This window comes from Amborella trichopoda, chromosome 13, assembly GCF_054954075.1.
Source record: "Amborella trichopoda isolate Santa Cruz 75 chromosome 13, AtrichopodaSantaCruz75HAP2 v2.0, whole genome shotgun sequence".
In the NCBI taxonomy this organism is placed as follows: domain Eukaryota; kingdom Viridiplantae; phylum Streptophyta; class Magnoliopsida; order Amborellales; family Amborellaceae; genus Amborella; species Amborella trichopoda.
Genome location: NC_142348.1, coordinates 20069326 through 20141414, shown reverse-complemented (window position 1 = coordinate 20141414; position 72089 = coordinate 20069326). Strand labels below are relative to the sequence as shown.

The 72089-nt window shown below is 37.6% G+C and overlaps 1 protein-coding gene and 2 long non-coding RNA genes across 28 annotated transcripts in view; 1 reads left to right on the top strand and 2 right to left on the bottom strand.

Annotated features, from left to right (window-relative positions):
• LOC110007249 (uncharacterized) overlaps window positions 1–10737 on the top strand; it is a 15100-nt gene extending 4363 nt beyond the window's left edge. The window contains exons 2-6 of one of the 2 annotated variants that reach the window (XR_016047193.1): window positions 2585–2763; window positions 3683–4714; window positions 7177–7415; window positions 9330–9453; window positions 10427–10737. This is a non-coding gene — a long non-coding RNA (uncharacterized LOC110007249). Of the gene's footprint in view, window positions 1–2584; window positions 2764–3682; window positions 4715–7176; window positions 9454–10426 lie in introns of both variants that reach the window. The other variant, XR_002280922.2, reaches the window with a different exon arrangement.
• A 4641-nt stretch (window positions 10738–15378) lies between these two features.
• LOC18433839 (peptidyl-prolyl cis-trans isomerase CYP21-4) lies at window positions 15379–59535 on the bottom strand. 25 transcript variants are annotated; one of them, XM_088855288.1, is made up of 10 exons: window positions 59249–59535; window positions 58626–58853; window positions 58250–58329; window positions 55905–56086; window positions 55120–55159; window positions 47204–47254; window positions 46296–46381; window positions 35769–35906; window positions 35438–35588; window positions 15379–15799 (listed from the first exon to the last, which is right to left on the bottom strand). In XM_088855288.1, the coding sequence occupies exons 4-10, from the start codon at window positions 56054–56056 to the stop codon at window positions 15713–15715; spliced, it is 705 nt and encodes a 234-aa protein (XP_088711414.1). In that variant the 5' UTR covers window positions 56057–56086; window positions 58250–58329; window positions 58626–58853; window positions 59249–59535; the 3' UTR covers window positions 15379–15712. The 25 variants fall into 25 exon arrangements, with proteins under 25 accessions (XP_088711414.1, XP_088711420.1, XP_088711415.1 ...); XM_088855294.1 differs by having other exon boundaries at window positions 56064–56086; XM_088855289.1 differs by having other exon boundaries at window positions 58250–58310.
• Window positions 37959–45083, bottom strand: LOC148779068 (uncharacterized). The gene is made up of 2 exons (XR_016047192.1): window positions 44957–45083; window positions 37959–38380 (listed from the first exon to the last, which is right to left on the bottom strand). It is a non-coding gene; the product is annotated as an uncharacterized LOC148779068 (long non-coding RNA).
• Window positions 59536–72089: the final 12554 nt, after the last annotated feature.

The window sequence follows — 72089 nt, the reverse complement described above, 5'->3', positions numbered from 1 at the left end:
TACGATATCATACAAATTTATGATGATGAAAATAGTTCCACAGAAAGCTCTAGTGATACTTCATTAGTATGAAATATTGAAGATAAAGATCTTATATGGACCAGTTCACTAGAAGAATCTGATAATGAAATGCAAGAATGTTCTTGTAATATGCTATCTAACGAAGATAATCTAATATTAGATTTAATAGAAAAAATTATAGATCCAGATGAAAAAAGAGAAACTATAACTCAATTTATTAATATCACCAAAGCAAAAAATAAGCCTACTCCTTTAATAAAACCCCCTGATGAATATAATTTTGCTGAAATAATAAAAAGAATTAATAGAAATGAGGCACTCCAAAAGAAACCAACCATTGCAGAATTAAAAAAGGAAGTAAATGAGTCAAACTAGAAGTACAACAATTAAAAAATAGAATTAAGATATTAGAATTAAAAATTGAGGTTTCAGGAGAGATAACAGATACTAATGAAATAGAATTTAATAAATTAATAGATACTCATAATAAATCCATAATAGAAGAACCTGAATCATTAGAAACCAAAATAGAAGAAATAGACAGTAATGAATCTGTAAACTTGATAAATAAAATAATTACACAAAAATGGTTTGTGTTAGTAAAAATCATAGTAAAGGAAGAATATAATTTTCAATCCTTAGCTTTAATAGATTCAGGAGCAGATTTAAATTGTATTAATGAAGGTTTGGTACCTACAAAATATTTTGATAAAACAACACAAATATTAAATACTGCTGATGGAAGTAGATTATTTATTCATTATAAATTTTCAGATGTTGTTGGTTGTAATTAAAATTTGAATTCTTAGACAAACCAAGAATAAAAGAAATCAATAGAGTAAAAGGTAGTATAAAACATAAAGAACATTTTGTTTGTTCCTTAAAGGAAGAAATAAGAAATAAAATTATAGAAGAAGAATTACAATCAACTGAGATTAAAGAGAAAATTAAAAATATCACAAGACAAATAAAAAATGAAATATGTAGTGAAATACCCAATGCTTTTTGGGAAAGGAAAAAACATATGATTAGTCTACCATATGAACCTAATTTCATAGAAACTAAAATTCCTACAAAAGCTCGACCCATACAAATGAATACCAAATTATTAGAATTTTGCAAAAAAGAAATAGATGAATTACTGAAAAAAGGTTTAATAAGAAAAAGTGCTTATCCTTGGAGTTGTGTTGCATTCTATGTCAATAAAAATGCAGAAAAAGAAAGATGAGTGCCAAGACTAGTAATAAATTATAAACCATTAAATAAAGCACTTCAATGGATAAGGTATCCTATACCAAATAAAAAAGATTTATTAGATAGGTTAATAAATGCTTACATCCTTTCTAAATTTGATCTAAATTCAGGATACTGGCAAATCCAGATAAAAGAAGAAGATAGATATAAGACAGCATTCAATGTACCATTTGGACAATATGAATAGAATGTTATATCATTCGGACTAAAAAATGCCCCATCAGAATTCCAAAGAATAATACTTTGCAAAAAGGAAATGCACCAATGGAAACATCTCTTGATATAGTACCAGCAAATGTTTCTCAATCACCAATAAGAAACCTCATAACTTATTCTCCTAATTCCCCAAATAGTTTAATTTCAACTTATCCAACATATTCCAGCCAGCGACCACCATCTCCTCAGACCCCAGTATTTTTATAATTTCCAATTCCTAAGAAAACTACTGCTACTAGAAGATCCCAGTATGAAGATACTGCTTTTATTGTTGACTCTATCATAGAAGATATTCATGCAATTAATGATCCAAATATTGTTGCAATATATATATATATATATATATATATATATATATATATATATATATATATATATATATATATATATATATATATATATATATATGAAAATGATCCTGTGAGCCAGTCGGCTCACAAGTAAAGATGAGCCCAACAACCCAAATTGAATTTGGGCTATCTAATGATTACAGATGTCCAGTAGTGTTTGAATTTTAATTCTTTTATCAACAAATCCAAATCACTTGAAATTTAAAACGTCAGTTCTTCTCATCAAGCCGCACCTAAAAAAATAATCCGCAAAAAACCCATTAAACCCTTCCACTCACGAGGATAATAATTTGGGAGAGTCTCCCAATTACAATCACACATATAAATAGAAAGAAAAGAGATTCACTAAGTAGAGTACAGAGAGAAAGCTTATATCAAAGAGAGAAGAGTAGGGAAAAAGAAAGTTTTGAAGAGGGGGAAAAAGGCAGAGCGGAGCGAGGAGCTGAGAGCAAGAAGAGGACTCTGCACTAGGGAGTGCCTTGGTCTTCCTTATATAGAGGGGGCATGCCAAATTCATTTAATTGGATTGGAATGTCCAACTCCTGGAGGATAAGCTGTAAAAGAAAAGATGCCTTTGGTCTGGATAGGTGGCGATCATGATTTGATGTTGTCGAAGAAAAGTAGATCGAGAATCTACTTTTACTATTTACTTTTGTCTTGATATGATGTGATATGACTTTATACTATTTACTTTTCTATCTTTTATGTCGGTGCTGTATCTTTATGTCTTCTCATGGCGACAGGTGGGCTTCCGAGGAAATCTTCACTATTGGATAGATTTGATTGCTAGCGTGTCGACGATAAGAAGGAATTTTTTTGACATTTGATAAGACGGCTACTCGGGTCGGGCCATGTTTAGTAAAGAGATGGTTTTTGTGACATCCCATGGGCCGACTGTTCTTCTAAATCTGGTTTTGCTGAGGTTGATTCTTCTTGAACTGTCTCAATTTCTTCTGAAAATATCTTTAGTAGCTCTTTTTCAAGTTCGGCTTTTGTTGCCTATGGGTTCTTTCTTTTCATCATAGATATATATTCAGAAAGATTATTTGGGTTGTCTGATGGAGTTGATATATTATCTAGTGGTATTTGTTTAAGGATAATATTACTAGGCTCAAGTTGGTGATAGACAAAGACGTCTCACCATTTTATAGATATTTGTTTTCCCAAACATGTTATATAATGGTAATTGTTGGTTATATTGGGAGAAATTGCATATTGCCATTTGAGTATCCATGGTATCTGGTATAATGCAACAAAATACATATGATAATTTATATTGGGATTGCTCCCATTAAATTCTATGAAAGTGTCTTGAGAGGTTTGCAAGGTTGTGGGCATTATTTGGGTTCTGGATCCCCATATCATGAACCAGTCCTTGAACCAGTTAGGAAATGGGTATGTTATTGGGAGTTTGAACTCTAAGAACCAAGTATAACAATAGTATTGGTTTTGAATAGTGAGAATCTTATGCCAAGCTTTTATATATTCTGAATATCTAAAATGTTTATTTGGGAATTCTGGGGATATTAATCTTTTTGCCCTTAATGGATCAGAGCCCTAGTCATGAAAATATAATATCTTTCTTATCATTAATTTTGAATATGATATTGTTCTGGAATTCTTTTGGTAGTAGTGTGCAATAGTGACTGATCCTGTTTCAAGTAGTATCATCTCCAACCATTCTCTGGTTTTGATACCAAGAGAAGGATTAAGATTATTGCAAAGCAAATGTCTGGCTAGAATATTTGGGTCTTCAGGCATTTGATTATTTTCTATAATGATGTCATCAATAAAAGCGGTTGCTTCATATTGAGATTTGGTTGTTGCTTTTCTTGGGACAGAGGATTGTAAAAATAATGGTATTCGTGGAGAGAAATTGGAGGAGGTTGGCTTGAGCATATGGGATACACTGGACTATTTGGGTCAGATGGAGAATATGGTACCAGAGTTCTTGTTGGTGATGGTGAAGTATTGGGTGAATTGGCTGGGATTATATCCATTGGCATATTGCCTCTGTTGGTATCCATATTTTTATTTGTATTAAATAATTGAAGCCCTAAAGATAATTCGGCTGGGTCAGAGTGGTCTGTTTTGCCCCCTTGCAAAAATTCTCGTGTCAAAAAATCAGGTAGAGCATTAGAAATACCTGTAAGATGTTCAATGGTAAAATCAAAGGCAGATAAGATAGCTTGCCATTGAGCAAAGATCTGTTTGGATACTAAATTTTTCATATCTTTAACAAGAACGTCTTTTGCAGCTTTACAGTCAGTACGAATAAGAAATGAAGAATTAAGAATATCCCCTTGAAATTTGGTTACACAATGTACTATGGCTAAAATTTCCTTTTTTACAGTAGAGTAATTTTGTTGTGTAGGGTTCCAAGCCTTTGAAGTGTATCTGACTAATTGCTCTTTATCATTAACTCTTTGTTTTAATATTCCACCTAGTCCTAATTCTGATGCATCACATTCAATGATTTTAAAAGCTTCTGGGTCTGAAAGACATAGACAAGTTAATTCTTTAGATTTTATTTTGAGTTTCTTAACAGCAGTAGTATGGATATCTGTCTATGGAGGAGGATTCTTTTTTAATCTATCATATAAAGGTTTTGCGTCTATTGCCATATTTTTGTAAAAGTCTACAATGTAATTAAGACATCCTAAAAATCTTTGTAATTTCTTTTGTCTAAGATTATGTCTGGGAATTTATCAGCAAATTGTATTGACTTTCGATTGATATTATAGTTCCTTGGGATATATGATGTCTTAAAAATCTAATTTTTGTTTGAAATAAACTTATCTTTTTTGCAGATATGGCTAGTCTTGAGTGTTTTACTGCAGTTATAAAAGCATTGATATGTTTTATATGTTGAGGTATATTTTCGGAGAAGATTAATACATCATCAATATAGACTATCATAAACTTCATATAAGGATTAAATACATCATTCATTATCCTTTGAAATTCTGATGGAGCATTGTTTAATCCAAATGGCATAACATTTCATTCATATTGTCCAAAAGGGACATTAAAAGCAGTTTTATACTTATCTTCTTCTTTTATCTGTATTTGCCAATCTAGATTTTAAATCAAATTTAGAAAAGAAGCATGCATTTATTAGCCTATCTAACAAATCTTTTTTGTTAGGTATCGGATATCTTATCCATTGGAGTGCTTTATTTAAGGGTTTATAGTTTATGACTAATCTGGGTACCCCTCTTTCTTTTTCAGCATTTTTATTCACATAAAAAGCAGCACAACTCCAAGGAGAAATACTGGGTCTAATTAATCCTTTAGATATCAATCCATCAATTTCTTGTTTGCAAAATTCCAATAATTTAGTATTCATCTGTATAGGTCTCGCTTTTGTTGGTATTTGAGATTCATGAAAGCCAGATTCGTATGGTAGACTTACAATATGTTTTTTCCTTGTCCAAAAGGCATTTGGTAAACATATATTTGTTTCTATTTGTTGAGTAATATTTTTTATTTGTTCTTTTGTTTCATCTGTTTGTAGTTGTTGATCTATTGTTTTATATTTAATTTCTTCTTTAAGAGAGCAAATAAAATTTTCTTTTTGTTTTATATTATCTTTTACTCTATTTATTTCCTTTAATTTAGGTTTATCTACAAATTCAAATATTATTGGTTCTCCTGCTATAGTAGTTTCTAGCCCTCTATGAGTTACAGTTATGGGATATAGTAAAGTAAGAAAATGAACTCCTAAAATTACAGCTTGACTAAGCCCTTTAACCATTATGCATGGAATAAGGAAACAATGTTCATTATTGCATACTGTTGCATTGGATAATTTATATTTGATTAATAATCTACTACCATCAGCAGTGTTTAGAATTTGTTATGTTTTATCAAAATATTTTGTTGCTACTAAACCTTCATTTATACAATTAAGGTCTGCGCCTGAATCAACTAAGGATAGAGTTTGAAAGGTGTAATCATAATTAATTATTATTTTGACTAATATAAATCATTTTTGGATAATAATTTTATTGATAAGATTTACTGATGTATTATCTATTTCTTTATTTCCTGAGGATTCAGGTTCATCTGATTGATTAATTAGTTGTTCAAATTCTATTTCATCAGTATCTGTAATAGTTCCTGTTACTTCATTTTGTAATTCTAATATTTTAATTTTATCTTTTAATTGATGAATTTCTGTTTTGACTTTCTAGATTTCTTTTTGTAATTCTCCTATTGTAGGGTCTTTTTTAGTTATATCTTTTATATTGATTCTTTTAATAATATCAGCAAAGTTATATTCATCAGGGGTTTTTAATAGAGGAAGAGGTTTATTTTTAGCTTTCGTAATATTTATGAATTGTATTATAGTCTCTCTTTTTTCTTCGAGATCTGAAATTTTCTCTATTAAATCTAGAATAAGTGTATCTTTCTTAGATAACATATTGCAAGAGCAATCTTGCATTTCTTGATCTGATTCTTCTGTACTATTCCATATAAGGTTTTCATCTTCTATATTTCCTATTAATGAATTATTACTAGAATTATTAGAAGAGCTTGTTTCAGAACTATCATCATATATTTTATTTCTGATATTTTCATTTAGAATTAATGAGTCTATTTTCTTTTTTAGTTTACAATTACTTTTATAATGGCCTATTTTACCACATCGATAACATATAGGTAGTTTTTTCTTTCCTTTTTTATAGTTTTGTTTTGGTATAAACCTTTTTATGAATTTTTCTCTCCGTTGTTTCTTATAAGGATTGTATAATTTTTTATCATTTCTTTATATTTATATTTTTTCTTTTTATGACTTTTCTCATTTGTGTTTTGAATATGATATCCAAATTATTCACAAAAATCATCTAATTCTTTTCGTTCAGTCATTTTTTGTTTATCCAACTGTTTTTTCGATTTCATATCTGTACATAAGGCTAATCCTTCTGCACATATTTCTGCAGAGAGTTCTCCTATAGTATATACTGAATATGGGATGATTCCTCCTTTTTTATTTTTTAATCTATTTTTAACTTTTTCAGCAAATAAGTATGGTAATCCTACTATAAACTTTTCCTTCCAATGATCCAATTGACTATCTTCTCTGGTTAATAACCTTGAGAAAATACATCCTCATATCATTTATAATGTAATAGGGTTGGACATTTTAAATTTGATAATAAATCTTCAGTTCGTGCTTCTAATAGACCTGTACTCCCCACAAAATGTAAAGTGATGGTATGAATAAGAGTATTAACAGCATCACTTTCAGAGTATAAAATATCTTGTTGCTGTTCATTTTTGATAGTCCATTGACGGGTAGTATTTAATATTTGATTCTTTGTATTTTCAGGGAGATGAAAATCCCACCAACCTCGTAACCAACCAGTAAATCCACAAACTATGGCTTTGGCTACTTCTTGGTCATGGTTGCCTACCATTTTACATGCAGAGGCATACATGGTCATATGTTTCATGGTGTCAAGTATCTGAAGTTCTGACATACCATCAATACACCAATTGACTATGGTTCTTCCAGAATAAGAGGTTGTATGTGATATGAGATCTTCTTCAAACTGAATATCTACCGGGGTAGGTTTAGGATAATAAGGTCTAGCGGTAGCAGGTTTCCAATTTTTTCCATAAGCTATCCTTTGAATTGCTGGACTATTTATTTGGTTTTCTCTAAAAGCAGTTTCCATGTTTTCTATTGAATCAAGTATAACAGGTTCTTCTATTCCTTAGGTTAGGGCATCTGATCCTTTTATTATAATTTTACTTTTACCTTTTCCTTCTATATTAGTATCCTTAATATCTAATTTAGCTAATTGAGATATTAATTGATCCATTTAAGTTTTATTATTTTCTCCTATATGAAATTTTCCTTTATTTAAACTAGGAGGTGGTTTAAATAATACAGATTTTTTAGATTCTTGTATGGGTACTGGTTTTAACATATTTTCTATTCTCAAAGTTTCTTTTCCAATGGATGAGTATAGTTATTTTGTTCTATGATATGTCGAATTAATTATGTACGTTGAACTATTTCTCCGGTTGTCATTTTATAAGGAGTGGCTTTTGTTTCAAGTGTAGGAATATTTTCCTTTTCTTTTCCCTTTATAATAAGGCTTTTTTCTGGGGGATGTACACTTGTTAACTTTATTCCTTCTGGTGTATCATAAGTCTTATATTGACTTTCTAATGTATTTATTTCAAAGTTTGGAATGGATATATTTCTTTCTTTTAGTATTTCTTTAACCAGATAAAAAATGTCGTATTTTGTTTTTCCTGTTTTAGGAATTTATTATATTTTTTATGGAATAATTCTACAAATCTATGTTCAAATCTTGTTCTATACCATTCTCTTATTCCCTTATTTTCTTTTGATAAATAGTCTGCTTCTATATGGGCTTTATTTACTTTTCTTTCTTCTATTAATACCATTATATGTAAGTCCCTTTCAGAGTCAGAATATTCTGAATCTTCTTTAGCTTCTTTTGCCTCAGGTTTGTAATATTGTAGTATTAATATATTATTTCTAGTTCTTAATAATCCTTGTATTGGTGGTCTAGATGAACTGGAAGCAGAAGAATGTCTTGATGATTCAACTGTTTTTTTTTTTTTTTCTAGATCATCATCATTTTTAAATTTTAGTATTCTATTTGATCCTGCAAACTTTATTTCTATATTACCATCTATATGTTCCATAATTTTAGCAGGAATATTATTTACTGGGGCTTGGTAATGAATGTTTTCATTTTGGATTGACCAAGCTTCTGGTAGTCTTATTTCTGACCACTTTATGGTTTTTGGTATTATCATATTTGATTTTTCAATATTGGTTTGGAATCGAATAGTTTTTCCTTTTGTATCCATTTGAATAACCTTTGGGCTTAAAGTGTTCATAACTTTGTAATATATTCTATATATTACTGCTATATTTTGTGATCCTTGAATCATGTCAAATCCTTGAGTATTGATATTTAATGTTAAAACATTTAATATATTTTGATCATTTAACGAAACTGAGTAATTTGGAAAACAGTTAATATACATAGGTCCGTTACATAAACTAGATTCTACCATACCTATTAATGAATCATTAAATTTATTATGCATAGTGTCTCTAAGACAAACTAATATTGAATTATTGAGTCCTAGTCTTGTTAAAGGTTTAATTGCTACTTGAATGAGTCCTATATGTAAATAATTATAATTTTTAGTTTTATGTGCCTGTATTACTTTATTAGATAATAATTGAAAGTTTTATTGACTACTTGTTACAGATATAGATTGTTCTACAGTCTTAATAGCATATCCTAGTTTTAAATCAAATGATCTTACTTGATAAATATTAGAGATAGGAACTTTAGGTATAGTCCAAGTATGTAATTGGTTTTCTATGTTATCTATAAGAATTTCTTCTTTGTTTTTTATCTTAAGAACATTACTTTTTTGAGATAATGCTTTGTTAGACAGATTTCTAATAAAATTTTCCATTATTAGGTTGCGGATGAGTGCTTTCTTAGCTACCGCTTATATCTTTTCGACCTCAGCGGCTCTCCTGGCCTTAACGGTCTCTCGACTAGGTGCCTTTTAGCCTCAACTCTCGGACCAACTTTCTCTAATGGTAAATTTAATTAGGTTTCTGCCAAATAGAGTATTTCTCAAAGTAATAATTTCTTTGGAATAAAACTTAGAAGATTTTCTGTTCAAGGTTGGCTGTGATACCAAATGAAGTTAAGATCAACCCTTATGCTAATAATCTAAAATATCCTAAGTATAAGAATAGAATAATGAAGATAAATAATGAAAAAGGGGATATGTCTATTAACAGCCAAGTGGTATAAGATGATTCATACACTTTTATACTCAAAACAACTCTAAATTGCATAATAACATTCAAACCAACTGTATATTGAATATCTGAGAATAATAGTTACATGAAACCAACTGTGAATACGAACTTACTATGACTTACTGTGACATATTACACATTAAAACTGACTTTATGAAAAATTACAAACTCTAACAAACTATAGAAAACTTACATAAGAGATAAACAGAAAAACAGAGAAAGAAGAAAGAAAGCTTACTGTCTGCAGATGCAGTAGCTGCAGAATGCCTTCCACTCACGAGGATAATAATTTGGGAGACTCTCCTAATTACAATCACACGTATAAACAGAAAGAAAAGAGATTCACTAAGTAGAGTACAGAGAGAAAGCTTATATGAGAGTGAGAAGAGCAGGGAAAAAGAAAGTTTTTAAAAGGGGAAGAAAGGCAGAGCAGGGAGCGAGGAGCTGAGAGCAAAAAGAGGACTCTGCTCTAGGGAGTGCCTTGGTCTTCCTTATATAGAGAGCGGATGCCAAATTCATTTAATTGGATTGGAATGTCCAACTCGTGGAGGATGAGCTGTAAAAGAAAAGATACCTTTGGTCTAGACAAGTGGCGATCATGATTTGATGTTGTCGGAGAAAAGTAGATCTGGAATCTACTTTTACTATTTACTTTTATCTTGATATGATGTGATATGACTTTATACTATTTACTTTTCTATCTTTTATGTCGGTGCTGTATCTTTATGTCTTGTCATGGTGACAGGTGGGCTTCCAAGGGAATCTTTCACTATTGGATGGATTTGATTGCTGACGTGTTGACGATAAGAAGGAATCTTTGTGACATTTGATATGATGGCTACTCGGGTCGGGCTATGTTTAGTAATGAGATGGTTTTTGTGACATCCCATGGGCCGACTGTTCTTCTAAATCTGGTTCTGTTGAGGTTGATTCTTCTTGAGCTGTCTCAGCTTCTTCTGAAAATATCTTTGGTAGCTTTTTTTCAAGTTCTGCTTTTGTTGCCTGTGGGTTCTTTCTTTTCATCATAGATATATATTCAGAGAGATTATTTGGGTTGTCTGATGAAGTTGATATATTATCTAGTGGTATTTGTTTAAGGATAATATTATTAGGCTCAAGTTGGTGATAGACAAAGACGTCCCACCATTTTACAGATATCTGTTTTTCCAAATATGGTATATAATGGTAATTATTGGTTATATTGGGGGAAATTGCATATTGCCATTTGAGTATCCATGGTATCTGGTATAATGCAAAAAAATACATATGATAATTTATATTGGGATTGCTCCCGTTAAATTTTATGAAAGTGTCTTGAGAGGTTTGCAAGGTTGCGGGCATTATTTGAGTTCTGGATCCCCATATCATGAACCAGTCCTTGAACCAGTTAGGAATGAGTATGTTACTGGGAGTTTCACCATCACCAACAAGAACTCTGGTACCATATTCTCCATCTGACCCAAATAGTCCAGTTTATTCCATATACTCAAGCCAACCTCCTCTAATATCTCCACGAACACCATTATTTTTACAATCCTCTGTCCCAAGAAAAGCAACAACCAAATTTCAATATGAAGCAACCGCTTTTATTGATGACATCATTATAGAAAATAATCAAATGGCTGAAAACCCAAATATTCTAGCCAGACATTTGCTTTGCAATAATCTTAATCATTCTCTTGGTATCAAAACCAGAGAATGGTTTGAGATGATACTACTTGAAATAGTATCAGTCACTATTGTACACTACTACCAAAAGAATTCAAGAATAATATCATATTCCAAATTACAGATAAGAAAGATATTACATTTTCATGATTGGAGCTCTGATCCATCAAGAGCAAAAAGATTAATATCCCCAGAATTCCCAAATAAACATTTTAGATATTCAGAATATATAAAAGCTTGGCATAAAATAAGATTCTCACTATTCAAAACCAATACTATTCTCATACTTGGTTCTTACAGTCCAAACTCCCATTAACATACCCATTTCCTAACTGGTTCAAGGACTTGTTCATGATATGGGGATCCAGAACCCAAATAATGCCCGCAACCATGCAAACCTCTCAAGACACTTTCATAGAATTTAATGGGAGCAATCCCAATATAAATTATCATATGTATTTTGTTGCATTATACCAGATACCATGGATACTCAAATGGCAATACGTAATTTCCCCCACTATAACCAATAATTACCATTATATACCATGTTTGGGAAAACAGATATCTGTAAAATGGTGGGACGTCTTTGTCTGTCACAAACTTGAGCCTAGTAATATTATCCTTAAACAAATACCACTAGATAATATATCAACTCCATCAGACAACCCAAATAATCTCTCTGAATATATATCTATGATGAAAAGAAAGAACCCACAGGCAACAAAAACAAAACTTGAAAAAGAGCTACTAAAGATATTTTCAAAAGAAGCTGAGACAGCTCAAGAAGAATCAACCTCAGCAGAACCAGATTTAGAGGAACAGTCAGCCCATGAGATGCCACAAAAACCATCTCTTTACTAAACATGGCCCAACCCTAGTAGCCGTCATATCAAATGTCAAAAAGATTCCTTCTTATCGTCAGCACACCAGCAATCAAATCCATCCAACAGTGAAGATTCCCTCGGAAGCCCACCTATCACCATGACAAGACATAAAGATACAGCACCGACATAAAAGATAGAAAAGTGAATAGTACAAAGTCATATCACATCATATCAAGACAAAAGTAAATAGTAAAAGTAGATTCCCGATCTACTTTTCTCCGACAACATCAAATCATGATCGCCACCTGTCCAGACTAAAGGCATCTTTTCTTTTACAGCTCATCCTCCACAAGTTGGACATTCCATTCCAATTAAATGAATTTGGCATTCGCCCTCTATATAAGGAAGACTGAGGCACTCCCTAGAGCAGAGTCCTCTTCTTGCTCTCAGCTCCTCGCTCCCTGCTATGCCTTTCTCCCCCTCTTAAAAACTTTCTTTTTCCCTGCTCTTCTCTATCTCATATAAGCTCTCTCTGCACTCTACTTAGTGAATCTCTTGTCTTTCTGTTTATATGTGTGACTGTAATTGGGAGAGTCTCCCAATCTATTGTCCTCGTGAGTGGAAGGCATTCTACAGCTACTGCATCTGCTGACAGTAAGCTTTCTTTCTTCTCTCTGTTTTTCTGTTTATCTTTTATGTAAGTTTTCTATAGTTTGTTAGAGTCTGTAATTTTTCATAAAGTCAGTTTGAATGTGTAATAAGTCACAGTAAGTCATAGTAAGTTTGTATTCACAGTTGGTTTCATGTAACTATTATTCTCAGATATTCAATATACAGTTAGTTTAAATGTTATTATGCAATTTAGAAATGTTTTGAGTATAAAAGTGTATGAATCATCTTATACCACTTGGCTGTTAGTAGACATATCTCCTTTTTCATTATTTATCTTCATTATTCTATTCTTATACTTAGGATATTTTAGATTATTAGCATAAGGGTTGATCTTGGCCAAATGAAGCCAAGATCTTGTACGCCCAAGTACGTACTCTATATATATATATGTGTGTGTGTGTGTGTGTGTGTGTATGTGTGGGAAAAGATCTTATACGCCCAATTATGTACTACTACAGTAAACGCCCACAGCCTAGATTGAATCTGGACCGATCTGACGTTCATGGATGTCTGATAGTATTTGAATTTAAATGTTTTTTTCTAAAAATCCAAATCCACTTGAAATTTTAGACGTGTGTTCTTCAAAAATAGGCGAATCTACAAAAAATATCAAAATAAAAATTTACATGAAATAAATTGACTAAAACATCCCCGAAAGGTTTCGTAGGGTATTTTGAACAATTTGTTTTTCATGAATTATTATTTTTTATTTATTAGGTGGGACTTGATGAGAACACACACCAAATATTTCAAGTGATTTTGATTGTAGAAAATAAATTAAAATTCAAACACTATCAGATATCCGTGAACGTCAGATCGGCCACAGAATGACCAAGATTCAATCTGGGCCATTCGCGTATGGGCATATGGCTATATATATATATATATATATATATATATATATATATATATATATATATATATATATATATATATATATATATATATATATATATATATATATATATATAGTTTATATAAAGCCGAGGCTCTAAACAATCAAATTAGAGCCTACCTCAAAAATTTCACTCGAAAAGGTTGTTTTGATTCCCAAATTTCTTCAAATTGATCATCTCGATATCATGATGCTTGAACATGAACAAAAAAAATTAGATTTCAACTTTTGGAAATAGTGCATCTTGTAATGCATTTGGACTGTCAATTTTCAAAATTTTTATGTTTTCATGATCTGCTTGATCTACACTATTTTTTAGGCTTAAACTTTATAATTAAAGGGAAAAATATACTTTAAGGCTATAACAAAGATTTCCAATATTGAAACCACATTTTTTGACACTATTTGAAATCGAGCTTTACTTTAATTATATATATATATATGGAAAAGTTTTTGTATGCACATGTACATACAATTGCAATAAACGCCCAACGGCTTAAATCGAATTGAGATCTATCTGACGGTCATGGTTGTCTGAGAGTATTTAAATTTTAATGTTTTTTTTACAAATACAAATCACTTGAAATTTTAGGTGTGTTCTTCTCATCAAGGCGCACCTACTAAAAATATAAAAAAAATAATTCGTAAAAATAAAACTAACCAAAATGCACTCAAAATATTTCAGTAGTATTTTGGTCATTTTATTTAATGTAAAATATTTTTTTGATATTTTTCGTAAATTCCCCTATTTTTGAAGAACACGCGCCTAAAATTTCAAATGATTTGGATTTATAAAAAATAAAATAAAATTCAAATACTACCAGACATCTGTGATCATCTGATTGACCCAGATTCGATCTGGCCTGTTGGGCGTATAATTTAACGGTATACGAATCGACGCACCGAAGCATCTTCATATATATATATATATGAAAGATACTATAAAACATCTATAGGCGAAAATAAACAATGATTTCGCCTAACCTAATCATTGTCCAAAGTTCATCGTACAGTCACTATTGTTCAGTAGTGTTTCATTTTTCATTTATTTTCTACAAATCGAAATGATCTGAAATTTGGAACGTCTGTTCATAAAAAATAGACGAATCTACAAAAAATATAAAAAATATATTTTACATGAAATAGATTCACTAAAATACCCCTTAAATGTTTTAGAGGTATTTTGGTCAAATATTTTTTCGCGAATTGTTTTTTAATATATTTTTATTAGGTGCGCATTTACAAAGATGTTCACACAGTTTAAAAAAAAAAATTGAACTTTTGAGTATCTAGTCATTGAAAGTTAACGTTCTGAAAAAAAGAAAAAAAAAATTGAACTTTGAGTAGCTTGACATCCACAACCACCTGATTTGAAATCTAATAGACAAGAATGACTGTTAGGCCCTTGTATATAGGTAAATGGTCTCTTTTGTATACTTTTCATATTATATCAGTTCGTTCCAATTCCATTTTTTTCTTGAGGGAGGGCAACCGTTTTACATGCTATGGAGAGGTGTACATACTAGACCAAGGGTACTGATTTTCTCTGGCTCTCGCGAGTGGAGATACCCAATTTCACATTTGTTCATTGAATCTGTAAGAACCACAAGCAACTCAGGTACATGAGACAGGTCAGAATTCTAGTAAATTACTACTTTTTCAACTCATAATTAAAAGGAAACAATAATATAAATGATCACAATACAACTCCTTCAGTTTCTAATCAACCACGCCTTGCAGTTCACAGCAGCAGAATCAAAACAAAACTTCACTAAAAATACAAAGGCCTTTCTAGAAGACGAGCCCAAGCACTCACTATGAAACAGTCATACCCAAACTCTCAAATGAGGAGGATAAACCAGACAAAATGAGTAGCACAGGTTGAAACTTCCTCAACATGGTGTTAGCATTGACAGGTCCCATAAACCAACCATATGACATAATCATAGTTGCCTGAAGGAAAAGATAAAACTCAGATACTCCTTTTCAGCTCGATATTGTTGATCTCAATCTGGGTTTTAGGCTGGTAATGCTCATCTGTGTCAACCTCTTCAATTTCCTGAAACAAATCAAAGCAGAGGCTCCATAAGAACTCCAATAAATTAGGGGAAACAGAAATACATAAGAGAATTACATGAAGTATGAACAAATGACTCAGCCATATAAAGTAGGATAAGGATGTTTAAGAATATTTCCCTCACATTCTGTAGGGGATCTCTCTCTCTCTCTCGCTCTCTCCCTCTCTCTCTCTCTCTCTCTCTCTCCATGAATACAGAAAATCATGCAAAAGCATCACTTAGAGAAATCAGCATTTTAATATTTTAGTTGTGCTTTAAAAACCTTGATTCACATCCAGGCTTGGCAAGTTTCGAATCAGCTCAGCAAGTACGACTATCTCCCCCAAAAGAGGAACAGAAATATCACAAAAAAAGTGCTTAAAATGACAAAAAATGCCAACTTTGAGGAATTGAAAAAAACAATTTGTACATATTGAAAGAAAAACAGAATACTTAGAGATATTGAGGGGGTTTTAGAGTTTGTCAGGCATACATTCAATTGTCCAAATCACATTCAATGGAAGCATTCCAGACTACAAATATAAATGCGAAATGACTCAATATACAGCCAAAATGAATGGCTGGGAGGATTACAGTCATCCCAACCATGGTCATCCAAACGATTTCCATAATGGTTCAAGAATGATATGATAATTGGACAACTTCGGTAGCCCCTCCTAAGCTGAAGTCCCTAAAGCTAGTCCAACCCTCGAGCTCACTCCCGCCATGCTTTTCATGCTTGCTCACAACACCCCCATGGCCACCATCTTCTACTGCAATGGCCTCATCATCATCATCAGCTCCTCCACCACTTTCCTCTTGCTCCTCAACTTGTACACGTCCTCCCATAACTTGTACATCCTCAATCCAATCAATGGGCTCCAACTCTTTTTCCAACATCCTCTTATTGAGAATTGGCTCCCCCAATTCCACCAGCCACTACACCTCTAGATTCTCTATAAAGATGTGATCCAACTTGATAAGGTTGCAGTCCTCAACTTCCCTCCTCAGAAGTCAGTTAAAGAGGTTTAGGATGTAATGGATATCAACCCACTTGAGAAACTAGGTTGTAGCCAACTAGTGTGGAGCCACTGTCCTTGGCGTGTGGAACCACTGAGCTGACTCGGATTTACTTGCAGGTAAGAACATAGTCAACCTATTTCTTTGCTGAGGACTCTGGTCCACTCAGCGAGTATGACTATGTCCCTCCAAAATTTAAATGGCTATAACTATTATATATTTAAATATTAACAGGTCCGCCTGTTGCGTGAATTAGTCAGTGCAACAAGTTCATCAGTCATCAACTATATCCCATAGTTACAAATGGAATGTGCATGTTGCTTTCATGGCCTACTTTACACAATCGACTACTTCATACTGGAACAGGTAGCAGGCTCATTATCGGAGACCATCATCTCCAAAAATGCCACTGGAGGAGGTGTAGTTGCTACATTCTGCTCGCACTTATCAACAAACTTCCTGCTATAAATTACCTGTACAATTCTCTTGCAGTCGTAAATCCTTGAAATAAGGGCATTGATCCATTTTTCTAAGCCGAACATCTTTTTAAGACCAGCTTCTAACCTCAACATCAAATTGATGAAAAAGAACAAGGTAGCAAATCATGTGATGGCTAGTCTATGAGTTCCCTCCGTGTCTATTGCCTCATTAAATGAAAAATCATAATTACAAATGGAATGAGCTTGTTGTTTTCATAGCATACTTTACTGCTTCATACAAGAAGCCGTAGCAGGCTTGTTATCTCCAAAAATGCCCCTAGAAATTTACCTGCTACATTCTGCACACACTTAACTTAAAACCTCCTGCCATTTATTACCCATTCAACTTCTCTTGCAGTCCAAGTCCTTGAGATAAGGGCATTGGTCCATTCTTCTTAGTTCTTTGTAAGCCAGCTTCTAACCTCAATATCAAATTGATGGTAGCAAATCATGTGATGTCTAGCCTATCAGTTCCCTTCCCTCTGTGTATTTGCCTCATTAAACTTAGAACCCGCAATGGTTGTATCATGAATTTAGTAATGGTCTCCCCCTTCTCAACGTGGTCTATTACCTCCTTAAGCTACCCAATATCTTAGAAATGCGTTGGGTTATGCAGGTATTCTAAATGCTTCATCTTCTTGAACCTCTGTTCTGCATTGACGTAGTTCTTGCCATCCTCAATTTTCTTGACATCCTCAATCATTACTTGGACTATGTACTCCTCACCAACAACCTTTAGCACATTATCCAGTAGCAAGGACAAATAGTTTCCCTCTCTTCACCTTATTAAAGGCATCTATACAGAGATTAAAGATTGTTCACTTCCTGCTCATCACCTTATTAAACGCATCCATACATTTATTAAAGATTGTCCTCGTGAACTATATATCAAGAATTAATCAATGCTGTCCCATTATGTTCTTCAAGCCATCTGACAAGATGGTCATCCCTTTTTTTCTCCTAAATTTTCTTGTACTCATCCACAAACAGGCCAACCTCAGCAAACACCTCTAAGTAGGGTTCATTATGCTCATATGCAACAGAAGGATTGACTTTAGTCCCTGCATTAGCCATCATGGATATAATGGATTTGTGTACTCATTGTTGTTGCGTTGAAAGTAATGATAGCATCATATAAGAATCCTGCAGCATCATACAACAACCCTGTAATTGCCTTCATCGTGCACTTTCTTATAAGCATCATGAAACTCGACTTGAAAGCCCTCTGCTATGATGATGACCTTGAAAAGAAAGGGTCAAATTCAACAGGTAGGCAGCGTGCATTGAGAGGGTTGAGTGGACTAACAAGATTTTCTGATATGTGTTCCTCACCCCCTGCCCCTCAGCATCATGCTAGTAAACCCAAAAAAACCTGGTGCTTAGTCCCCGATATCATCAATAACACAATCAATGCTAGCGATACCATACCCCCAGCTTGTGCTAGCCTCAAAGAAACTCCACCTCTAAGCCTCCCATACTCTTTGCAGGTAATGCATATCCTCTAAACTTACCCTCATCACAAGTTTGAGACGAGCCTCAAACTCGTCCTCAAACTCATCATCTTGCCCTCTCAACTAGAGGTGTAGCACTGGCATGCAATCTCAACCATCTTTCTCACGGCCACCTCCTCCTTCACCGTTATGACATATACCACCATTTATGGCCTTAAGTTTGCTGGCACCTTTTAATAGGCCACAACATCACCTCTCTGAAAGTAGTAGCTATATAGAATTCCTGGGATATAAATTCAAATTTTCTCTTTTACTTTTATTCATAACCGGGTAATTCTACTTAGAATACCAGATTACACAATGGAAGCAGAAAATAAAACTTACTACAAGCTATGGATCTTAACTCTTAGTACCTTAGAGGCCAAAAGTATTCATAAACTAAATTCAATTACAAGTAGAATTCTACGTCAAATAAAAATCCTAATTCAAATAGGAATTCTATTACAAATTGAAATAAAAAACAATAAACTGAGAATTGAAATAGAAAATAAACAAGAAAAGTTGGGAAGACTTATGTGAAATTTGCCTAGGGTCACCGCCAAAGGACATAGCACAACAGGCATCTGATTATCAGACAGATGGAGCACTGATCCTTGGCCATGCTTGAGTCCTCCAAATCTCTGAAGCACCTATGGCAATACCCTCTCAGAAAGCATGAACAAACTAGGGTTTCTTGCCAACCCTTAAAGTTGAACTCAGAAGATCAACTAGGTTGGATGTCTCCTCTTCAGGCTAGCCTGGGTGGTCAAGCAACCTTCTTTATGGCCCTGTCTTGGGCAGAGCATCACCCTACTACAAGAGAGAGAGGATGCTGAGAGACAGAGAGAGAATGATGAGAGAGAGTGGTATGGAGAGGGAGGAAGAAGAGAGGAGTATCAAGTATGCAAAAACTACTGGTGGAATGAACAGGGTGCCCCCTTTTACATAGGGCCTCAGAGCCTAGGGTATGTCAACTTCTAATAGGACTCAAATTTGACCAATGAATTCCAAGTAATCCGTGAGTTCAATAGAGAATTAAGTCTGAGCCAATGTTCAAAAATGCGGATTCAGGTGCTTAGGCGTTTTGGGTGCCTGCCCGCCTAGCTTAGAGACAAGGTGCCTTCACCAAAATTGAAACCCCCCCACCCCAAACAAAAAAAAGGGGAGTTCTTAGGGCATGGTTTTAAGCCTTTGGGAGCTTTTAGAGCAATTTTAGAGCCCCAAACTCCTCGTGAAATAGATGAAAATATAATAGTACAATCACATAACTTATTTACGGATACATGTCTCAAAGAGATTGTAACTTGTAAGACATTAAAATACTTGAAATCCCAAATGTCATTGTAGGAAACTAGAAGTCTAGACTAGAAACAATACACAGAGTCAACAAGACAAAATAAAAAATCAAATACATCAAGTCATCAATAAAACAAGTAAATATATAGTAAAAGAAAAATAAAGGTAAAAGAAAAAACACATGATTTGCAACATAATATGTTGTAGAAAAATAAAATCAAAACCCTCTTTCAAATATGATAATACTTTAAAAATATCAAAATCCAATCGATATCGGTGCAAATTTCATCTATTGAGTCGCCAAAAGTCCTCAAAATCAACTACAAGAAGCTCTAAATCCACCCACGAACAATTGCCTTTGTTTTGGAAAGAAATCGCAAAAATCAAAACTTCATCGATCTTTCGATAAATCACAAAACAATAGTTTTTTGGGGAGTTTTTCTCACCCTAAATTTTTGTTTTGGGGGTTTATAATACCCCCCAAAACCCTTTTTCCCCCCTTTTTAGGGGAAAAAAATGATATTTTTTTTACCCTTGCTGAGGGTTTTTTTGGCCCTTCTGCAAACTGTATTGGGCGGCGCCTAGGTGGGCGCCCAGACTATAGCACCTAGGTGGCGTCTTGGCCGCCTAGGAGGGCGCCCAGAGACAAACCACATAAGTCCACAGCCCAGACAACACCTAGACGTTTTTTGAAAGTTTTCGCCTAGGCGGCAACCTAGGCAGTCGGGCGGCCGAATTTTCGAACACTAGTCTGAGCTTTCCATCCAACCATCATAATCAAGGAGGCATCCTAGAACCATTATCCCTAAGATCCTTCACCCATTTGCACTTCTATTCAAACAAGGATTAGGCCTCTCATAATCTTACACAATTAAGACTCTCTCATAGAAAACACCTCAAATTTTATTAGAAATCCTTAGTCAAAGTAAAAGATCTAATTCAAAAATAATTTGGTTAAATCATAACCAACTAAATCAAGATAACCTTTTAAAAGATTTTCATTTAACAACTTAACCCATAACAAACAAAGGACATAAGTGTTCCTCACTGGGCTAAGATGTGTGGTCCATGTGGGGTTTTCTGGCTGCTTATGTGTTTATTCCGATATGGAGCCAGCCATCAACAATATAGCTATAGCATTCCTGAACCCTCCCCTTTGCAACAACCAAGGGAGGGGGCGCAGTGCCTCGGCAAGTCTCCAACCTCAATGTCTAGAGGCAATTGGCGAGTAGCCCTCTTCAGTCTCACCAATCCCTTCATCCTTCTTCCTTTAGCTACCTAGAGCTAGAGCTACCTATCTTTCCTTTAGCTACCATAGCTAATCATAGCTACCTATCTTTCCTTTAGCTTACCTATATTAGCTAATTGTAGCTACCTAGAGCTATTGAAACCTATTCCCAACGTGTGGGGCTCGGCCCATGTCCTCACAATGTCGGTCACACTGTGCCCTTATAGTTTCAAAAAATTACAAAATCTAGAAAATAATATTCAAAATTCTAAATCTCATTTAAATCAAATCTACAAGTGGATTGGTACCAATAGGTTAGGAATAAGTCACATCTCTGAGATACTCCATCTATGCTAAAGTTCATTATCCATAATCATCTTCTCAAACCAAACCAACAGGACCTATGACCAACATTCAATCGTAAGGGTTCATGATTGGCCTGTCAAAGCTAGCTTATAAATGGCGGAACCACAAATCTCATGTGTGGATTACAAGTTCCCACCCCCCAAGTGCAGGCCATATCCATAAGGATGCACACACACATATAACATTAGTGCAAAGGAGAGCATTCTATGATACACATGCACACAGTTCCCTCCGTATGGGGGCTGCTTCCCAGAATGTGGTAGTCATGTGAACATGTTGTGGCAGTGGTTTGTTGAGGATTTGGCCCTTGCCTTTACAGATCTACAACCACATACAAGAATCCCCATGGCTTCCTGGCTCTCATTTCATCCCTGAACATTTCTCCGACCTTAACAAGGGATGACCTACTAAAGCCCTCAATGCCAGTGCATATGCCCAGATGTAAGGGTTTTGGACATGACCTAGACCACATACCATCAACCCAAAGTCAGCCAATCAACACTGCTTTGGAATGAACATCCATTATAAATTATTTATCCACACATGCTGTCAAGGCCTTTAAAGGTCAGAAATCCCAACACCCTCACCTTCACAAGGTGATATTTGAGGCAATTAATACCTCCCCAACTACTTCACACAAAATCCACATTTGCACCTTTCCTTCCTCTTGGGAAAAGTAATATCACCCCTATACTCTAAGCAGATCCACTTTCCCTAGTGACATGCTCCAAACTAAACCAATAGTAAATGGGGAACAACAACTAAGCAATCCTAGAACCTAAACCTATAGATATAAATTATCATCATCATCGTCAAAACCTTTTCCCAATTAATTGGGGTCAGCCACATGAATCCTAGTCCGCCATTTTGCTCTATTAAAGGTCATACCCTCAATGACGCCATAAGTTCCCATATTTTTTCTCACTACTTTCAACCAAGTCCTTTTACCCCTTGCCCTTTTGAGCTTTCTACTTGAATTAACTTGCACCTCCTAACAGGTGTTGTACTGGGTTTGTGTCACACATGGCCAACCCACCTAAGTCTACTTTGTCTCATCTTATCGCCTATTGGTGCCACACCTAAATTCTCCCGAATGTATACATTTAAAATTTTATCCCTTCTTGTCTAGCCACTCATCCATCTCAACAACCTAATCTCAACTACACTCATTCTATAGGTATGTTGCTTTTTAACAACCCAATATTCCACCCCATAAAATAAGTTGGTCTCACATCTGTCCTATAGAACTTGCCCTTCAGCTTCATTAGTATGCGGTGATCGCATAAAACTCCAGTTGCACATCTCCACTTCACCCACCCAGCTCTAATTCCATGTGCGACATCTTCCTCAATCTCTCCATTTTCTTGGATTATTGACCCAAGATAGTGAAAATGTGCTCTTTTTTGTATTTTTTGGCCATTAATCTTAACTACTTCTTTGTCTCTATTCCTATTATTACTAAACTTGCATTTCATGTACTGTCTTAGTCCAGCTAATTTTAAAACCTTTAGATTCTAAAGCATCCCTCCAAAGTTATAACTTTGTGTTGAAGTCGTTTTGGGTCTCATCGATCAAAACTATATCATCGCGAACAACATGCACTATGGTATCTCATCTTGTAAGTGCCTAGTTAAGTTGTCCATAACTACGACAAAGCGGAACGGGCTCAATGTTAACCCATGATGTAGACTTATTGTCATTGAAAACTCACTCGTCTCTCCAGTAGTTGTTCGTACACTAATTAGCGCTCCCTTGTACATATCTCTCACAAAATTGATGTAGTGTCTTGAGACACCTTTCTTTTCCAATACCCACGAAATCAAATCTCTAAATTATGATAAGTTTTCTATAGATCAATAAAGATCGTGTGGATTTCTTTTCCCTTCGCACTGAACTTCTCAATCAGTTGCCTATGTAAGAAAATAGCCTCTGTTGTTGACCTCCCTAGCATAAAATTGAATTTGGTTTTTGATATACTCGTTTCATGTCTTAGTCGTTGCTCAATCAATCTCTCCCACAGCTTCATACTGTTCCTCATAAGTTTGATCCCTCGATAGTTAGCACAATTCTGTACGTCTCGTTTGTTTTTGTAAAGAGGTACCACAATACTTTTCCTCTATCCGTTTGCCATTTTCTTTGTTCTCAACATCTTGTTGGGCAGCTTAGTCGCCCAGTCAATCCCAATCCACCCCACCATCCGTTTGCCATTTTCTTTGTTCTCAACATCTTGTTGAGCAGCTTAGTCAGCCAGTCAATCCCAATCTACCCCATGCACTTCCAAACCTCTATCGGGATACCATCTGATCGAAAAGCATCAGACGCACAAACACATTGAAAAAAAAATATTTCCACACCCAAGAGGTTGCTTGTCTCAAGTTCTCTCAAACAATCATGGCCGCATTTGAACTGAATACATTTCAGTGAGGATTGGAATCCTTAAATGAATTAGACAAGCAAACACATGTATTAAAAAAATTAAGCATTTGAAGCAAAAAATAGCTCATTCCCATTATTTTCTCAAAAAAATCGTCGTTTGCACCCAAGCTTGAATGCAACAAGGCTTGGGTGGCGAATGACATCCCTAAACGCATTACATGTGAATATATTTTTAGAAATACATAAAACAATTTTGTGTGAAAAATATAAAAAAAAAAAGGAAAATATAAATAAAGTAAGGATAATGAAAATTAGGGGAAACAAATCTGATCAATTAGGAGTAATTCGTGAGAAACCAAGAATAAATTAGGGAAAACACTCTATTATAAAAAATTATAAAAAAAATGAAAAATAAAAAAACAAGTACATGTTTATAAAGATATTCCTTGCTAAAACAAAATTTCATGACATTTTTCTCAATGCTCTAGATAAGTTTTTACATATTATTCAAATAAAGAACGTATTCGAACAAAATTAGATGATCTAGCTAGTGCCGACAAACAAAAAACTATGTGAACAGAAGAAGCACAGATCTACATTGACCTGGAGTATTTGGAAGAAAATGAACCGGACCTAGAGTATTATAGTAAAACAGTCACATTGAATAAATAAACTGAAATTTATGAAAAATAAACACTAAAAAACTAATTACCAATCACAGGACGACCCTCAATGTCTACAACATAGAACCCCCAATTGTAGTTTTTTAGGCTAGGCTTGGGATCAACTATATATTTAAGGTTAACCAATGCTTCTTCCAACTCGAAATGCAGATTTCTAATTTCTCAAGGGAGTCAAAGCCCAAACAGCAAGGATCTGATATACCGTTTTAATAACATAGTAAATGGTGCCCAAAAAGAGTATAAGAACATGCAACAAGAAAAATCAAATGCAATGTAAATTACAATTGATGTATTTAATTACGTCAATAATTAGCTAATAATTATGGGAGTTAAGATGCTAGAAACCACCAGGATTCCGATTCTACAGGCCACACAAGGATTCCGATTCTACAGCTGTCAGCAGCCCTTTGCGCTGCCTCAAGGAGTTCTCCCGCTCCTCATTAGGCCTTGCCATCATGGAAGAAGTGCCATGAATATCACTCAGTGGGTCATTCTCATCCGCGGAGGATTGCTGCCCTTGTGGAGATCTTAGAACCCATTACATAATAACTCGAAAACATTCCGGCATATACCTAGAATAGCAAATGGGTAGTCTATCTCTCAGTCATCTCGCATATAATACATTTACTATTTGTTTGCATCACCAGATGCAACTTAAAGTATATAACTCCATGACGTTCAAAAGAATTTAGAAAACATAAAAACAAGAAAACGGAAACATCATGACATGCATACACATACAAATGTAGTAAACCAAATACAAGAGGGTACTAGTGAAATAGTGCCACATTCATGAAAGGTTTGAGCCTACACCATTAAATCATTCTAGGGCTAACCCAGGCCAAGCCTGGGTCCCTAGAGGGCCAGCCCTAGCCTGGCCCTGCACGGCCCTAATGGGGCCAAAGGGGCCTTGGACCAAGCACTAGCCCTGTCTGGGAAGGGCTGGGCCTAATTAAAAACAAAGCAAAAATAAATAAAAGAAAACATACAAAACCGGGCCCTTGGGCCATATTTTGTCGCCCAGGCCCTAGTTTTTTTGGGTTAGGCCTCCCGGCCCATTAGCAGCCTAAACCATTCTAGAAAACGTCTGCCAAACGGGGACTCCACCTCAAGAAAAACCATTTTATGCTCTTTTTTTTCCAAATATCTTCAGACAAACTGAATAAATTGAAGTTCAAAATCACTCAGCAACAACCAGTGCTATACTTCACACATCTTGACTTTCCTGTTTTTTCCAAAGTAACCACCCCTTTCAAACATGTCAACAATTTCTTTTGTCCAAAATTTAATGCATACATGCCTTGTTTGCAGTCTTCATAAGTCTATCCTAATGAGAGGTGCATAACAACTTGGCTTGTGGAACTCTAGGACCCAGGATGAAGATTCATATGGGATTTACACAATAATTACTCCACCTTCACATCACAAAATAAGAAGATTACATTTAAAAAATACAAGAAATGCTAATAGAAGATTTATACTTTGTTTACTAACCCAAAAGGAACCTGAACTTATTTTTACATTCATTATCATTTTTAGCTTATGATTAGTGATACCTTATAGGAATCTCCAGAGTCCAAACACTACATCAACTTGGTGAGAGATATGTATGATGGAGTGCTAACTAGTGACTAACAACTAGTAGAGAGACGTGTGAGTTTTTAGTAACAATAGGTCTATATCAGGGGTCAGCATTGGGCCCGTACCTCTTTGATCGATCTTGAAATGGCGCCAACACAAAGTTAGAACTTGGGAGGGATGATTTAGAATCTAAAGGTTTTAGAATCAACCAGACTAAGACAGAGTATATGGAATACAAGTTTCGTAATAATAGGCATACAGACGAGGAAGTAGTTAAGATTGACGACCATGAAGTACCAAAAAAACTGCACTTTCAATATCTAGGATCGATAATCCAAGAAAATCGAGAGATTGAGGAAGATGTCTCATACATAATTAGAACTAGGTAGGCGAAGTGGAGATGTACCGGAATTTTATGTGATCGCCGCATACCAATGAAGTTGAAGGGCAAGTTCTATAGGACAGCTATGAGACTAGCTTTGCTCTATGGGGTGGATCGTTGGGCGGACAAAAAAAATATACTCATAGAATGAGTGAAGCGAAGATTAGAATGTTGAGATGGATGAGTGGCAAGACAAGAAGGGATAGAATTCGATATGAATGTATTCAAAAAAATTTAGGTGTGGCACCGATAGGCGATAAGATGAGAGAGAGTAGTCTTAGGTAGGCTAGTCATGTGTGGCACAGGCTCAATACAACACTTGTTAGGAGGTGTGAGTTAGTTCCAGTGGAAGGCTCAAAAAAGGCAAGGGGTAGGCCTAAAAGGACATGGTTAGAAGTAGTCAGAAAGGATATAGGGACTAATGGCCTCACTGAGAGTATGGCCCTTAATAGAGCATAATGGCGGACTAGGATTCGTGTAACCGACCCTAATTAATTAGGAAAAGGCAATGATGATGATTAGTAATACCTTATGTTGAGCATCATCAACCATCAGTTTATTGGTGAGGTATATCCGCGTCATCTATTTATTTTGTAATGCTCACTTGGACTTGGTTAGCTTTTAAAAGAACTTTAAAGATCAACACAATGTGAATTGTCATATTAAGTAAATATATGAAATTAGGAAAATTTTATCCAGTACATCTAAACATTGCCAGACAATCAAGGAACAATGAAGTCCTTTCCTATTTCTCTAACACAGCAATGAAATTTAATTGAATAAAAAATCTTTCCAAAGCAAGTGTCGTTAAAATAAAATAAAATAAAATAAAAAACTCAATTAGAAAAATGTATATTGGGGTGTCAAGATATAAATGCACTTTGGGCATTACTATCATTTTTGTATTTCTTTTGTACTTATGTATATTTTCTTCCCCCCGGGCCAAAAGCAAAAAAAAAAAGAAGCCACCCCCAACTTTCAAGATCATAGAATGAGTGTAGCTGAGATGAAGATGTTGAGATGGTTGAGTAAAAAAGACAATATATGATAGAATATAGAATGTTCTTTTTCATCTCTCTCCCCCTGCCCCCCCAGGTCCAAAATAAAAAAAATAAAAAAAAGAAGCAACCCCCAAATTTCAAGATCATAAAATGAGTGTAGCTGAGATGACGATGTTAAGATGGATGAGTAAAAAGACAAGAAATGATAGAATTTAGAATAGATACATCCAAAGGAACTTGTGGGTGGCACTAATAGGCAACAAGATGAGGGAACGTGGACTTAGGTGGTTTGGCCATCTGCAGCATCGACCTAAAACAAAACCAGCTAGGAGGAGAGATTAGGCTGACATGGAAGGCTCTAAATAGGCAAGGGGAAGGCCCAAAAGGACATGGATAGAATAGTGAGATATCCTGACTTAATGGTCTGACTGAGTGTAGACAAAATCCAAATGATAAATTTGTGATTCTTATAAATCAAATATAGTTATACCTAATAATTATTGACCAAACCAAATGAAAGAAACTTCCATCTTTCTAGATTCTAGTAATTGGTAATGGTTATGAATCAAGGGGTTTATTCATAGCTATTTTTGTTTGAGTCAAATTCATATTTGTTTCGGATGATGATGATGATGAAGCGTACATTGCAAAACGTCTCAGAGCTCTAGTAATTACTGTTCATAGTAATTGAATATTACAATGGAATGGTTTGTAGAATCAGTAAGACTGCCTTTTTCATAATTTGTGCACGCCACGTCTTCTGCACTTCGATGCAAAACTTAAGCGCTTCAACCCTAAAATTCCTACATAGGAAATGCAGTAGGCAGTGGCATCTAAAACATATAAAAAAAAATGAAGGTCTAACCAGGTATTTTAAAGTTTCAAAACCCAAAAGAATGTCACTTAGAAGCAAAATATAATAAACCATGACAGATGCTAAAGAATAGTAGACTTCTTCAATGGAAGTACCACAAACACTCACACTAAGAAAAGGACAATGACACATTCTAACTCTATTGTGAACCCCTACATGGCAATGACACTGAAATGCTCGTTGATATTGACATACAGCAGGAGAGGTCTAAAACAATGCCAAAGTCGCACTCAAAATGGACGTTAAGAAATATTTGTGAAAATGAGATTTCAAGAGAGAGAGAGAGCGAGAGAGAGAGAAAGAGAGAGAGGCTGCAAGTCATTCCACACCTTTTCCGATTGATGGGAGGTTCTATTCATTTCACTTTACATAATAAAACTTCAGCATATGTTACATTAATGCTATACACATAAGTTACTACATCTACACTCCTTTTAAAATTATAAAATTACAGCAAGGCCTCCACACTGTCACTGCACATCAAATTTAAAATTCTGCCCCTGCACTGCTCCTACACAACACTTCCTCCTAACAGCCCCCACTCAAGCTGTACTCTGGCTTGAACCATGGATATCTTGGCCATAAGAACCCCATGGCTGATCTACATCAATGCCTTAGGAAAAATATCAGCAATCTGATTTTTAATCCCAACAAACTTAGCTTCAATTTCTTGGTCGTCTATTGTTTCTGAACAAAATGTTGATCTATTTCTGTATGTTTTGGTTTTCCATGATGCTTTAATTCAGTGGTATGTGGATTGCCCATTGATTGTCACAAGAAATAATAACTTTGAGATGTCTTGACCATGTGAGGTGAGAAGGCAGCGAATCCACGCAATTTCTGATGTAACAGCAGCCATTGATATATATTCTGCTTCAGTACTTGAGTGTGCAATTTTCTTCTACCCCACGGGATAAGATTCCTACCAAGGAAGACACGGCATCCAAAAACAAACCTCCATTTATCAGGATCTCCTGCCCAATCTGCATCTGAACAAGCTACTACACTAAAGGATCACCCTTTAACAACACACCTTGGGTGTATACCATAGTTGTTGGAAATGCCTAGGAAACCGAATCATTTTAGGAACTGGAATTGCTGAATCGTGGCTGGCTAGAAGATTCATGTCTTAGGAATCGTTGTCCGTACAATAAGAATCGTGGGAAACAAGATTCCTAGTTTTTGAAAATCGTGTTTCGATCAAAATAGATCCAAGTTTCTTCCACATATGATATCGAGATTTCATCCTCCTTGGAATCAAGATTCCCATCCCCCTAGAATCGATACCCCAGGAGTCAAGATTCATTCATATGCGGAATCGAGTTTTTGACATCGATCGAATCAACTTTCTGACATTTGTAGACCATAGATATGTTGTTGTTCGAATCAAGATTCTAGCATATTTGGAATCAAGTTTATGAAGGACATGGATCAAAGATCCATGCTAGTTTGAGATAGAGATTTACAATAATATGAAATGTGGAATGCGTTTGACGACCCCTACCAGGAATCAAGATTTCATTTTTATGGAGAAGGAAGCCACAAGCACATCTTGAGCCTCATCAACTTTAGAATCTATATTGGATGTCTTTTATTAGAAGGTTACCCAAATTTTAAAGAGATTGTGTCAACTATTGAACTTACTATCATTATATACAAAAGACAAGTATTTCTAAATTGTCATTTAAAATTCATTATTATAAATACAAAATAGGATTTTGTTTATGCCATGGTTTCACTTTTGATTGTATGTTTTGCATTTACCAATTATATTTTAAATTTAAAGTAAAGGTCATCCAAGGTGGCACAAGTAAAATAATGACACCCTGCAACCACTAGAAGCATTCGAAGGAAGATTTCTACTCCAATTGACGTGGAATCAAGATTTAATCCACGCTGGAATCCAGATTCGATATATTTAGGAACGTCTACCCACAATGAATGGGTTCAAGTTTCTAAAGATGTGTTGGATCGAGATTCTGAAATTAAAGAATCGAGCTTCCTTGGTTACGATATATGGTTTCTAAAGATGTGTTGAATCGAGATTCTGAAATTAAGGAATCGAGTTTCTTTGGTTCCGAAAAATGGTTTCTCAGATGTGTCAAATCGAGATTCCAAAATTAAGGAATCGAGTTTCCTTAGTTCGAAAAACAATTTCCGTTGAGATTCCTTAACGGAAACATGGAATCGGGTTTCGGAACCGGAAACGTGAGGTCAGTGGAGAGACTCCGGTAACTATGGTGTATACCAATATCTCGATCTCAACTTGTTGGGAAGCTGGATTCCAACTTTTGGGATCGCATCCTAAATTCTAAAGGTCCAAGGCCCATCTGGTAAAAGTTTTTTTTTTCTCTTTGAGAAATATATAGGATATGTTTTTGCAATATAATTCCTTTCATTTTTTAATGGATATGCATTTAGGACTTGTCCTCACAAAAGATCAATCTAACATGGGTGATTTATATCAACTGATCCCTAAGGAATTTAGATCATGTTCCCCCATATGGGAGCAAAATCAGCCCAAGTACAACCCCCTAGAGTGTGGGATCGACAGGACGACCACCAACTTGGGAGACCCTGGTGACTAAGTTATAATGACAAGTGAGTAATCAATTTGTCTTCTTTGAAAACCACAAGACCTGATCTCGTTTGAAAACCTTTTTAAATCATGCCCTTGATATCAGCCCATATATTGCTTGTTTTAGCCTAGAACCTTCAACTGCAGATCTCCCTCGCTATAATTGGGCAGCTGCTCCATACACACTTCTTCCTTCAAGTCATCATTTAGGAATGCATTCTTCACAACTACTTCATATAATGACCAACCATGTGTGACAGCAAGGAAAACAAAGAGTGTACTTGTCCCCATTTTGACTACATGACTAAAGGTCTCAACATACTTATCCACGCTCATGTGTATATGCTTTTGCTACAGAAGAAGCTTTAAACCATTCAATACTTCCATTTGCTTTGTGCTTCACTTTAACCACCCATTTGCAACCAACCACATTACTACCAATTGGTCTATCCACTTTCTCCCATGCATCTTTCTTCATTCATAGCTTCTACCTACCTGTAATGTTTCTTGCCACTAAGTAACCAGGGGTTCCAGATATTTTTGTATCTCTGCCATAGACATTTGATGTTGACGGCACAATGCTTCATACCCATTTTTCAACTGGGTGTTTGATTTGGATCTTCTGGCTGGGATAACTTGATCATGGGCATTGGAGTTCACTGCTTGATCATTACATGTTACACCGTCTCTAGTTAGAATGGGTTGTCTTCCTACATCATTGGGCTATTGCATATTTTTGAAGGTCGCATTTTTTCAGTTTGAACCCCCAAACATGTCCTTTCATTCTAGGAAGGCAATTAATACCCATATCAACTACTGCATGTTTGTGCCGTCTTCTATAAGTAAGCAATGGCCTATTATTATGGTTTGGACCTGCTGTAAAAATGATCACTGACAGCTAACATTTGAGACAGTCGATGGATTTTAATGAAGCTCTTCAAGCGTCTTTTTCTTTTCTATGAATTTGTTTAATCAGCATAGGATCAGATCCATCTAAGTGACCCACAAGGCCATGATTTCAAATGAAATACAAGATTTGATGATTCCATGTGAGGAAATTCATCGAGGTCAACCTTTCATAGAAACAAGTTGGGGAAGAAATGAAGAATTGAGGGGAAGGGCCATTAAATGGGGACAGATTATCTTTTCCCTTTTTTTTGCGGTGAATTTTCAGGCCCCTTTTCTTTGTGTAATCGATTAAAGGGATCTTCTGTTTTTAAGAAATGGATTTTGGAGAGCTAATGGAGCTGCCCCTTTTTTTATAGAAGAAATCAAGAAAAGAGGATAAGAGAGAGATTAAGCATAAAAGAATTAGATGAAAAATGTAAGGTAGAGAATCAAACGAGGGTTAAGAAAAGAATCAGAATCAGAAAAACAAGAGTTGAAGTTAGGACTTATGAGAGCAAATTAGATGAAGAATAAGAGAAAGGAACTAGAGGAAAAAATAATCAGTTTTAAAGGGAGGAGAAAAGACATGGAATAAGATTTGATAAGGAGAAAGAACATGAAACTAAGTTAGATCTAAGGTCGGGCTACTACCAGTTGCAGATCGGGCTGAGCACAAGACGACTTGCGTAACGAGGTATGGTGCTTTTGAGTTCCTAGGAACGCCTTTTTGAGTTCCTAGTTCCTAGTAATGCATTAGAATTTTCGATTTAGGGTTAGAGAGAAGAGAAGCATTGTCATTCAGGGTTTTGAAGAACATGAAGAAGATCGATTAAGGTTTTCAAGTAAGGGTTTAGGTGGACAGAAAATAACAAGGAAGAAAATGACTGGATCAGTTAGGGTTTTGATGAAGTAGAAATATGAGTGAAAGTGAAGAGATTATGGGTAACTTGATTGTACTGAGAAGATCTGTGATCCGCACTGATACCAAATGAAAAATGAGATTTGGAGAGAGAGAGAGAGAGAGAGAAATGGGCTGCAAGTCATTCCACACCATTTTAGATTGTTGGTACGATCGATTTGTTTCACCTTATATATTAGAACATTAGGATATGATACTCCATCAGTAACCATTACAAAAAGTTACTCAATGATGACCCTTCATGGATTCGCCTGCATAAGCTGTGGCCAAAGTTGTAAGTTCCTTAAGCAGATCCTATGTCATCCCCATAATATATTAAATCTACACTCCTTTCATCATCATATCATCAGAGCTTTTTCCCAACTAGTTGCGGCTGGCTTACATCTACACTCCTTTACCATTATAAAATTATAGCACTGCACTCAAAATGCTGCACATCAAAATTACAATTATACTCATCACTTACGAGCAATACTGACTGACAACATCATCAACACATGATATTAAATTAAATATACGTAATATATGAATCAAACTAAAGAGTTCATATATTATATATATAGTTCACAATATTATGGTGCAGGATAAAGATACCTAAGAGACTTAACTCCAGGCTTGACAAGTTGAGACCCTACTTGGGAGACACTCGAGGTGACTTCTGTTGACCTATCCATATCTGATTGGCCTTTGAAACGCAATATATGAGGGATTTGAGCAAGTCAATGTGGGACTCATTGGGCCCTAGTAGGCAAAGGCTGATCCCTTGCATGACTTGCCTAGTCATAGATTTCCCGAGTCCATGCAATTTCAGGCCTCTCAAAGCCTCAATAAATTTCAAACCATTTTATTGATATCGGGCATGTTTTGCACAATTTTAGGGGAATAGGAAATGTTTTACCATTTTTTCACTCCCCAAAAGTACTTGTCAGCCCAAACACATAGAATCAACATTAATGAGTTTTTTAACAACAATCGTTTTGGTTTTCTGATTTTCATCTTTCATGTTTTTCTATATAACTTTAGCCATTTTGTTGCTGTTTATGATTATGGGAGAAAGAGAGCATTTATTGGTGATTTAGCATTCAAAAGATTTTATTTTGTTGACAACCCACGAGGAAATTGTCTTTCAGGTAAAGCTCAAGAGCTTATTGGGTTCTTTGAATACTTTTGACACTAATTTTCTAGTTTAAAGGCCTATGATGTCAGAGAAACAAAAATAACCTAAGGGCATGGATTATAGGAGAACAACAACTAGTCAATTGTATGCTGACTACTGCTTTATCTAAATAGAAAAGTCTTCATTCGACAAGGCATACAATCAGCAATATCGCAATAAAGTACTTATTTTCCAGTGGCGCAATCTGTCTGATATGCACTATGCACTATGGTTTTAAGGGAAGCATTTTACCACAGGATCTTTCAATTGTGGTGCATGACTTGGCCTGTCACCATATCACAACAAACCACAAGGTCTGGGGATGATTTGAACATGTAAATTGACGGAAGTATAAAATGTCAAATCCAAAATGTGTACATGTTTAAGTGTACATCTGTTCACTATGCCAAGGTTCAAGAGTAATTAAGGAAATTATTTTATTCTTTATGTCCTAAATATGTATTACAACACAAGCAGGTGTTTCTAATACTTGAACATATCTCATACTTCATATTAGTGACAGAGATCACCTCTATTGAGATCACTTAGTGAATGGTATAGGATATAACAGGCCTATGGCATCAGGCACCTAACAACCAATGCATCAAAATATATGTTTACAACTCGATTCATGGATTTGAGTTGGTTCAGGCACCTACCAAGCTCCAATACATTTATACATGCTGGATACCAAAAGAAATGAGAGTATTATTGTTAATGGATTAGGGAAGAAGACAAGCTCAAACACTGATAGATAAGACAAAACTACAAATTTAAAACTATCAATCTGAATTCCATGAACAGGACCATTAGGGGATTCACTAATTGAACAGAACAAGCCATAAACTATACTCACATCACTTTATATTTATAAGGAAATTTGGTCACAAATCAAATTTTTTAGGAAGATCTCCATTATTGGAACACTTATATTTTTTCCTTTTCCTTTTTTTTTTTTTCTTTTTTTTTGAAAAGGTGTGCAACAGTGAAATTTTAAGAACCTTCAAATGCTTCAATCCTTCAGCCAAGAATTCAGAAATTAGATATACATTGACTCAGATTGACAAAGTTATGGCTTGCAACTATTACCATTTATTCAGAACTTTATGTAATTAATGAAATATTAGGCCCAGAGTCACATTAAAACTTTCTTTTTTTTTTTAATAAAAGAAAGAACATATAAACATTTGGATATAGTGCAGTCCAAAATAGTCGAGAAAAAAAAATCCAATATGACATTCTCACCAAGAACTTCAAAGTGGAAACATAACACTGCACAAATTACTATAATAAATTAGGAGGGACACAACCAACTTGGAATACCTGAACAACATCTTCCCCTTTGATTACCCTTCCAAACACAGTAATCTTATCATTCAAATCTGGAATGGGTGCAGTTGTTATGAAAATCTCAAATCCTGTATTGTCTTGTTTGGGCTTTGAAGTTCCAATCATAAATGCCTCATGCTTTGGACTGGACATGTCAGAAAAATAAAATGACATGAGCCATTATATCCAGGAAAGGAAGATCCCAGAAACAAATGGTACAAAGAATTATATCTTTAACAATAGAGACTTTTATTACTTTTGATTCATACCCTCAAGTGAAGATTGTAGGAATAGGAATAAGTTGGAGAAAATCTAGCTAACAAACCTGATAGCAAGCTGACTGTGGGATTTACCACTAAAAGTCCATTCCTCAGCAGATCCAACCTCCTTTGGGTCCCCTCCTTGAATAACATAGTGTTTTATCACTCGGTGAAAAAGCAAACCTTTGAAGTAACCCCTCTGACTGGAACAGAAGCTCCATATAAGTTTCAATAAGATTTAGGAATAAGTCACTCTATGAGTAAACAACGTAGCAGAATTTATTTACCTCAAAGCAGAAAATGCTGGTAACCACAAGAGAAGCAAACTAAGGCTCGCATGATCAACATAGAAAGGCAAATAACTTGTGGATTTTTATATCTAATTACCAGTATAAATTGCATTCTACCTCACTTGTGAAATACGTAATATCAAAGGTTTCAAACACCCAAATTATAACTCCAACTCCAAAAATGAGCATATTAGCAAGCATGCATGAACACACACAAGGACCACAACATCCCTGAGGAAGCACCATGACCGATCCAAAATACTCAGCATTTGTAATTCATGGAGCAACAGGTAGACATTCTCACAAATAATTATCGTTGTCATCATCATCATCATCATCATCATCATCATCATCATCACTAGAGCCTTTTCCCAATTATTTTGGGTCAGCTACATGAATCATGGTCCGCCATTCTGCCCTATCAAAGGCCATATCCTCAAACATTCTCATAGATAATTTGAATCTCAAATTTTCGTGTAGTTCAGAAGAAGCTTTTAAAATACTAAAAATTATAGCCCAACTACAATTAATAAGAATCATATACATGAAGAACATTTTGCGACTTGCTTGTGCACAAATTCACATCATACAACTCTCCAAACTCTAGAAGCATGGCAGAGTTATCATGCCAGTAACTGAGATGTAACCCTCTTACACCACGCGGTAATAATTTGCACATGCAATCTTCCATGGGTACGTACAAATCTTGTGAATACAAACTTGCTTTTTGTATACCTTCCAATTGTCCTCAAATACCGTGTGGTTGGGCCAGCTAACCTACTTCACTAAAACAGATGGCCATCTCTGTAAAGCCCAACAACTAGCAAGAAGATGACACGTTGGAGAAGCATAGTTGTAAATATATATGGCACAAAAAACTGCAAATAAACATGAAAGGAAGAATGTAAAATGGCAAATCTTCCATGCAGCCTTTAACAAGAATTGCTTCTATTATACCCAAAGAAACACCATACCCTCACATGTTGAAACACATACTCTATTTAAAGCTATTTCATTAGGCACCACCACTCCAAAGTCCAAAGGAAAGCAAATTGGACTTCAACAAACTCCCAACTAAGTCCTTTTGGAATCTGAAATGCAACATATTTTGGTTAGCCTAGATCTAACAAAGTTAAAGTGAACCTTAAACAAGGACAGAATGTTGATCTTCCAGAGATCAAACATCATCAAAGGCCCTCTAGCACTACGTCTAGTAGATGCCTCCATGCAGACTAACACACATGTGGAAGGATTTCAGAAGGTTTGAAACACCCACCAAGAAAGAGTTCTAAAGCTTACAAACTTGACTAATAAAGTAAACTAGTCCACCCAACACAACAACCCAAACATGACAGCCCAACATGCATCCACAGACACAAACACAAAGACAGATTTTTAACTATATTTTGTAAGCAAGTTGGGGAATAATAATATATCGGTAAACCAAAATATCGGTAATAAATCAGTTTTATTCCAAAAAGTTTGAGGCAAAAAATCAGATCAAAAATACAGATCACCCAAATTAGGTAAGATATAAAATATTTCGGATTTGGCGCGAAAAGACGGAGTGAAAAAACCGGCTATGTAAAGATGACACAAAATAGTATTATGATATGCAGTTATTGTATGGATGCATTAAAGCCATTGAAGATTGAACGATAACTTTTTGTCCTTACCTAGCATCATTGGGTAATACTTGACAATTTTTGGTCTAAAACTTTCAATAAATACAATGAAAATGCTTACTACAACAAATAAACACCTATAGATTTCTAGGGAGCATACAATGAAACAACAACAACAATAATATTAAACACAAAAACTATATTAGAAAATAAGAAGAACTAAGATTATCTTTTTGAACAGAAAACGATAAAAGTCCTTCAGTATAGGATTGCAGTTAGCTAAAACACAAAAACTGAACAATGTAAAATAGTGGTCCATCAAAAATGGTATACTGAAATATTTTTTTTTTTTATAGAAGTTTACTTAACATTAAATAAAAGGAGTTACATCGGTACAGTGAGGTCCACCACGCATGAACGTCAACTGTGTCATGGTCCATGAGTGGAGGACCAGACGAGATAGATACAACCACTGAGAGGGGCTGATAGAAATGCCCAGTTACAAAAGCGGACAAAAGGAAAGCATAGAATCTCAGTTACAAAAGCGGACAAAGGACAACAAAGAAGGGCTTATAGTATTTGCCCTTTACACAGACTATTACAAATTGGACAAAAGAAAACTGAGTGGGGGCTTATAGTTTTGCCCTTTCACCCATACTAACTGCTTCCATTTAGGTATGTTGCCGGGCAGCTTCTTTAGCCAGTGCATCTGCGGTTGCATTTGCGGTTCTTTGGGTGTGCTTCCAAGTGACTTCCAAGTCCCTGCATAAGTGTTCAATTTCATCAAAAATATGTGTCAAATACCAAGGTGGATCGCTTATCCCAGAACCCCAGTTACTAATGTTGTTGGCATCTCCTTCAATCTATAGTATTCTTCCCCAAGGGTGGTTAAAATACTTGATTCCAATTAGAAGGGCTTTGGCTTCGGTTGTCTGTGAGTCCTTAATTCCTATGTATTCTGAATAGGTGAGAAGGATTCGTCCTTGATGATTTCTATACACCCCCCCTACGCCTGCCGGACCTGAGTTTCCCAAAGAGCTCCCATCAAAGTTGAGCTTTATTTGATCCTCTGAAGGAGGAGTCCATCGAGGGGTGCTTTGACTCCTGCGATGACTGAGGTTAAGGAGATTTTCCCATTCACACATAAAGGAATAGGTAGAGATACCCACAAATAGTTTATGGTGGGATGCCCAAAAAATAACAGAGGACGTTATTTTTGGAACGTGGTCTGGAAAGTATTCTTAACTCCTCGAAAGATCCTAGAGTTCTTTCCCCCAATATGTGCCAAAGGGCAGCAGCGACAGAGGCTTTCCATAGAATTTTCCCCGATTTCCTAAACCTGTCCTCATAGGTCTATGCTAACAAAGCTTGGATTGAAGGTGGAAGAACCCACGAGAGACTAAATAATTGAATAAGTTGACTCCAAATTGAGTATGTGAAGTCGCAGTGTAATAACATATGTGATATTGTTTCTTCTTCTTTAAGGCACATTATACATCTGTTAGGAAATTGAAATCCTCTTTTCTGAAGGTTGTCTATGGTTAGGGGCCTACCTAGAGTCGCTAACCACTGAAAGAGTTGAGTCCTTGGTGGGGCTATAGAGTCCCACACTCTATTTGATAAGTCAACTATGTTTGTCCCATCTACCAAGACCCTATAGAAGGAGGCTACTGTGAACCTCCTTGAGGCTGATGGGGTCCAAATCATGGAGTCCATCCCTGACAGTGATAAGAAAACTCCATGGAGTTCAGAGCTGAGTGTAGAAAATTGAAGAAGTTCTTCATCAGACAGAGACCTTCTAAAAGATGGGTTCCAATCCCTACTGTTGCCAGAGAGAGTCATTTCGTTCACTATCATTGACTCTTTACAGTTGGAGATCGAATAAAGGAGGGGGAATCTATCTTTTAGGGATGAACAGTCAATCCACAAATCCTCCCAAAATCTCACTCTATTTCCTCCTCTTGCATGAAAGCAAATATTAGATCTAAACCGGGGGAGGAGGGATACCAGAGTTTTCCAGATACCTGATCCTGTGGAAAAGTAGTTGGTCTTTGGCAGCCACCTTTGTGAGGAGATATAATATTTGCTTCTTATCACCTGCATCCAAAGTTGGTTCTCATGATTTGCTAACCTCCACCATTTCCCCAAAAGTGCCCAATTCTGATTCCTTAGGTCTCTTATCCCCAAACCTTCCTTCTTCTTGTGTGTACAAATCTTGTTCCAAGATACTAAGTGGAATTTCTTCGTTTCTGCTGAGCCCGACCATAGGAAATTCCTCATAAGTTGTTGTATCCTTTTAGAAACTGAAGCTGGAATTTGAAAGAGCGACATGAAGTAAATAGGGGTATTGGCAAGGGAAGCTTTGATGAGAGTACTTCTGCCAGCCATAGACAGATACCGCCCTTTCCATCCTGCCAGTCTTCTGTCTATTTTATCAATGACGTGGGCCCACAGCTGCTTTTTGGGTTTTCCAAGGCCGAGGGGAAGCCCTAAGTAGAAGGTTGAGATTTCTTCCACTGCACACTCCTAATCTGTGATAAAGTTCCTGGTTAGGGAGGGATTAAGACCAACTCCAAGCATTTTAGATTTCGCGCCATATTGACCTTAAAGCCGGTGGCCAACTCAAAACAAGCAAGGAATACTTTTAGGTTCTGAACTTCGATCTTATTTGCATCAAGGAATGCCAAGGTGTCATCTGCATATTGTAAGTGTGACACACTTGGGCCGGTTGTACTTGTTTTGAATCCAAAAAGTAAACCAGCCTGGAAGATCGCTGAAGACCTCTCCCACTATCGTGAAAAGGAAAGGGGAGATTGTCTTAGACCCCTGGACGAAGGGAAGAATCCCTTAAGAGAACCGTTAACTAAGATGAAGAAATAAGGACTAGAGTAGCAACCTCTTATCCACATTCTCCATCTCTCGCCGAATCCCATTCTGGATAGGGTTTGTTCTAGGATTGTCCAATCGATGTGGTCATACGCCTTCTCCCAGTCAATTTTGAAGATGAGCCCTGGCTTTTTTGTCTAAAGCGAGAGTGAATGCATTTGTGAGCTACGAGGACTCCATCCAGTATTTGTCTATTCTTAATGAACGCTGACTGAGATGGGGATATGACCAAATTGAGGACCTTTTCGATCCTGGAAGCCAAGACTTTTAAAAGGATCTTGTAAAAGAAATTGAGGACGCTGATAGGACGAAAGTCTTTAATGTCTTGGGCTCCTTCTAACTTTGGCACCATCACTAAGAAGGCTGCATTCAAGGCTTTATTTAGTTTTCCATGCCTATAGAATTCCTAGAAGAACAGATTGAAATCTTCCTTAAAGGTGGTCCAGAATGTTTTGAAGAAAGCCATGGGGAAACTGTCTGGACCAGGTGCCTAATCAGAGGTCAGGTCATTCACCGCCTTCTCAATTCTTCCTCGGAAAAAGGTCGTTCTAGCCAGTCTGCTCTATGGGTGGGCACGGTTTTGAATACTAGGTCTCCCATGGTGGGTCTAGGTAGGTTTTGAGCTGAGTAAAGGTTCTTCAAGTGGGAAACGATGGCTTCTTCAATTGCTGGAGCAGAATCTATCACCGATTCGCCCACTTTGATGGTCTGAATCAAGTTAGCTCAGTGTCTGCTATTCGCAACTCTATGGAAGAACTTGGTATTTAGGTCCCTTGACTTAAGCCAAGAGACTTTGAACCTTTGATACCAGTAAAGCTCTTCCTTTTTGAGTGTGGAAAGGTACTTCAGTTTAGCTGATTGTTGGAGGTCGGCCTCTGCAGGTGAGAGGGGTCTGGACTCCTCTAACCTATCAAGGTCCTGTATGATATCCAATTGTGTTTTTTTGGAGGTTGTGAAGTTTCCTTGTAGTGAGGAGCTCCAAGATTTAAGAGACGACTTCAGGATCTGTAGTTTTTTTTGTAGTTTGAACCCAACCCTTCCTGTGACTTGGTTAGAGGATGATTGCCACCATAAAGGGATGAGGGAGGCAAGGTCCTCCTCCTGAATCCACGCTAGTTCAAACCGGAAAGGTTTGCGTCCCCTAGGGACAGGCTGGGTGTTAGATAAAATTGGGCAGTGGTCTGAGGTGGGTTTTGGGAGAGTTAAGGCATGCGACACTGGTAAGGTTTCTTCCCAAGAGGGAGAGACCAGAAAGCGTTCCAATTTAGATAGAGTGTGTTGGGCCTCATGATCCGACCACATGAATTGATTCCCAAGGTGAGGGATCTCAATCAGCTCGTGTTTGGATATGAGATCTGAGAACTCTATCATGATCTTGGAAATAGTATTCGAGGAGTTTCTTTCGAAGGACCATCTGGTAACATTGAAGTCTCCACCCAAGCACCAAATGGGATGAGGTAATATGTCTTCAAGTTCTTCCCATATTCTAGGTCTCAAAGAAGACCGGTTAGGACCATAAACAGTAGTGAACTTCCATTCTAGGTTGTTTGAGTTCCGGGACAGGAGGACGGTGACCATGAAATCACCGATAAGATTGGAGATTCGAGAGTGTTCAGTAGGGTTCCAAACTACCCATATTCCTCCAGATGCCCTTGAAGCTGGGCGAGAGATCCATTGACAAGGGGATCTACCCCAAACATTTCTGACAGAGAGTAGGTCAGGCTTCGGTCTTTTGGTTTCTAAGAGCACCAATATGGAAGGTTTGAACTTAGCACAGAGGTCTAAAACGGCTTTCTATTTAGAGGCATGTCCAAGACCCCTAATATTCCATGATATGATAATCATCTTAGAATAGAAAAGGAGGTTGTTGCAGCCAATCTAGAGGACCTCCTGGCCAAGGAGCTTCGAATGGACAAGGAGGACTCAGTGGACAAATCCGAGGGGTAGAATTGTCCAGGGTTAATAGAGGAAAAGAGGTTAAGTAGCTCTCTATAACCTTTTTTCCTCCGCTGCAACCTATCCCCTGTGATAGAATCAAGAAAATGAGAAGCTGATGGTCTGAGTCCTCCATTTGAAATCCCGTATGTCTGAAGAAGTACTTAACCTTTTCTTTGATGAGATCTGGGTTGTTCTCAATGTGGCTGCCTTGTCTAAATAACTCCTCTTTGGACGATGAAACCTCCTGCAAGTTCTCTGAGACCTGGGAAGAAAGGCCAAACGGGCGTAGGCCTTCAGAACCTGGTTGAGGAAATCGAAGCGGGAAGGAAGCAAGGAGGCACAGGGGCAAACCAAACGGTGGAGGAGGGCAAGAGGACTGTGCAGGGAAGGGGGGCGGACCGGGGGGTCTTAGTAGTTAGATTGGGAGATATTGAAGGCGAAGATAATACCGGGATCATTGGACCATCCTTAAGAGGCAACACTGATAGGTGTATCAAGATCCTGTATAGGTGTATCCACAGATGGAGTTGAAAGTAGTGGTACACCTATTTGTGCCCATGTGTTGTTTTCTCCGTCTAGCGACACGTGTATTGCTTGAGAAACATGCGTAGTTCTCTTGGAGGCTTCGGTAAAGATGACCGGGACCTGGATTTCCCGGTGACCTTAATCCACTGTTCCGACAAGGCCTTCTTGTTAGTTGTAGGGCTCTTCCACGAAGCAAGGACCATCTAACAGTAATAAGAAAGAAGGAATCATATACCTTGATCCAGATCGTAGGAGGAATGAGGGAAGGATTAATGGTCTCGATCAACACTATCGACCCCATGGGAAGGACCTCCAATGATTTCCAGCTAATGGAGATCAGTTGGCCACACGCTTGGGCTACTTTCCTGAAGATGACTGAAGACCAAGCATGAAGAGGGATGTCATTAAATGTAACCCAATATTTAGGAGGTATCGCAGACCCTTCCTTGGGGGACCAATTTTAATCAAATTTCTACAATATGAAAGCAACAAATTTTTTAAGAAAATCCCAATATTTGAATCTCACTCTGAACTCCTAGCTGCCTATATATTTTAGTTTTCACTGAATCTGTATCTTGCTCTATATAATGACACACTGGGTTTAGAGGGAAAAAAATTCTCATTGGGTTTCTCTTCCTCGAATTCTATAATCTTGAGATATATGACTGTTTTGATAAATTATTTCTTTGGGGAATGGATTGCTTGTATTTTTTTTAGAACAATTTTTTTAAAGGAACACATTGGTGAAAATTTCTATGGAATTTTTAAAGGAACACATTGGTGAAAATTTCTATGGAATTTTATGTTAAATCATGATTTTTAATTTACTCCCACTTTTAATGTGCTTATCTCTAAACCAAAATTCAATGATATTAAATAAACGAATAAATATAAAGTTATAGGGAATAAGTTTTTTTAAAAGTACTTTTGAAAAAGATAAAATATGGAATTATATCAATTCCATTAAAATAAAGTGCTTTTTTTTTTAAGATCTTCTGAAAAACTTGAAGTTCTTAACGGATTTCAAAACATTGGAGTTTTTTTTTTTTTAAAATATCATATTTTAATCGGAGAATTGCTAACTATGATTTTACTTTCCGAAGTGAATTTGATGTCGATGAATCACATTAATTAAGGGAGTATTTGGAGGCAAAGGGATGCACTTCTCACTAAGCACCCCCTAAGATCCGTAGCATCCATCATACACCAATTGCACCTGCAATCCAAGAATGAGCAACCTGAAGCCCCGATTTCCATCTTGTTCTTCTCTCACACATTTTACTTCCCCCATCTCACTCTCTCTCTCTCTCTCTTCCAAAACAGTTTTCTCACAAGTTTATGTCAAATGTAGCAGAAGTTTTTCGAAGACATGGGATTTTGAGCCAGGACGCCATGAAAATGAAGGAGTTTAGAGCTTTTTGGTGGCTGAAAAAGATACAGTGATAAAATTTCTGGAGAAGAGAGTAGAAGGGGCATTCTCACTGAAGCACCCAAACCTCTTTCTTCCCCATTACAATTTTTTATGGTGGCTTTCTAAAAATTTTCTCTGGTCTTTAAGTCAAAAAGGTCATGACCCTAAAGAACCAAATTTTTCTCTCCAAAACAAGAATTTCACTCCTGGACTACTACTACTTGCTGTTTGCAATCAATTTCCTGGGTTTCCTTAAAATCGACAAAAGAATACACAATCATGCTTCTTAGATGAGAGAAATGATTACTCTCTCTATGATGAAGGTTGAGGTGCAGGGATGAGAGAGAAAATGGATCTGAAATTTCTAGGGAGAGTCTACCAATCGACAAGTCAGTTTAAGTCAGACAAGTCAATGATGTACTCAACGAGTTATGAACCATGACCCAAGTCGCCTCCCATCTCTGTCCCATTCAAATCTCAAACATAAATAAATTCCATCTTTACAACATTGAACTTCTTCCCTGAAATCTTACCAAAACTATTTAACTTAGATACCAAGGCCATGCTCAACACCTTACCTCAATTTTAGAGCAACCAGAGAACCTATTATCCTTGAATTGCATACGCCAGGAAAACCTTCAATATAACCCCTGACAACCCAACTCCTAGCGATCATACTAAGATTCTCGATATGGTAAACTTGACCTGAGATACAGATCCCTTGTCATCGGTCTCTCTCTGATAAGCCTTAGGAGTATAATTTATAACGATCGATAAAGAGGCCGTAGAAGTCTAGCAATGCATCTACTACATCCATTGCCAAATAAAAAATATAAACAATATATATTCCAAGAACCTACAATCCACATGATCCTAGCTGCTTCCAAGTAACTGTAGTGACAGAACTACGTAATTCATAATTTAGCAAGGCCCCTTAAAAGTCCTAACACTCCTCCCCAATCCCCGCACCCGACAAAATCCCCTACCTTATAGAAATCAAGAAATAAGATAATGGAAGCAATACAAGATAGAAGATAAGCTTAACAAGATTACTACATAAGTTATGACCCAAAAGGACATGATGTTGCTGCGAAACAATTTGAGAAACTATTCCTTAGAGCCACAGCTTTATAGAGCCATACCAGACAATGTAGTTCAAGCACCAGAAAACTTGCAAATCAATCATCTCCACCTCAAGGATTGGATCTTAAAAAAAATAGATTTCAAACCCTAGAAAGGGTCCATCTTGCAACATGTTTTTTAGACCATCAATTTCAAATCTTCACATTTGCATCTTTTTGGGAGCTAAAACTTCCACAATCAGTGGCCGAAATAGATTTTCAGGCATCACAATGGTTTGTGTTTCCATGGGGTTTCGAGGTGCAGCTTTACGAAATTCCGTAAAGCCACTACCCTACAAAACCGGACCCAAAAGCTTTTTATCGGAGTTGCTGTACAATAATTATCATCAATATCTGTTCACATGATTTTATGTCATGATGCTTCCCTTATTCCGTAAATCTAAGATATGAAAGTGAAATATTAGAGCTTGGACACCTGTACTAAGTAGGCCCAAAACCATGGATAAGTCAGGCACCACCAATGGGAAAAATGAACTAAAAATAAAAAAAGAAATCAAAACTACCATCAAAGGGTGTGAAGAACCATTACATTTTGCAGAAAACTGAGATTGTTCATTTAAGACGCATTAACCCAAAGGTAGTAATGGCTGTACGTAGACAAACATGGAAGGGAGTCTACATATTAACACAATGTATATATGTCAGGATCTAGTTTTGTTCCCATATCTACTTTGTGGATAAGGACCTTGCTCCATGTCAAAATATTAATAGATAAATCAAACTTGCAAACATAGATTTCACAGAGAATATCACAAACGAATCTCTTTGAACTCACCACAATTCCACGAATTTATCCACAGTATCGGGCGCTGCTTTCCTGTAAAGCTCTACTATGATCGGACCTTTTGAAGTATTAAGAATCTAGAGATCAGAGAAGGAAGGCCACATTTGTAAAGAGGGGCCCAGTCAGAACATGAACAATGAGTGCCATTAGCTGTAAACAGAGCACTTCAAGTAACATATATAAATGAAACAACAAAAAACACGAAATTCACAACAGATTGATGTTAAAGAACATAAAATGTCACTTAACTTGGAATGATATAAGAATATTAGGTTCTCAAATTGGATGGCGTCAAAACTATCAAACTCCTTATTTTTGGCCCATCATACTACCACAAACTTAGTTGCATCAAACCACAAAGAAGAAACTCCAAACACTAAAGAGTAAGCAAGCCTTGGTTGTGACTTCAGTTGATTACTTTCGAGCCATAAAACCAAAAGCCTGCACCTTCGCATACACATCCAGAGATGGCACTTTTAACAAGAGTCTAAAAACTGGAGACTCCAGTCAGGATCCACCAAGTCGACGCCCTGGCAAGTCCGAAGGCAAAACCATAGGACTCGCCATGACTCTCCTCCACCCCTAATTTCCTTGTTTAAATATCACTGATTGACTAAGTAGTCACCCAAATCGGACTGGGTGGCTCAGGCTCGGGACCCTCGCAAGTCCCAGCCCATGTCTGTGTTTTTAAATACTGCTTTTAAGTGTACCAAGAATAATTTTCTATAAGCCATATCTGTTCAAGTCACTTCACATCATCCACGATAATCTCTACGCATTCTGACTAATGAGATTAAGTATTTGATAACTCCATATCAGTAACAGCTTGACATAACATTTAGGCAAGAAAATCAATAGTTGAAATACATCATGATGATATCTCAGAAACCATTACTTACCGCATAATTCTGGTGTTCAGTTCCCTTGTGTTGTTTAAACCCTTCCATTTTCTAGAGAGCACACAAGGATCAAGGCAACAACTAAGAAAGAAATCATGGATAAAAAATACACAAACAAAAGTAAATTTCAATGGAGTAGAAAAAACATTCAATAGCAATAAGAATAAACAACGCAACAAGACAATTAGCAAAGGAAATTGGGGGGATAATAAGAATCCATGAAAATAAATTAACGTGAATTGCATCAATGTAAAGCTCCAATTGGCAATTTGGGTAAACAGTTCCTGCATAAAACATGGCCATCACTGAATGCACATCATGAGAACCACATTTCACACATATAGAAAACATTTAGCAAAAACATCAGCAAAACATTACAGTCATGTAGAATGGGATGTGACAGTTCTTGGACTCTGTTACAAAACATGCCATAGGAATGAGCACAAGAAATCTGAAGGGGCATCTCTTAGCGGTAGTCTTGAAACTCTAGGGATGTCTATTTCATAAGGCCGAGGCCCTGACAGCAAGCGTTTATGTCAACATACAGATGTGTTGAAAACAGATTGTTAAATATTTAAAAACTTAAAATTTTTCCGAATTATGTTGAACAGCATAAATCATGCATCATGACCCAAGTCATCTACAAAAGTATCAGGTGGTAAAAAATCATACTCAGAGAAAAGGAGGGGGAGGGGGGAGGGGGGGGGGGGGGGACTTAGACAGAGGGGGAAGTCAGGGGGGGGGACTTAGACAGAGGGGGAAGTCGATAAGTCCCCTAACAACAAAAGCTAGATTGAAGAATACTGCCAACTGCAACTTGTGAAATCCATAATGTTCAAAGATATAACTACCCAAACAAGTAAAATTCAACATATCTTAATTGGAAGGTAAAATGGGTGGAGAAGCTTAGTTGAACTGGAAAGGCCCAAACATCAACACTATATGGTCTGAAACTGATTTTTAGGACACATTGGTTTTTGTCAAATGTAGAACGTGAAAAGTGCAGAAAGACAAATGACATTATAAGGAAGAGTCAAACTGGCCTCTCTCACTATCTACTTATTGACACAATTTCTCATAAACAACCTTAAATAACACAGAAACAGAAACAATACAATTTTCTTCGACAGGCTTGTCAACTAAAATTAGACCCATGCAAAGCAGAGGAAAATGAAAAACATTTGTTATCAAGAAGAAGGATCTTAAATACTTGAGGGCATTGCAGGCAAATCCCACTACTTTAAACATCCGGTATATGTCACTCCCCCTAGTCAATTCTCTCGACTTCCTCGGAATCGAAGGGAGCAGAAGACCCGGCAACTGATGATGGTGCTGAATCCCCTTCTTCATTGATGTCGCATTGTGTTGTTGGGATTATCGTCGACGTGACTCGTTCAGGAGGCAGGATATCAAAGGACCCAAATCAAACACCAAAAGGGGGTAAGAACTCAAAAACCTAGCCTACTACATCAACTTCAACAAACTAGCACACTCAACCCCAACCCCAACTGCAGTGGATTCTAAACTCACCCCTCCTAAACCTCAAATCAACATTCTTCCATACGTCAAGAAATAATCCAAACCCATCCAAATGGAAGAGATTGCTTGGAACACTGGGGATTGAGCAACCAAGCAAATAAAATTTCACGTTTAAATTTCTTCATGAAGTCTTGGACATTTGTAAAACAAAACTAGACTTCCCAACCCTAGCTCAAATTCAATCCATTCGACATATGAGGCCCAGCAATTGAGGCTCCATACCTGTCCAAGGTGCATCCCAAAAAATATGGGCTCTCTGAGACCCATGATTTTCTACAAAACTTTGTCATTCATCAGACATTTCTCCATCACAATTACTTTTCTCATGCGCAAGACTATCTATTATAGCTCCCCTGGTACTTAGGGGGATTTCATGCAACCAGATGGTCCTACGAAAACAATAAAGAACTCGCATCATTGCGAGTATAAGAGGCTCCTCCGAGTTCATGTATTGGCTTGATCTCAATAATATACTCCTAAATGGGGCAGCCTACACTTGGTCAAACAGCTCCACCACCTCTATCCTCACCAAAATTGATAAAATCTCAATCTTTCCCAACTGGGAGCAGATCTCCTCTAGAGTGAATTCTAGCACCCTTTCCAAAGATGACACAAAAAGATACCAAGTTCATAACAATGAGCAATGTTCAAAAAGGCGGAGGCGGCCACCTAGGCAGGCGTCTAGAACAAAGGCAGCCCTAAGGGAAGGGGCTGGGTTGGGGGCCATATGTTGTTTTGTGTGTGTGTGTTTTGTGTGTATGTGTTTAGTGTGTGCATGGGCATGTATGTGTGTGTGTGAGGTCTCGTATGAAATTCTTAAAGATCATCTTTTTTTTCTTTTGGATTTGTATTTGTGAGAGAGAGGTCTTGAACACTTGGAGGATATGTCGAGAGAGAGAGAGAGAGAGAGAGAGAGAATCCGTGAGAGAGAGGGACCTTGCATCAAGCACTTGGAGGTCATATTTTTCTTTTTCTTCTGACATGTAAAGAGGGAGTATATGGGTCCATGTGTAACTTTGTGAGTGTACGTGTACATGTGAGAGAGGGAGAGAGAGAGAGAAGGGCAATTATTTTTGTTTTGGCGGATTAGAATTTTTTTTTTTTTTTTTTTTAAGGGATGGCAGGTTGGCGCCCACCTTAGGCATGCCCGCCTAGGCGGTTTGTTGGCCAAGCCGTACAGGCGACAAGGCGGCCGAATTTTCGTTCATTAGCATTGAGACCTAAAATTTTCTGCCTCGAGCTAAGGATGTGGCGGTTTTCGGCTCAACAATAAACCTTAGCTTCTTTGAGATAAACGTTCAGAGCGAAATAAAGAGCACCTCGGGCACTTGACCATGAAGAAGGAAATACTACTTGACAAAATCAACACCCAGGATATGGCAGAAGAAACCAAAAATCTCTCATAAGGCAAAAGAACAAGACAGTTGTAGGTGAAAACAACTTTCCAAGTGGTCCTCAAATGAGAAGAATATTTTGGCTCCAATGGTCTAGGGTTAAATGGCTCGAAGAATGAGATAGATATTTCGCCTTCTTTCACAAAATGGCCAACTGCCATAGAGGGTGCAACACCATCCTCCATGTTAAAGATGGGGTCCACACCTTCGAAGAGTCCTCACAAGAAATGTTACATGGACAATGACATGGGTGTTAGTGTCATGTGTGTAGCTTGTCTAGCTAGCTCTTCATCCAGAAAATAAGAAACAGCAAAACATGTTTGGACAAAAAAAAATTATTAACGTTCATATAAAAGAATAATCTTAGCACTGCCTAGCCAAAATCATAGTGATAATGCTTACTGTGCTTTAACAAGAGGCCCCAAGTTCAAACTTCAAGATCTAAGGCTTCTTATTATATTATAATAAATAATGCTTTCTTACGATATATATTAAAAACTTCACAAAGTTTGTACATATATGAGTGAATTTCATAGACTTCACAAATTTTGTACATATACATATATGAGTGTTCATAGTTGTAGAATTTACTACTTGACCATAAAAGGTCTCGAGTTCAAACTGTTGGCATAAGCATTTTTCTCCATGTTCCCCTTTCTTTTCCAGATACCTATTTTTAATGACCAAAATGCTCCTAGCTTTAATATAATGTATTTTGCATGCGTCTTTTTTGCGAAGTATTAAAAAGAGTGTCTCTCTCTCTCACTACCCAATATTGCTCTCTATCTCTCTCTACGAATTTCGGACGTGCCTTGTTCACAATAGGGCCCCCAAAAGCCTCGCAAGGTCACCATGAAAGTAGCTACTGCCAAGCCTCATCATTAGTTTCTCTCTCTAACCCAAAAACCCTTGAGGTACTTTCTGTGCAGGAAATTTGGTTGATTTCCAGCAAGCTTTTCTAGTAATTGTATATTCACTTTCATGCTTTTTTCGTGACTAAGTTAGTGGTGAGAAAGTTCCTTTCTTTCTCTTTTTGCTTTAGATGTTATCAATATAAATTTAAGGAAAAACAAGCAAGGAGAAAGAAGTATATATTTGGGCAGGCTGTTGTAGCTTGGGAGGCCATTTAGATGTTATATGCATGCTAGATTTGTTGTTATTAAGTGTATAACAGTAGATGCATGTCATTCATTGACCTACTTGCCATACATTCAATCCAATGCATACTTAAAGAACTAAATAGGGAATGTGGACCACCACTTTGGTTTCTATTGGTCATTTTATGCTAAAAAAGATGATTACACCTTGTAACTTGATATTAGGTGTCTAGCTTGAGTAGTTTAATGCCTTGGAAACTTCGAAACATCATTTCTCAAAAAAAAAAACAAAAAAGAAAAAACAACAGAAAAAAAAAAAAAAGGGCGGGGACGGGGGGCGCCAGGGGGGTATAAAATTGCTGTAAATGTGGAAACCAATTTCAACAAGTGTAGAATTGAGATTCACCAATTACGGAATCGAGATTCAATAAACATTGAAAATGAGATTCTATAAGTGTTGGAATCAACATTCCTAAAATAAGAAATCGATATTCCAGACTTCACGAAAACGGGTTCTGTAAAGATTCCTAGTCGGAATTGCTGAATCGGGGTTCCGAATTGGAATCACGACCTTCGGTGAGAGATTCGGGTAACTATGGGCCAACTGATTTGGCAAAGGAAGAGTAAGAGGCCTAGATGATTCCAGAAAATGCCCCCAATGCCCGCTGGTCCCAAGTTGCCAAGGGAGCAACCATCAAAATTGAGTTTGGTGGCTCCGAATTCCGGTAGTTGCCAAAGAGACAAACGAGGGATAACGTTTGGCCTCAACGACAAGAGGGACTGCCAGTTAAGAAGGAAGTCCGAGGCTGAAAGAGGCCTGAGGGTGTGATGATTCTGCGCCCAAAAAATGACCATGGACTTGATGTCGTCCCTGAGGGTGTGGATGGGGGAGTAGCTGGCTCTGAAGATGCGTTGTTGTGCTCAATCCAAATGGCCCATATGGTGGCGACCACAGAAGCCTTCCAAAGTAAGACACCAAATTAGCCAAGGGGAGGAATTGCGAGTAGAGGAGCAGGTGTGGTACGGACCAGGGGGTAATCCAGGACCATTGGAATAGTTGTAGTAGGTCCTTCCCCAAGGAGGTCACTATGCTGCAGTGGATAAAGAGATGGGAGTTTGTCCCCTCATCTGCCAAAACATGACGCAGTGGTTTGGGATAATAAGACCCCTCAGTTGGTCGACCATCAACACCCTCTTGGAAAGGGCGATCCAAGAGAAGAATTGTATTTTAGCAGGGATAGAGGAACCTAGGAGGTTGGAACAGGTGACCGCAGAAAGCGAAGCTCCTTAGAAGGAGGGAGGACGAGATTGTAGGGCTATTTTAGCAACTTCTGCCGAGGAAAAGTGAAAAGTATGCAGCCATTCGAAAGATTGTGACAACCCAGCTCTGGCTCCTTCCAAAAGTTCTGACCCACCATCTTTCGATGGCCCAAATGTTATCCTGTCTGGGGAAGAAGACACACACCAACGAGGACTGCAGTTTGCGCTTATGGTTAGAAACGAACTCACCAGAGATGATGCTGAGAGGTGAAGGAGAAGGGCTTTAGAAGGAGAACATAGTTTTGGTAGAGAGGTTTTGGTAGAGAGGGGGAGGTTCCTGTTGGACAGAGCCATTTCTATGCCGATGGCAACCTTTATCTAGTTAGGCTTGCACTTCACATATGCTTTTAAAGTACAGTACACGAATGTTACATCCATTTGCATACAAGTGCATAAGGGGCTAACATGCTGAAAAGGTTTACCGCATGCTGAAAAGGTTTGTTCATTGGCACTCAATTCCCGTACATTGTTATTCACAAATAGTAAAAGAAAGGGTGGAACAACATGAGGATCAAATTACGATTTTTAAAAAGTTTAAGGTCCAGTTTGCACACTCCACTAATTTGTTCTTCAGTAGGTTAATTTGGAAATAAGGGCTAAAGAGTTTTTCTTAATAGGCTTGGGTGTGTTTTTCAGTGCTTTTCAAGTAAATGGGGGAGAGAAACCGGGATGACTGAAACAGACAAAATGCTTCCAAAAATTATTCAATACTGGAGAGGGACAGAAAATAGTATTTCTTGTGATTAAATGGCCAGTCTGAACTGGGCCCAAATCAACGAGGCAACACTATAATGGACAGTTTTTCTGCATATGGACAGCTTTGCTGTATATCAAGAAAAGAAGTACAAATGGCCAAGTTACAGCAGGCCTATAAGCATGGAGTATAACCTGAGAAACAGTGTTTGTGAGTGGATCAAAAATCCCTAATGGACAGGAAAGCTTCCAAACTCCTTCCTGAGCAAGTGATTCTACCTGATTTGTTCAGCTTCTCTAGGTGCATGGGAATAAGAATTTAGATTCCTTTAACCTAAACATATAAATTATTGTTCCAATACTAACCAGTCCCAAGACAAAAGACTGCTCTGTCGGCCCTTTAGACACATTGAATGAATGACCCTCCACAATCAATGGGTCCTTGAGAAAACAAAATAAAATCTTTTGATCCATCAGGACAGTTTTGCTTCTGAAGCATGAAGTCACAAGTGTTCAACAGCCTCATGAAGTCTTCAATGCTCCACGAATGCTATAAATTAGATTCTCAGACTTGGTGAACACTGGTTCCCATGTGAACTACAGTCACTTTGGAGACCACCAAAAATTTGTCCTAGTGCACTCTTGGTCTAGATCTTGTCATCAAGAAAGCATTGTCCACTCTTGGATCCAGTCCCCCTTTCTGAAACAAAAGAGCTCCTTGTCAGCCAGCGCAGACAAGCGAAACAAACTCCACAATTTTGTAGCATCCAAAATTCTATAGCTCCCAAAGTCCTCCATTAGAAACATTAATGCGGCCATCCAGAGAAAGAATTAGACTTACACCCACCACAGACCATCTTTTCTGCCAGCAGATATCCTCATATTTCCAAGCCTCCAAGCTAGGCAGCAGAGAACTATCCTCAGAAGTACCTACTGAGCTCCTTCCTTGGTTTCCATCTACTTCTAGTCACTTACGAAAGAGATCAAAAGCCCATCCATTGAACACGCCACAGAAAAGTGCTGCAATCCATGATGGTCCTACTAGAATCTCTTTCTGCACCACTCCATCCATCAAGACTAGCAGCCTATCTCTCTCATTCAATCCCTTCCTCCCTCGATTCCCTGGAAAGGATCTTTCCATAACAGTGTTTCCTAATCTCTCATTTCCCCCATCCAGTCCATTATTATCCGTCGCCATGACCAATACCCCTTGCTTCTAACCCAACTATCATGGATCCCACCACATGTAGAGCACCCCAATGGACAAAGCCGTCCACAGAATAGTAAAGAACGCAACCTATGACTCTTTATCCCTTTCAAACCTGTTTGTTTTTTTACCACTAGAACCAAGCTTCTGAGAAAGGACCAATATTAAAGGCCATGCTATATCAAGGAAACATCAAATCGCCCATGTCACCCTGCAAACCACCAGACCATATAATATGCAACGAAACCTGAGAAAACAGCACACTAAGTAATCAAAGAGTAGCTCACAAAGAGAGAGTAATATAAATGCGGGACATTGGCCGGACTTGAACCACATGAGGAAGTAGGCAATGGGACTGGGTTCCCAAAACAATAAGCCTCATCAAAAACTTTACTTTCTGAAAGGAACAAAATCTAGAAAGATTGAATCATGTGCATAACCCAGTCTCTAATGTTTTGAATACAAAAGCAATGAAGAATAAAATTTATTTGAATGATCTCTGTCATGGTGCTCTGAATTCGGTCACCAACTGGCAGTGAATTATTTGTTCCTGAAGGATTCAACCTTCCATTAAAAAGAACTAAAATTTGAACTCTACAGATCAATTGAGCCCATACATAAACCAAAAGGTCATAATCATGTAATAAACGTAAATAAGCAATATACCTCTACTTTCTGCAAGCCATCATCTGAATGATTTCTTGACCTACAAAAACAGTTTGACTCCTATTAGAGATGACACCAGAAGGCATTAGCTAAAATTACTAAAAAGCACCTGTGTTGGACATCTAGGTGTATCAAGGTGCGTCAGTACCTCACATAAGCCCAGGCAGGCCACCCAGGGCAGTGGTCAGCTAGGCAGATGCCTGCCAGAAACCTTTGTGAGCGACCACCCACCCCACCCAACCCCCTGGGGTGGGGGGGCCCTCCTTCAATCCTCCCAAAAAAAAAAAAAAAACAACAACCCAACCCCATAATGAACTCCCCAAATCTGTGCTTCAAGCACGAAGTGGCAGCCGAGGCAGCCAGATCCCCGGCCTCCGAATATTAATACACCTTACAATATTGTAATATATAAAGCAACAGAACAACAAGGAGACTGTAGTTGTAGTTAAATCTACATTATATGTTAACTATGATCATGTACAAAGGACCAGATTGTCAGCAGTCGTAGAATTTATTTCACGGTGAATAATCATATATTTCAAAACCATTATTACTAAAGAACAAGAGGGACAAAATTATTAAATTGACAGTTTCAACAGCACATTAAAAGAGGGCCCTCTTAAATAACTATATGCCATTTATCATTTCCATAAGAGCAATTGCCAAATATTGCAGTACTTATTTTATAGACGATCAATTTTTATTTTAAGCCCAATTTTCAAAGAAAAAGGAAGGCATGTTCCTGCATATAATAGAATGAACGATGACAAGGGAATATTACAAACCCTAGAAACCAATGCTTGTATGATGCCACAAGAGAAAACGTGACCAAGACAAGAATTAGATTGCAGGTAACAATTTTGGTGACACTAATACGAGTAGGTCCCTTTTTCTTTTTACTCTGAAGTAGCAGTGTTTGTGGCTTGATTCTTGCCATAATTTACCTGGCTCTAGATATTTTCCGAACCTGAACAAATAAAGCAGAATGTCAAGACATTTAATAGACAAAGAAAAACAAGAAAAAACAGGTTCGAATGATATAGAATACACACTAACCAACTATCCAGTAAAACAGGTTCAAATGATATAGAATACACAATAACCAACTATCAAGTAACGATACGACATAAATATAACATACACATCAATATCATCTAAAAGCCCTATTATAATGTAATTACAAAAGAATTTTTTATTTGCATCATCTTTAAAAAAAAATCATTGGCATGAGAACTGTGTTTTACAGGATGAGATAAATAAGTGAGTACAAGGTGGATGAGTAGTCTCCTAAGCTCATGCACGAACTTATGAGGAATTCGTTCAAATGCTTGATGTCGTGTCACCAATAGCATCTAGGAAGGAGAGATGAAGCGTTCCACGTTAGTTTGATGGGAACTTAATGTGGTTCTCTTTGTTGAGATGTATTGGCTCATGCAGCATTCCTCATAAAGTACAAGGAAGCGTCGCACATATTTGTATCAATTGCAAAAAGATGAGCTACCTATTTTGCTTATATACACTCCTTATATTGGAAAGGGTGTTCCCTATGGGTAACAGGTCTGTACAGCAATAAGCCAACTAGGTTGGCCTAGAGAGAATATTGGAGGGAATTCTTGGAGAGAATTGAAATTTAAATATTAATTGAATTAGGATTTGGATATGATTGGAAGGTGGTTGGAATCCCTATCCACTATCTCTAGCATGTAGAAACTCATTGGTCAAATTGCTAATTAGGGGGATTCTGAATGAAACATCATATGAAAGAACTTAAGAAAGAAAGAGAGAGAGATCCCATACGATAGGCACACCCCACTACCCAAAAATGTGGCTCTCCTTCTCTACCTAACCACACTCTCTCTAGATCATGACCCCCTTCCCCCTCTCTCTACTCTGAGAAAACTCGAGAGTACTATATATTCCTCTCTTCTCTTGGTACTAGGAGAAAACACGTGTGTTGTCCATCAAGCTCCAGATTAATGGGGAGTAAAACCATCTTAAATTACTACAATCATAAGACCAGTCCTAGAATGACCATCATCACTCTTCAAAATCTTCTGATATGACAACTGAGTTCAAAAAGGCTATTTCTTGATTCCTTTTGTTGTTTCCATTGTGAGTGTCGAGTTAGGACCCAATATACCAACATCAGTGTTTCAAAAAGCGATAGGCGGGTCCTAGGCGGCCTGGTGTCCAGGTTGCCCAGCGCTCAAGCGAGTGCCTGGGCGGACGCTCAGAACCTGGGCGGCCCAGTCGAATCCAAAAAGGATGCCCATTTGAATAAAAAATTGATATATAGTATAAAAAATAAAAATTAGATATTTAGGGCACTTACTTTGAGTTGATTACTCAATCTTCAAACTTTCACCTCAAAGATGCTTCTAAGGACTCAAAATCTTCTAAAACCCCGAAAAGATTTATAAAACGTCAAAAAAATAAATATAATATCTATGGGTGATGTTTTGATCAATTTTTGTCAACTTTGAAAAACCCTTCGATCCTAAAGAAATCATCAAAAACTAGTTTTTTGGGAGTTTTCTCTCTCTAAAATAGGCTCCAATAAGTTTAGGTTTCAAATGAACTTAAAACTATCCTTCTAACCCTTTATATTTTAAAAATAGAAAAAAATCAATACAGGAAAAAAAAAAAAAAATTCTACCTCTGGGCGGGCGCCTGCCTAGGCGGTTCCGTACTGCTTAGGCGGCCGCCCAGGGACTGCCGCCCAGATTGGCCCTAGGCCTTCTGGACCACTTAGGCACTAGGCAGTCCGCTTTAACCAACAAAAATGGCTTTTACCGAACTAGTGGAGACCTTTTAAATGTTTCATTTGTCTATGGTAAACTCAAAATTGCTACTGTTGATTTTTTTGGATTTGAAATCTTTAACGTCCCAACAATTTTTTTCTCTTGAAGCTTCATGAAAACTGAACTTTTTAGTTGTCCAACAAAATTGTCAAGGAATTGGTGTGTAACAATGGATGTGATCTACATAATGTTTTCTAAAATCGAAGCACAAAGAGAACAATAATTTAAAAAACAAAAAACACAGAGGAGATGCCAACCATTCTATATTTAAAAGGTCATTATAATAAAATTTTATGTAACAATCAAAATAAGCCATCAGAAAAGCATACCTGAAAGCGACCTTTGGTTGCAGGTTCAGAGAGTTGATCCCTACATCTATGAATTCTTGACCTAGAAGATTCCAATTTTACTTAAAAAATTAAGAAAAATTAGAATTCATCAGAGAAAACTAAGAAACGGAAGTGGCTAAAAAAAATGAAATAAAGAAGTTCCAGAATCAGCATGCCAATAACTTCCACTAACCACCAGTACCAGATTGAAAACTTGAATTGTTTACTAATTAGAAATCCAGTACCGTAAGTACATAAAACAAATCTCGAACAAGCAGAGAAACCCCAAATAAGCAGCGGGGTTGGATATCGTCCCGCCATTAAAGTATGAATTAGAGAGAGAAAATAAAGATCAGTAAGAAATGGTGGATCCAACCTTGTACCTCCTAGGCCAAGGATCTATCAAGGTGCCGCGCTTTGCTACCATAAGATGAGGGTAAAATTCTGTAAGTGCTGACGCTTGGCTTATATTTCAGGTTTTAGCATAGCTACAAATACTGAAAATAGCCGCGACAACGACCCGGTTAATCCAACTGCCGCCCTTAAAACACCATCAGCCACATTTTACAGGGAATTGGGGTCACCAACTAAAACCAGCCGCCGGCTTATGAAAAAAGAGGGAGAATATCGGTCAAAAAGAAAACGGGTTAAAGGAAGACAAATTAACCTTAAGGTTATATTTTTAAACTTTGTATGTCATTCAAGGCCATATGTACAATATTGAAAATTTCTAACGTACGGACCATCCGGGGCAATGGATTGGGTACGGGTCTGGCTGGGTCCAAAATTTGGACTCATACAATGGGTAAACCTCGAACCCGACAAACAAGGGGAAAAAAGGGCTTTTACATGGGAGAATTAGGGTTTTTAGAGAAATAGAATAAACACATAGATCAATAGCAAGGACAATAACTCAGAGATGAAGAGCTCAAGAACAAATGCAGACATTTAACAAACACATACATCAATAACACAGAAATAATAAAGTCAATAGCATACCTTAATCAATAACAAGAATCGAAGCTCAATGATAGCTGAGTAAACCCTAACGAGGACTGTGTCCGAAGAGAGAAGCCTACATGAGATAATGGCGTACTGCGAACAGAGGGCTGGCTCAGGGCTGAGCTCGAAGAGAGGGGTCGTGGTGCGAACAAGGCGCTGGCCCAGGGCTGAATTCGAGGAGAGGGGTCGTGTTGCGAAGAGAGGGTGCTCAACGGCGAAGACGGGAAGAGAGGGTGCTCAGCGACGATGGGAAGAAGGGACGAAGAGGGTAAAAGGTTATCGGGGGTAAGTCCTAAACCAACTTCCTATTTTAAGTTCCGACCTATGGGTCGGAACTTTTTGTTACACTCGAGAGTATGAACATGAACAGTACAGTGGAGTTCTATTTAAAGTCCTCTTTTTTATCAAACACGAGAACTTGTACAATAATGGGAAAGTTCCTTTTTCCTCTTCTAACTGCCTGTTATCAAACACGTCCATAATGTATGTTTAGAAAAAGGAACGTTTTCACTGTTGCTAAAATGGAACATCCAAGAATAAAAAAATCATCACGTGAACCACATAATTACCCAATGTTCGGGTTTAGGAACCCTAAAAATGTGTTCCAGCTTCCTACTATTGTATTATTATCAAAAATACCCCTAGTGTTATGCATTTACGAAACAAGGGCAATTTGAGTTTTTTTAACCCTTTTTTTATAGGATGTACTTAAATGATATAGAAAGTCAAAAGCAATACCCTCAAGTGTAATTTGTTATCTTTTCACCCCAGTGATATTGCATAGGGTGTCAATCCCTTTCTAATATTTTCTTTTAAAAAAAACAAAACAAAACTCAAATACGTTAAGATAACTCGAGGATGTGTTAGTTGGCGAAACAATAGGCTCCAAAAGTCCTAACATTCCACCGTACTATAGCACTCATGCATTTGGTGTGCCGGATACTATAAAGAACTTTCTCATATCAAGATTAAGCCAAAATTGGGGAGAACTCAATTTCATGTCCCGCTTCTCTCCTAAAGAAGCCGAACGTTCATGGAGTTTAGCATTTCAAAGAGAGGAAACCCTTACTCCTTTCTTACCTCTCACTGCCTGAAAGCACTCCCCACACGATGAGTTCACTCCATCAAACGAAGTCATCATATACAACTCCCATAAGTTGGATGGAGAAAGTCCTCCCGCAAGCCTGCAAGATCTTTTCACCATATTCAAGAGAATGGCAAAAGCCGCCAAATCCAACAACGTCGCAATCCTCAGTTGGCTCGTCCATCGTTTTCATGCCCATGAGATAGATAAAACAAGAAAGGTCACATTCCTCAGTTGGCTTTAGTTCGCAGCAACATTCCTGGTTCTTTTATATGCAAGTTTATACTTCCGACCGTAAGGTATTTATGTTGCTTGTGAAATGCCAACCGGTAAGAAATTCACCCTGGCTCAACCACTTCTCAACAGCATTTATGCCAGGCTCACGAGTATCTCTAACCACAACAATCCCACTGAGAGTAAGATTAGCTTTCCTCTGTATACTGTTTAGAGTTGGGTTGCCCCCTATTTTCGATGAACATATGAACTCATCTCCCGAGTAACAAACCAGAGAATTCCCTTCCTAATGAAGATCATGGGGCAAAAGGCTATTTACAAGGACGTAGAGGAGGTGAAAATTTTCTTTCGGGAATGTTCACCATTCCAACACTCCCTCCCTTTGAAATTTGGTGGGTTTCATTGTTATTGGTGTTTGGATAGAGGAGGGGATGAAATCGACAAAGTTCCTACTCGGACGATGGAGCGTCATTTCTTATGGAGCACCTAGAATGGCATCCTCCCTTTGAAACAAGCTTTAGAGTGTCACCTAGAGTTGCACAATCCTTACTATTTCATGTGCCAACACTGCCTGGACTAGCATATGTTAGGTTTTGGGTAGTGGTGATGGATGAAGCACGATGGAAAACTTTACAGATTGTTGATAGCTTGAACGCACGGTCGATAATTTGAACTCACGGTCAATAACTTGAACGCACAACTGATAGCTTGAACTCACGGTCGATAGTATGAACCCACGATCGATAGCTTGAATGCACGACCGACAGCTTGAACTCATGGTCGTTAGCTTGAACCCACGATCGATAGCTTGAACTCATGATCGATTGCTTGAAACCACGACCGATAGCTTGAACTCACGTCCGATAGCTTGAATCCACGATTGATAGCTTGAACTCACGTCCGATGGCTTGAACTTATAATCGATAAATTTGACTACCCCTCATAAGACGAACTTACGCTTGATAAGCCTTGCACTAACTCTCGTCCTAGGAAAAATTTAGCAGCAACTCCCCTAGACCGTGATAAAGCTTGGATTATGCCAGAACACTCTTAATACTAGTCGGACTCCAATAGAAGTCGAAATCTAGATTCAGAGGATATATATGGAAAAACGAAACACTCCTAGTACCAGTCGGACTCCCATAGGAGTCGGAATCTGGATTCGGAGATTATATCTCGAAAAACGAAGCACTCCTAGTACCAGTCGGACTCCCATAGGAGTCAAAATCTGGATTCGAAGGTTATACAATGGGGCAACAAAGATTGGGGTCTGGAGGTACGAAAGAAGCTCGTTTTCTTTGAAGTGTGGATCACCCCCTACTCCATTCAAAACCAATGTACAATAGGGTATCTGGAGAGCTCATGCCCAGGATACAGCCAGATCATAAATAATCAAAGTTTTTGAGTTGCATGCTCAGAAAATTCTCTAAAAACACAACAACAAATTTGATGTTACTTAAAAAAGAAACATCAAAAAGAAATTCTATGAGTTCATTTTTCTCAAATCCTTCTTCAAAATGTTGTTGAAAATCTCCATTAACTTCCCTCCCTTCTCTCTCCCAAATTCATACATCTCCATATATCTTCTTTCTCTTGCTCAAGGCTTATATAGTAGAGAAATAATATAATACAGGGAGAGTAGAGAAGTGGCAAAGAGAGAGAGAGAGAGAGAGAGAGAGAGAGAGAGAGATGTATAATGCCAAGTGCATGACACTTGTTCCCCATGAGGGCATGGATGTAAATTCATCATGACCCAGCAACAAATAAAAAAACTAATAAGACAATACAAAAAGGTGGGAGGAAGAAGTGGTGGTTCATGCATACCAAAAGAGTATGATGGACTATCACCAATTTCAACATTAAAAATGCTTTTGACACTCCAAATTTTTTAATAAAAAATTAACAATCCCCCACTAGTTTAAAAAACCTACCAGACAGAGAAAATAAGTAAGATCAGGAAAGAAAATACATAAGTGAAGGTGTCATTCAGACTTGAACCTCTATAGAGTGTTATACAAAGCACTTATCAAGACAATGAGTGAACGAATCTTGAACTATGTTCATAAAAGATAAGCCTCCCACATACCACATATTTCCTTTCAAAAGCTGTGATTTTCAAAAAGGCCTGTGCAATAATGGCCATGCACTCTACCGGCTTTTCATGAGTGCTCTAAGGAATGCCCAATTCCCATAGAAAGTGGCCTTCACCTCCACGCTCATATAGGTAAGTTCATGGACGATGTTTTGCAATGGAACATCCCAGCCTAGGCCTTACATTATCTAGGCAAATGGAATCATTAAGAGCAAAGCTCAACCTCACGATTCATCGTAGTAAATGTACCACACAGCTAGGGATGGGGTAGAAATTTATAAATTTCCATAATATAAAAACTTTGTGGTAGCCACAACCATCAAACATCACAGGAGCGACTTGTTTTCCCCTTGATCCTTGGACTTGGGATCTACTTATCCTAGGTAGGGCTCCCATCGCCTTATGGAATAAATTCATTTGGGCTCAATCCCATCCCTCTAGCTTTCTTCCAGACTTGGTGCTTGGCAAGGTTTTTCTCAAAATTCTACTAAGTGCTAGGTATTGCTGATATGGAGTACAATTATGACTCCATTTCAAGCATAAGTCTGACTTTGCCTCAAGCGACTATAACTGGATTTCTCGAAGTAAATCCCTAACCATTCACTTGGTTTATAAAACTTCACAGTCACACCGCATGAGACTGCAGGCTTGGGACTTGACCATGTGGTACGTCTACTAGCAAGTTCCTTAGCCACTTAGCCTTCACACAATGGAATCCAAGGAAATTTACTCCAATCATTTAGAGATACAAATCTACCTCTTGAAATCCAAAAAAAACACCTCACCACAAGAGGAGATACATCAGAAAGTCATCGATTCATAAGAATCATGAAAACATCATTGTACTTATAAATATAGTAGAACACCTGCATTATGTAGGTCATTGTCTATAGTTCATTTCAAATATCTTAAGACCCCAAAGATCGCATCTAATGCTCTTAACCTGGGTATAGGTACTTCTACTCAGTTTACCCATAGCAAAGGCTATATCTGGTCTAGTACATCACATTGCATACATTATACATCCAATGACTTTGGCATAGTCCAATTGGGAAACTGGACCTTCATGGTTATTTTTGAGTTAATTGTGAGCATCGTAAGGGGTTGAAACTGGCTTGGAATCAAAGCGATAAAATCTTTTGAGCACTTTCTCTATATAGAGGTGGTTAGATGCCTCGATCTCACCCTCCAGGTCGGGTTGACCTGGTGGCACGTGTCTCGAGGTCCAAAGAGAACCCAGGACTTGAGACTGCTCTCTCGGGAACCTTGTTAAGAAACAAGGGCAGGTATACCAACCGATGAGAGAGAAATTTAATGTGAGGCAGGACACACCTCATCTGGGTTCGTGACTCACTGGGGCTCACTCGTGTGGGCGCACTTTTAGATCACGATGGAATGCCCCACAGTCCTTCAACTGGTTAGAAATCGCCTCCTCCTATTTCTGCAATCACACACATTAATTTTACAAGACAAGTGGGCCAAGGGACTCCACCTTGTCTTTGGCCGAATGCACATAGTCATGCGCATTCAAAGGAAGAAGGAAAGAAGAAGAGGATAGCGATTGGGGTGATAAAAGAAGAAGGAAGACATAATAGAGGAAAGGGAATAAAAAAGAGAAATTTAACCAGGTGGCTAAATTGACACAGTGGCTAGACCAGTAATTGATTGACCCGGGGTGGTAACAAGACGAGCACGGTAACTTAGACCGGCACTACGGCAATATTACTTGATGACAGAACGAACACTAACCGGCCTGGCACGATGGCTAGCCGATCTTGGTAGCAAGATGGGGGCAGTAACTCAAACCGACATGGTGGCAATACTGTTCGATGACGGGACTACCATGGCAGTGTTAATCTTAACCTCCCTTGGTCAAACGAGAGAAAAAGAGGGAGATGAAAGAGAGAGGGGAGAAAAGAAGAAAGAGAAGAGAGAGAAGAAATAAATAAGAGAAGCATGGAAGGTGATGAGGTTGCACCGTTCATGACAGGAGAGAGAGAAGAGGAAGAAAGCATGGACCGCGATAAGGTTCTACCGTCCACGAGAGGGGAGAAAGAAAGAAGAAAACATGGACGGCGATGGAGTTTCGCCGTCCATGGCACAGGAGAGAGAGAGAAGAAAACATAGACGGCGATGGGGTTTCACAGTCCATGACAGGAGAGAGAGAGAGAGAAGAAGGAAACATGGACAGCAATGGGGTTCCGCCGTCTAAGAAAGGAGGGAAAGAAAAAGAGAACATGAATGGCGATGGGGTTCCACCGTCCATGAAGGAGAGAGAGAAGAAGAAGAGAACATGGATGGTGATAACGTTTCGCCGTCCATGACAAGAGAGAGTAGAATAAGAGAATATGGATGACAATGAGGTTCTGTCGTCCATGACTGTCACGCCTCAAGAATTTACAATACTGATATTCCTGAGAAGTGACAGTCAAAACATTATTTACATCTCTTTTTAGGACAAATTTACAATGGCTAATTCTTACAAAGTAACAAAAGAAAGTTTAAGCACAACTACAATATCTTCCAGAGTTGATCCTGACGAGCACTCAAAATGAAACAGCAGTTATCCTGAAAAAATGTTTACCATAATTTGATGATTTTGGCTACTCAGTAAGTGATCATCATAATCCTAAAAATAATCATGGTTGGAAGATATCAATATTTTCAAAAAGGAGATCTATTAACAGAAATGCATCAACAATTTCACTTTCAAAAATGCGTAATTAAGTATAATTCAAATAATTGAAATGCGTATAACATTTTAACGTCAGTGCATAATTAAAAAGATTTCACAAAATACCCTGCTGGCGTCCCAAGTAGGTCACCTATATACCCCGTCAGCGTCCTGGTGGGTCCACTTAATCCCAATCGGCGTCCCAAATAGATCCACTTAATCCCTGCAGGTCCACTTATATCTCACCGGCGTACCGGATGAGTCCACTTAATCCCTACCAGCGTACCGGATAGGTCCACTTATACCTTACCGGCGAACCGGATGAGTCCACTTGCATACTTTAAGTATTTCTAAATTACTTTAAACATTCGAAAGCAGCAATATCATGTACTCAACATAACACTGAAATGATTAATATGAATTTCACTAAAACCATTAATGACAGTCACTTTCAATAACATTTTAAAAATAACCAGTCAAATATTTTTGGGCCTCAAATTTAGAAAGGTAGCAGTTCATAAAGACATTCTAGCATAATTGCCAATCTAATATGTATAGAAAAACTCTTATAGAAATTCAAGAATACGGAATTATCACAATTTATGGGATGTCAATTCGTAAATAAACATTTCACAGACAATGCTATAATCAAATAAAAAATATCAGTTTTCAAATAATAAGGCAGTCATTTGCACATGAATTTACAATGTCTAAATATTCAAAAACAGTAGAAAGAAATCTCACAATTTTACTAAAAGCAGAAATATCACATTTATTTCTAATAATTTTACAGTATCTAAAATTCTCTAACAATAGACAAGAAAAATAAATAAACTTATTTCTAAGAATTTACAGCATTTAAAATTTATAACATAGATAAAATATCACAATTTTATTAAAAATATTATTTTTCAAAACAATGAGGTCGCTTACACATAAAATTTATCGCGCCTAAAATTCATGATAATAAGCAGAAGTAATTATTTCATTTCATTTTTAAGAAGAACGGATTATTTTTCAAGATAATGAAGTCACTTACCTAAAATATTTGAGAAGGAGCTTCCGATAAAAATTCAGCTAGAGGGAGGAGTTCACTGTGTTTGTAAGAGGGAGAGTGAGAAAGGAGTTGTTAACGACTCCATCATGTGTATGAGGTGTCGCGTAATTAACCACTTTTAACACTTGAAAACCACGTCCACTAAAGGACGTGGCAAGGCAGCAAAAGCTTAAGGTAAAAGATTTTGAAAGTAGTGATGGTCCCTAAGGATCATCATGCTCATATGGACCATTACTTATTAAAAGTTTCTTTTCTTTTCATTTTTTTTTTTTTTTGAAATTTTAGAATTATTACAATGACATGAAAGAGAGAAGAAGTAGAGAACATGGACGATGATGAGGTTCTGCCATCCATGATAGGAGAGAGAGAGAGAAGAAGAGAACATGGACGACAATGAGGTTTTGCCGTCCATGACAGAAGAGAGAGAGAAGAAGAGAACATGGATGGCGATGAGGTTCTGCCGTCCATGATAGGAGAGAGAGAAGAAGAGAACATGGACGGCGATGAGGTTCCACCGTCCATGATAGGAGAGAGAGAGAGAAGAAGAGAATATGGACGAAGATGGGGTTCCACCATCCATGAAGGGAGAGAGAGGGAAAAGAGAACATAGACGGCGATGAGGTTCCGTCGTCCATGACAGGAGAGAGAGAGAAGAGAACATGGCTGACGATGAGGTTCTGCCGTCCATGATAGGAGAGAAAGAGAAGAAGAGAACATGGACGACGATGGGGTTCCACCATCTATGAAGGGAGAGAGAGGGAAACGAGAACATGGATGACGATGGGGTTTTACCGTCCATGACAGGAGAGAGAGAGAGAAGAGAACATGGATGACGATGAGGTTCTGCCATCCATGATAGGAAAGAAAGAGACGAAGAGAACATGGACGGCGACGGGGTTCCACCATCTATGAAGGGAGAGAGAGGGAAAAGAGAACATGGATGACGATGGGGTTTTGCCGCCCATGAAGGAGATAAAGCCAAGAGAGATAAAAGAGAAGAAAACACACGCGACGATGGACCACCGCCTTGCGTGTCAAAAAAGACTCGGACAGGACCCGGCCAGCCACTCGAGTTAAGGCCCGGCTTACTGTGCATGTTTCAGGGGAGGAAGGACATCATGATTGACGATAAACACCGCCATGCATGAATGGAGAAGAGAGAGAGAAAAGAACAGGGAGAAAAAAAGAAGAGAGATTAGGAAAGAAAAGAATGAGAAAGGAAGGAAAGAAGAGGGAGAAGGAGAGAAGAAATAAGAGAAAGAGATAAAGAAAAGAACAGAGAAAAAGAAGAGAAAGAGATAAAGACACGAAAAGAGAGGAGAAAAGAGGAGAGAGGAGAGAGAGAAAAAGGGGGAGAAAGAAAGAGAAAGAGGGGGTGAGGAGAGAGAAAGAAAGAAGAGGAAGAGAGAAGAGAAGAGGAGAGAGAAAGAGAGAAAAGAGGAGGAGAGAGAAAGTTACCTTCATCGAAAGGTATCCAACTTTTTCTTCTCTCGCCTCTCTCTCTCTCCAAAACGTGCCCACAATCTCAATGTAAAACTCTCAAATTTTATTCATAAAATTGAAAATTGAGGAGGGGTCCTTTATAATTAGGTTTAACATGTATTTATAGAATTAGGCCCAAACATGGGTGGATGCTCAAAATCTAGCCTAATGATAATTACAACTTAATTGAATTAAAGAAATCTAAAAAAGGGTGAAAAATGACGGTGTTGCGCCTGTCTAACAATACATGAAATTTCAAAATAATCTCTGCTGCTGCCCTAGAACTTGCGTAATCTTCCATGGATGATTCCAAGTTGCTCCGACGCCCGTTTGACAAAACGATGATTGCTTTCTCTTTGGGCTCAACATTATGATCATTTTGATACCAACTTCGAGCCACAAATCAAGTTTTTAGGCCATGATCATGCAACTTGAAATTTGTACGAATCTTGAAAATTTTCGATCGATTGTGTGTTCGTTCTTTAAATTTTTTGTGATTTCTTCGTTGGATTACACTGAGCATGCCGTTACGATCGCGTTGCAACAAATGCAGCTTGATTTCGTGCCCAAACGAAGATTTTACGGTTTTTGGGTTTTGGCCGGAATCTACAACAACTTCGACACCTTCGTGTGCCGAATCCAACCGTTCATCATACACGGGGTTCAAACCAGTTGTAGCCTCGGACCTTATGTACACGATGGAACTGGTTTCGTATCGATCAGGCACGAGCACCGTGATATGGCTACTCAAGCGAGTCATGTTGTTGTTCTGCAATTATCTTCATGAATCACCAACTTCTCTCTAGTTTTTTTTCCCTGCTCGGGCATCATCACGAGATGTGCCACATATCAAAACGCTCGTCTTGACGAGATGAATACGCTCCAAAAGTTTGAGCATGATCCGACTCATAAAGAGGGAAATATGGGTCTTTGAAGTTGCTGCTCGTGACTGTACAAACCAGTCTCCTTTAATGGAGATTGGTGTAGGGTGGTCACACGGGAATGGTGTGCGGCTTACCCCTTTTTAATGTTTCACCCATAACTTTGTCCTGGAGCGTATGTTTAAGTTGAACTTGACTTATGAGGGTTTTTTACCGTGTCGGATCCAATGGCGATCCCATAACTATTTGACGCACTGAAAGTAGAGTTCTACTTACAGAGTCTGTTTGAAGGTTCTACAGGCTGATTTTTTTGAAACTGTGTCTTTATCTGCACTGCCTTAGACATGCTGGATTGTGACGAAACTTGGCAGGTGGCCTTTTGAAGTCCTTAGGAAGATTCTAGCTCGTTCTGAGGAACTTCTGAGACTGTCTAAAATTCCACTATAAGTCATGGCTTTATTGACCGACTTCCTCTTTTATTCCGCATCTGGGACCCAATGTGCTGAAAAATGTCTTCAAACAAGTGGCTATAGGTTCAAACATACCCAGTCGGTTGTCTCACTATTTTAATTCTAAGTAACACATCAGCTGGCCTAATGTCTTTCATATTGAACTCAAAAGACAATAATATCCTTAATGCATGCAGTGTTGCTGCCAAGTATGAGCATAACATCTTCATACAAGCAAATTATGTCTACTGCACTATCACAAACACTGGCATAAACACATGTATCAGAATCACTGATCTGAAATCCTTGTGAAGTAATAATTCTATTGAATTTTTCATGCCACTGGTTGGTACTTGTTTCAAACCATATAAGGATTTTCTTCCAAAAGATACATCTGGAAGTCAGGACCAAAGTCAATTGGATTCCTAATTCTCTTACTTCTCTTGGGTTCTAAATGCTCAGGGATTTCATGTTCACCAATTTTATGTTTAGAATATCAAGCTTCATATTCATTATCCCACTCACCAATAAATGTGTGTTCAAAAAATTCTGCAGCCCTGGACCCTATGATAACATTTGACTCCAAGTCCAAAAATCTATAGGCTTTGTTATGCTTAGCATAGCCCATAAAAACACACTTTATAGATCTAGGTCCAAGTTTGGGCCTCTTAAGGTTAGGGAGCCTTACTAAGGCTGCACATCCCCAAACCTTGAGAAAATCTAGATGAGGTTTCCTACCTTTCCAACTTTCATATGGTGAAGCACTAGAATTCGAATATAGTATACAATTTAAAATGAAACAAGCAGACATAAGGGCTTCTCCTCAAAGATTAGCTGGGAGGTTGGAGCTGATGAGCATTGTATTGACCATCTCCATAAGAGTACAATTTTCCTTTCAGCTAAGCTATTCTGTTGTGGTGTGTATGGGGCAATAACTTGGTGAATAATTCCATTTTCTTCACAATAGTTAGTGAAATCAGTGAAACAATTTTCACCACCTCTGTCACTTTTGAGAACCTTAATTTTTTTGAATTCGGTTGGTTCTCAACTTCTGTTGTGTAAACCTTGAATTTCTCAAATACTTCATCTTTGTTTCTTATCAAATAAACATAAGTGTATCTTGAGAAATATCTATGAAAGTGACAAAATATTTCTTGCCTCCACAAGTTTGTACACCTCTCAGATCACAGACATCACTATGAATTAATTTCAGTAACTTGGAACTTCTTTCTACTTAAGGAAAGGGTTTTATTGTGATCTTAGACCGTACACAGACTTCACACATAGTATTCTCTAAATTCACACACTTAGGAATAAGATGTAAACTACTCATTTTCTAAATGTATGCTAATTAACATGTCCTAATCTACCAAGCCATAAGGAAATAGATGAAGCATATACACTAAAGAAGATGTACCTATGTCAATATGAAGATCGAGTTTGCACATGCCTTACGAGGCGTAGCCCATTCCCACAAAGACGTCATTCTTCAACAAGATAAACTTGTCTAACTCAAAGACAAGTTTGAAACCCCCCTTGTTCAAACGGCACACAGGTACCAGGTTTCTCCGGACTTCAGGGGCATGGAACACATCCAGAAGGGAAAGACTTTGTCGGATGTGAATTGTAATAAGTCATATACATGTTCCTGTTATTACAGACATGTCTGGTGGCACCTGAGTCCACCCACCGGTTTGTAGTACCCCTTTTTACATATACTTCAGAGATCATGGCATCAAATTTTTCTTTGGTCACGTTGGCTTAAGCTTGCAACTTCTTTTTAATTCTGTAGAATTTCTGCACATGGCTAGTTTTGACAAAGAAGATTTATACTAAGGGTTTCTTTCCTTTATCCTGGGTTGTCTTTGCGTTTACATCTTTGGTGTCTTTATTTTCTTCTTTCTTTCCTTCCATCTTGATTCCTTTTTTAATTATTGGTTTCTTTCTTCTCGGACTTTCAACTGTGTGAGCTCTGACGATCATTTGAGATTTGTATTCTTTGGCATCTCAGAGTCTGACATCTTCTTCAATTCTTAGATGGGTCTGGTCGGGGCCAGGTCTTCGCCTCAGTTCTCATGCGGTCTCATGGAGTGGCATGCACACGGGGTGGAAGACCCTCTCTCAAACAACCGCGGGGGATCCACGCGTGCTGGACACCTATGGGTGTGCGAGCGCACGGGCTCTCATTTGCGTGGATAGGAACCAACAACGAGAGAGATTTTATGTCGGGGGAGGTGCGTTCGTGCCCTTACCTCATCGCTTGGGGTTCGTGGGACAAGCCCGGGCGGTTCGCCCTCTTAGAACAATCACGAAGCCCTCTAGTTATCTGCCAGCACGATTTGGATGGGGACTCTCTTTCGGTCGAAAGGTCTCTTCTCTCTCTCTCTCTCGCTCTTGTGAAACTACAATGGGGGTCGGTTATCCCCTTTTGTGACAGTTCTCACTTGGAGGGAGACTGATTGGCCAGCCTAAGAAGGTGTACAAGAAACTGAAGATTGGCACTCGCGGGTGTGCTCGTGACCTCCCGTTCCTAATGGGCGCGGGCTGCTGTCTAAGGCAGAGGATGTGTAGAGGAAGAGAGAGAAAGGGTGCAGGATGTGACCCGGCTGGAGAGAGAAAGAGAATGTGCTTGCACGGGCATAGATTTTTTCTCGCTCCGGGACGGATGTGACTGCACACTTAGAGGTATTTTCTCTCTCTGAAAAATTTTTCTCTCTCCTCTTAGTGGGATTAAGGATTCAGACGTAAGAGATGAGTGAAAACAAGCGTTATGCCTCTATTTTAGCTATGAATGATGCTTAATAATATGCCCTTTTAGAAGTGACTTAAGCTTTCTTATATAGAGGATTCACCTAACATGGGTGAACACTAAAAAACAAAGCTTA

What these genes read in the sequence shown, in the direction of transcription:
- LOC18433839 (XM_088855288.1), bottom strand. Translation starts at nt 56,056, where the DNA reads ATGGCAAGAATCAAGCCACAAACACTGCTACTTCAGAGTAAAAAGAAA. An exon ending in ATGGCTTGCAGAAAGTAGAG is followed by an intron (nt 47,255 to 55,119) that starts GTATATTGCTTA and finishes TGTGCTCTCTAG; the next exon opens with AAAATGGAAGGGTTTAAACA. An exon ending in AAGGGGAAGATGTTGTTCAG is followed by an intron (nt 15,800 to 35,437) that starts GTATTCCAAGTT and finishes GATTTGTTTCAG; the next exon opens with GAAATTGAAGAGGTTGACAC.